Below are 72,089 nucleotides of genomic sequence, written 5' to 3'. Positions count from 1 at the left end.
TGGGGAAATGAGCTTTGACTCGTGCATGGTTGTGAAGTGCTCGTCGATACGAGTTCACAGACTAGCGGCACGCTTAAAACGGACATCCGGTTAAAAAGTTATGGACGTTTGAAGTTTACCGGATACCATAATATTTTAATGTTTTTAAGTCAATGAACAGTGAACACCACGTGTCAGCTTCTTATTGGTCCACGTGGCATGAACAGTGCCACACAGGGGTTTTTATTTGATAAAATTCTTGGGGAAGAGAGAGAAAGAGAGAGAGGAGAGAGAAAGAGAGAGAGAGTCCGTCGGCCGCCGGAATTTTTCAACTTTTCCGGCCGATATACAGTACACGCGCCGGCCAGAAAGTGTCCCCTCCCCATTTCCGGCAAAACCTCCAAGTTTCACGGCGATCGGCCGCCGGATGCGCCCGGATCGGACAACCGAAAATCGGCGGTGACTTTTTCCCTCCACCGCCGATTGGCCCTTTTCCAGCCACACGCGCCAGCTAGCCTTCATCCTCTCCTCAAGTCCGGCCGACCCACTAAATTTCACAGCCATCGGACCACCGACGCCCTGGGATCGGAGCGTTTTCCGGCGAGGGGCCGGAAATCTTCAAACCATGATTTCTCCGCCGTCCGGCCTTCGTTTTGCTCACCGCCGGTCCGATTGGATTGCTCTCCCCACGATCTACAAGTCTGCAAAAAATCACGGCCAACGGCTACCGCACGCACCGCCGCCGGCGACGGTTGCCAGTGACCCCGGCGACGGTTGCCGATGACCGCGGCGGCTCGCCGGAAAGTACTGTTCTAGCCAGTACCCAGTTTTCCGGTAGGCTCTAGTCCACTATGTTCGACCTCCTGAACCCGAATCCGGCATCCGTTTCTGCCAATTCGCGACGGTTTGGGAGAATTGCTGAGCCGAAACCCGAAAAGCTTTACGGCAAGATTCCGACCCCGTCGGGTCCGATCACCGGAAAGTAAGACCGAATCCGTGATCCTCATCACGCGAGCTTCTATTCAGTATATAACTCGTAACCTTTAGATATCGTTAGGTGTTCGCTCCCCGGGTACCCATTTGGGAATTACCCGAATAAAATATTAATATTTTTGGTTGGCACACTGTGGTTGTATAGGTGCGCGTACGAGTGGTGGAGTTGATCCCGAAGAGGATCTTAGTTGATTTACGCGCTCAAGGTGAGTGACCCACCTTCAAAAATTTTTTTGGGCAATTAATTATATTTAATTGGTATTTAAATTGGTATTTAAATTATGCTCATGTGGTGTGATTTAATTATGAATTATATTGTGGTTTAATTTATTATGCATGAGCAAGGTGTATTTCGGTAGTATCTGTACGTGGTTTTCAGTATTAATTTTTAGGGCATAATTGGGTTAAATATTGTATGAAAATATTTGTTTAAGTTGGTGGTTTAATTTTATAAATTATGCCCGCGGTATTTTTATGGTTGCATATCGTACTTCGAGAAAATTGTGGTTTGTTGGTTATCAGTGTTTCGTACCGGTTTATTTAATGAAAATGTGTGGGATGGTAAGTGTGAGAATTTAATGTATTTCCCACGGTAAATTTTGGAAAACGGTACGGTTCGTTAATAATGTTATTTTTAGACGCACTCATACAGTATTGGTATTCTGGTGTATGGTGTATGGACACGTGGTAGCGCGCGGTTATTACTTCACCCGTGAGTTGCCATTGGACCGTGGGCAGGCAAGTTTGTTGTGCACAGCCGCCCCCCTCCTTGGCCGGGTTGATGGTTTTAGCAGCGGTACTGTCGGGACGCCGAAGTGCCGTTGCAGGTTTCTCTCTTTAACCCCCCGCCAGTCGGTGCTCGAGACGCTGGGTATCGGAGGGCATCACCGGTATATGGTGTGGTGCGTCGGTGTAAATTGCAAATAATGTTTTAAACCCCAAAGGTGTTCTAAAATTATTTATTATAATTTATTGCAGTTTATTTATATTTGGGGTATTTATTTATTTATTTATTTGTTTATTTATTTGTTGTTTATTAAATTATTTGGTCCCTTGGTTTTCGGGAGGTATGTACACTGGGTTTTGCGAAAAGGTTTTAAAAAGGGAACATTTCAAATGGAGTGAATAGTGAGGGTTTTGAGAGAAAGTATTACTTCAATTGTTTACTTATTTATTTATTTAATTGTTCGGTACTGGTTAATTAAATTCCTTTATTTGATATATTATTATTATTAAAGGTGTTCAGTAGTTAGGGTCACTCACTGAGATGATTAGCATCTCACACTCTTAAATTCCGTTCCCTTAGGTGCAAGTGGTGGTAGACGTTCTTCCGGAGCGAACCAAGTTTTCCGCTGCTGTTGTGTTTCGAGAAGTACTTCTGTACTCTTTTATTTCAGTGTATTATTTCTTTCATCCTTGTTGTATTTCTGTTGATTAGCACTTCTTAAAGCTCTGTATACTATTGGGATACTTCTATTTTATTTATGTACTGGACTGTTGTTGTTTTTGAGAAGTGCTGAAACTTGTGGAACAATAGTATTGTGGGAGAAATAAGGGGATGTTTTTACAAGTGTGTTTTTAGTGCAGGTAATTTGTGGTTAGTCCATCCTTTAGGGGAGGCTCTGCCGGATTTTCCGTTGGAGGGTCCGGTAGGGTTTCCCTGGGATCAGGGCTTGTCTAGGGTTCCGGGGAAGGAATTCTAGACGGGTCTTGACATACAGCATTTTGTTGTGGTGTTCTTGGACAAGAAATTTGATGAATAATACCACAATAATCCTAACGAGATGTAAATATCTGTGATTGAAATTCACCGCCACCATCACTTTGAAAGATTTTAATTTTTTTATCAAATTGATTTTCAACCATCTTTTGAAATTTGAGAAAAGTATCATAGAAATCTGATTTCCTTTTTAAAGGATAAAACCAAGTGAATCTACTGTAATCATCAATAAAAATAATATAATATTTAAAACCTTGAGTAGATAAAACAGGAGCAGGTCCCCATAGGTTACAATGTATCTTATTCAAAGGAGCAGTAGAAAGATTATTGGAAGTACCAAAAGGAAGTTTACATTGCTTCCCTAATTAACAACTTTCACACACAGAGGAATTTATTATCCAACTTGAAACAGAAATATTTTTATTTTTATCTAAGGTTTGTAAGAACCGAGTGTTTGGATGACCCAATCTGAGATGCCATATTTTAGATGAACCACCTCCACCTTTTATTGCTGCCAATGCTTGATTGTAGCTGTCATCATTCAAAGCATACAGTCCACCTTGTTTATGCCCCTTGGCTATTATTTGATTGTTGAGGTCCTTAATCAAAAAACCAGAAGAGGTGAATTCCACACTACAAGCATTATCATCAGTCAATTTACTAACTAAAAATAGATTTTTTGTCAATTCTGGAACTACCAAGACATTTTTTAAAGAAATATTTTTCTGATGAGATTTAAGTGTAGTGTTTCCAATATGGGAAATTGATAAAGCTTTCCCGTTACCCACATAGATAACATCTGATCCCTTGTAAGGTTTAGAAATTGATAAGGTACCTGGGTCATTAGTCATGTGGGATGTAGCTCCAGAATCTACAAAGAATGTGGGTTCTTCTTGAACATTATGGGCAACATTAGCTTCATGGTGTTCACCGGGTTCATCTATAGGATCATATCTGTTCCAACAATTGGAAGCAGTATGATAGGGTCTACCACGTATTTGACATATGATTGCTTCTTTGCTTCTTTTTTAGAGGATTTCAGGGTCTGAGTGCTATTAGAAACTGGTGTAGGAGCTATATTACGGGAAACCTCCACGATTATGGATAGAAAAGTTTGTAAGATTGAAACCTCCATGATTTGGCATAGAGAAGCTTGCGGGTCCAAAACCATGTCCATGGGAACTGAATCTACCACCACATTGTAACATCCCGTCCCAAAGTACAACGAAAAATTTCCAACTTTGACCGAAGTTGACCGTTGACCGTTGACCGTTGACCAAGGGGGTCAAAAGTTGACTTTTTGACTCGGATGGAATTCTAGGTTGACTGAGGTACTGTTATGAAGTACACGTTGGCACGAGTTCGTAGACTAGTAGCACGTTGAAAACAGAGCTACGGTTTGAAAGTTGTGAGCAAAACAAGTTAAGGTCCAAACTGTCCAAGGGGTACTAGGGTTGACTTTTTATTCATGCAAAGTTGAGCTTTGACTCATACATGGTTGTAAAGTGCTCGTCAATACAAATCCGTAGACTAGCGGCACATCCGATTTGGACATGTAGTTTGAAAGTTACGAACCTGCTAAGTTTTCCAAATACCGTAATATTTTAATATTTTTGAATCAATGAACAGTGAAACACCACATGTCGCGATCTCAGCCGTTCCTGTGAGTGCACAGTGGCACCCACATGGTTTTTCTTAGGTGAAGGGAGAGAGAGAGAGAGAGGGCGGGGGGAGAGGAGAGGGAGAGAGAAAGAGAGGGGGAGAAAAACCGGCCACCACCAGTTGGCCATTGTCCGGCCACCGAAGGGCCACATGCGCCACCCCACTGCCTCTGGCTCCTCAATTTCGACCGGCCACCCAAATCTCATGGCCAACCAGTCGGTAACGCACCAGGAGCGAAGCGTTTTCCGGCGAAGGCCATTTTTCCCCTCCACCATCGGCCACCACCGTTTGACCCATTTCTGGCCATTTTCAGGCCACACGTACCAGCAACCCCTCACCACCTCCTCATTTCCGGCCAACCCACCAAATTTCACGGCTACCGAATCTCCGACGCACCGGGATCGGAGTATTTTCCGGCGAGGGGCCTCACCACCGATCCCGTTGGAACCCTCTCCCCTCGATCTACAAAACCCCCAAAAATCTTGGCCACAAGTAGGGGTGGGCAAAATCCAATCCAAGCCGTTCAATCCGCCCAATCCAATCCATTTTTAACGGTTTGGATTGGATTTTTACATCAATTGGATTGGATTGGGTTCAAAATATTATAAATTGTATGGATTGGATTGGTTATGGATTGAAAATATAAATCCAATCCAATCCAATCCAATCCAAATAATATATTATATAATTAAAAAATTATATATTTTTTATTTTTTTCATTTTTATATATTAGTTTTTAAATTTTTTTTCCATTTTTATATATTGATTTTTAATATGTATATATATATATATATATTTTTTTTTTTTCTTTTACATCCCCATATCCCAAATCCTAAATCAAATTGTAAGTTGTAACGCTAAATTAAACATTTACCTTTGTTGCCGCCCACCACCAGTCCATCACCATCACCATAATATATATATATTTTTTTACATCCCCATCATATATATATATCTACATATATTGTATCCAATTGTTACTTATATATATATATATATATATATATATATATATATAAATGTTTAAATATAATTTATTGCTAATTTTATTGTTTTGATCTTTGTAGAGCTTACAGAATCAACTAAAATTAGTGAACCTGTCAACGTTGATTGACTTATGATTTACCAAAGTTTTAAAGTTAAAAAAAAAAAAAGGAATTATGTATTGATTCTTGAGTGAATGAATTTTGACGAATGTATTATTTTACATTATTTGTTCTAATAATTTTAATTTGATTTTATAGGAGTGAGATAATGATATTAATGTTTGCTATTTAATAAGTGCATGATGTGTATCATTTGCTACATTTTCTTCTTTATTTTCCATTGTAGACTATGTTGTATTATTCTAATTGTATTTTATGTTTGGATAATTATAATTTATTATTTATATTTTATATTTGAAAATTTTTTTATTTGTATTATATATTTATAAATTAGTAAGTTTCAAACCGATCAACCAATCCAAACCAAACCGATCATAAATGGTTTGGTTTGGTTTGGATTTAATACTTCAATGGTTTGGTTTGGATTGTAAATTAGAAAAACCGATATGTATGGATTGGATTGTATTTAGGTTCAAAACCGAACCAATCCAATCCGTGCCCACCCCTAGCCACAAGCCACCGGACGCGCCACCGGCAATGATGGTTTTCGGTGGGATTCGGCGGCTCGCCAGAAAATCCAGTTCCAGCGAGTACCCAGTTGCACCGTCGGTCCCTCCCCTCTAATTTCGACCCCCTGAATCCAAATCCGGTGTCCTTTTCCTCCAATTCATGACGGTTTAGAAGAATCGAGGCTCTAAAGGCCGAGAGCTTTCCGGCGAGATTCCGGCCACCACCGGTCCGATCTCCGAGAAGTAAGACCAGATTCGTAATCCTCGTCACTCAAGCTTCGATTAGGTATATTACTCGTCAATTTTGGTTAACGTTTATGCTAGTCCCCCCGGGTACCAAGTATTATTTATCCGAATAAAATATTAATTTATTTGAGTTGTGTAATATTGTTGTTCTAGGAGCACATGTGCATCGTGGAATTGATCCCATGGAGGATCTTAGGTTAATTGCGTGCTCCAGCTGAGTGACCCACCTTCAAACTAATTTCGGGAATTAAATTTGTGAATATTTTGTGTGAATTGAATATTTGATATTTATATTCTATGTGTCAAACATTTAGTGGATTTATATGTGGAAATTTTGATGCCCATATTTGAATAAATTAAATCATATTTTGTTTTTGACAAATTATGGAAATTTGGATTTTATGGAAATTTGATATTTAAAGGAATTGTGATTTTAATATTAATTGATTTATTGTGGAATTTATTTGGGAGTTTATTTTGATTAATAAAAAATGCATTTATATAAATTTATGCATTGTGGAAATTATTTTATGGTATTGAGGATTTGTGGAATTCAATTATATATGAAATTCCTGTGGTTTTAATATTATTTTTGGGTATGATTTGATTTTAAATATTTCAAGGAAATATTGGTTTAAATTGGTGGTTTCAAATTTTATAATTATGCCCGTGGAACATTATTCGATGGATTTTGTGATATGAGAAAAATTATATATATTATCGAAGCATTCAAGCTGGTGATACTAAAGAAAAAAATGTGGGATGTGAATTTGAAAAGCGGTATAATTCCCACGGTGAATATTGGAAAAATTTGTTATTTTAATTATAAACTTGTTTATTTATTTTAGACGCACTCATACAGTACTGGTGTTCTGTACTGTATATGTGGATGAGCGCACAAGTTATAATGTCTCCCGTGAGTTGCCGTTGGACCGAGGGTAGGCAAGTTTGATATTGGCCATAAGCCGCCCCCTCCATGGCCGGGATGATGGTTTAAGCAGCGGCGCTGTCGGAACACCGAAGCGACCGTATGCAAGTTTCTCTCTTTAACCTCCTACCAGACGGTGCTCAGGACGCGGGATATCGGAGGACATCACTGGTATATGGTGTGATGCATCAAGTAATTATAATTTCAAATCCTAAAATTTTAGAGCAGTAATTAAATTAGAATGTATTTAACGTTGTTTTTATTATTTATTTCAATTGGAAAACTTAATATAAATTTTATGGAATTTTATTATATTTTTGATTATTTATTTATATTAGTGTTTTGACAAGGCATTTCATCTTGATTTTACTATTTACCTTGATTTGCTGATTTTAAAGAGATCTTACTATGTTTTTACCATTTATTTTAAATTGAGGCTTTAATTTGATTTAATTATTCCTTTATTTAATTGTTCAATTAATTAATTCATTCTAATTATTTTAATTATTTTCTGAATTGTTTTAATGTAAGTTTCATTAATATTTTTATATTATTTGTTTATGACATTATTGATCGTTTAGTAATTGTTACAAATTATTTTTATTCTATTTCTATTTTATTTTCATTATAAATTTTGGATCCTTGATCTAGTATACTTTATTTGATATTTAGTTGATTAATTGATTCCTTGGTTTTCGGGGAATACAAATATTAGGTTTTGCGAAAATATTTTAAAAGGGAAACTTTTCCAACGGAGTGAATAGTGAGGGTTTTGAGAGAAATATTATTTTCAAATAATTATTATTTACTTACTTATTTATTCTTAACTACACAACTGTACTATAATTATCGTTGCTTTATAATTGTACAGTAGATAGGGTCACTCACTGAGATGATTAGCATCTCACATTTTTAAATTCCGTTCCTCTAGGTTTAGGTTGGGAGACGTTGATCATCCCGAGCAAGACCGACGTCTCAGTTCATTGCCGAAAGTCCAAGAAGCATTTCTTCCCTTTTTCCTCTTCATCTTGTATTGCTTCATCTGACATTGTATTAATTCCACATTTATTTTTATAATGCTTTGTTTATTGTATTGGACATTTAGTTGTTAATTATGCACTGATTTACTGTTATTCATTTGGAGTGCTGCAAATTTGTGGAATCAAATTGTAGTAATGTGGGAGGAATAAAGGGATGTATATAGAAGTGTGTTTTCAGTGCAGGAAATTTGTGGTAAGTCCAACCATTAGGGGAGGTTCTGCCGGATTTTCCATTGGAGGGTCCAGTAGGGTTTCCCTGGAATCAGGGCTTGTCTAGGGTTCCGGTGAGGAATTTGGACAGGTCCTGACAACTTCCTCTTCCTGTTCCATGACTTCGTTGGCCAACAAATGCATATTCTTGATTCAGGCCTTGTTTTTCTTCTGAAAAATTACTTAGAACCTGTTCATGAGACCTTAAAGAGAGAACAAACTGCATGTATGTCGGATATAGGGGCTTTGACAACATAGCCAACCTAAAATCTTGATAAGTATGGCCTAATCCTCTAGATAAACGAAAGCATTTATCCAAGTCATTCACTGGTTTTCCAATTGCAAATAAATTATCACAAATAGAGTTAAAGTTTTTGAGGTACTTATCTAAGGTTGCAGATCCGTTCTTCAAACCCATCAAACGATCAGTTAAGTAGATTTCCTTCTCCTTCGTAGCTGGCAGCAGTTGCTCTTCAATGGCATGCCAAACACTGAAAGCTATCTCCAGGCCGAAGGTGAAGCTAAGTACATCTACTGTCATTGTCCCGAGCAACCAAGTTATAAACAGGCCATCATTGTTGATCCATAGTTGATAATTTGGATTACAAACTTTACTGCTTCCACTGCCTCCACTAGTTTCTATCTGAAGTTCTTCTAATGGACATTCAGCATCAGTAATGTGATGTAGAATTCCCAAACTTCAAACCAAGGGAAGCATATCTCCATAGTAGATAATTTGAAAAATCAAGTTTTAAAGATATCAAACTGGAACATTGATGAAAAGATTGGATGGTTAACCTTGGTTCAATTTCCAAAGCTACTTTCAGATTAAGCTTTGGAGATTTTCCAAGCTCTGATACCATGATAAAAAACAAGAAAGGAACAAAAAGTGTGCTTTGTGTATATTGTATTACTTAACTGTTTATTGCACTTTCTCTTTTTTTCTTTTTAATATTGACTTTTACAGCATTATTTATACAAGTATTTCACCATACGTTAGTTACAAGAAAAGGCAAAATAAGGATTACCAATGACAGATAACTACACCAGCTTTATCGCTGATAACATTTATCCTGCACCAGTTTTGTTTTTATCACTTGGAGGTGATTTGTTTGAAGCAGACACTTGTTGATCCAGATTGTATGATGACGTAGCTATGCGATGACATGGCTGCTGACTGTGACATGGCTGCAGCACAGTCAGCTTATCACATCCCACCAAGAGTTGGTGGGATATGTATCGCTCCTCACATGATGAAAGATTTTGCCTATTATAAAAAAATTATTTTATAAAAATATATCTACAATTAAACTTTAAAAAGTTGTATTTTACTTTTTAAAGTAATCTCTTTTCATCATGACCACTAGATTTTATGTAATTGAGTTGAACTTTAAAATTTTAAAATACAATTATTACATAGGAGGATCTTACTTTAAAAAAGCAGAAATACTCTTTTATTTTCTTCTTCTTCTTATAGCCTCTCTTTTTTTTTTTTTTTTTTTTTTTTTTTTTTTGAGAATTGTAACATGCACCTTAGTTAAGCCTACTTCCATATATCTACGTGCAAAGTTGGTCCACCTTTCAATAACTTAGGTTTTTGGACGGATGGTATTTCAACAAGAATATAATCCACATTAAATAAATATACATCAATAACTTCAAATATTACATACCCTAGCCACAAATTTAATATATATATATATGCATCCTAATGCATGCACCACAAACAACTTTAAGAAAAAATACCAGAAATTCAAAATCTGGGATATCTCCTTCTAATTTGTTAAATGTGATCTCTACAATAGAAAACCAAGCTAATTAATTTTTATAAATTAAGAATTAATAAAACAGGATTGGCTCAACCAAACCTTAATTTTTAGTGTTACAAGCTTTCAAAGATGAAGCATGTATTTAATTTTTAGTGTTAGAAGCTTTCAAAGATGAAAGGCATGAATTAGGCAAAAAGGGGAAAGAGATTGATATTCTACAAGATCTGGAGATTCTTCATATCCTTCAAATATTTAGGGATTGGTCCAATAAGATTACAGCTTCTCAGCACCCTGTAACATAAATCTAACTTTAAGTAAGCAAAGTTTGCATGCTTTTGATCGTAAAAGACTCTAATATTATAGGTTTCTGCAGCATTTGAGCTACTTACAGTTTTGTCATGTTCTCCATATATCCTAAGGGTGGAAAGCACGAGTCCTTTCCACCATTCAAGTCGCTAATTATTCTGCGTACATATTAGCATTGTGAACACTATTAGCTAACTTTTAATTTTCTATCTTGAAGGCACCTTAAGATTTTGGAGAATGAAAAGGAAATTAAAGAACTATATATACATATATGCATGAAACTTAATGAGAGATAGAAAGAGAAAGTAACTCACAGCTAATGCAGCTCAGTTATAGTACTAGGGATTGGTCCTTCCAAACCGCTAGATTGAATTTCTCTGTTAATTAATGACACAACTTGACTGTATGAATTAATGTTAAACAAACTAGCTACTTAAAAAAAATAAATACATTAAGTAGAATGCATATATAGTGAAAATAATTATACTTACAATATTGTAAGATTTTTCCAATTCTTAATAAAGTTGGGTATTCTTCCTGTCAAGTTGTTGCTACTCAATCTACTGCAAGCCAAGCCCAAAATTGAAAGAAGATATATAATATAATATTGTTTAATTAATAATAAAAATTGATGCGACATATGACTGAAGGCAGAATCTAGCTAAAATTGTTTCCATTAAATTAAGTGTACCTTACACCGTTCCCAATCTGGTGAGATAAGAGAGAGCCATAGGCAACTCTCCAGTGAGATTGTTAGCATTAAGGTTGCTGCATATGTAAACTAAACAATATATTAAAAAATGAACTTCAATCTATCCACTATATTTTGCTTATTAAAATCATGGATAATCGGTAAATGAACAATTAAATTAAACGACAGCAATTAAAATCAAGAAAATGAATAAAAAGAAACTGACAGATGTTTCAAGTTGATCAGGTTCCCAAGCGCACCGGGAATGGTTCCAGAAAACATGTTGTTTTCTAAACTCCTGAAAAAATATAGTAATTTTCTTCATGTTGAGCAATACATACTAAACCAAATGATAAAAAATAAAAATAAAATGTTAATTTTACAAGTGATTTAATGTTTGCATACAGATATGTTAGAGTGGTTATATTTCCAAGGTAGTCCGGGATTGGTCCTGTTAACTTGTTCACAGCGACGGAACTGCAATATACAAATTCTATGATCAATTCAGCAAAATGAGTATGTGTCTGGCTGACACTGATTATAATTTATACACATTATGTGACAGTCCAATTCTTCTTTTTGAGGTCCATCCCGCATGAGATATTGTTTTTTTTGGATATGAAAAATCCTCTTACAATCCAATCCTCGGTTTTTCAAGAAAAAAGTATCCATACCCATTTATATGGCATGCTTCGTTTCTTTTTCCAACCGATGTGGAACTTCACACATCAAGTCTACAAATATGCTTACATAGATTCCAACTTGGTGAAAACCCATTCTGGTGGTATTTTTCCACTAAGGTAGTTCCGTGTGAAATCCCTATATTTTTTAAACTATATTTAATTAATTCAGATGAATATTCATGGAAGCATAGTCGATATATAAAGTTAATAATAAAGGCATACGTTTCCCTTACACTGCTTTAATGTGTCGTAACTTTGCAGGAGATGGTGGAAGCACACCAGAAAGATCTTGCCCTTTGAGAGATCTGCATTGCATATATACATAAATATATATATAATATATATGACATGAATTATCCCATGACTCATCGATCAGTTCAAAAAGTCTCCACGGGACATCCTAGTGTCAAATCCAATATTTTTTTCTTGCAAAATATGGCGTCCCATCCCAATGTCAAGTAACAATAAAAATAATAATAATCAAATCAATTATATTGCGTCACACATGTCACAGAGAGTGAGTGGCAATAAACCACTGTTTCCTGCTAATTTAAAAATAATAATTTTGACTTAATTGAGTTTTGATATCCTCGTTTGGGAATATTGCAACAATTTTGACCTTCATTTTTAAAACTGATGATATTGAACTTCAAATTTTTTTTTTTTTAATTGCAAATTATATAGTTCAAATTTGGACCAATAGAAACTTAACCACCATCCCATATAAGATGCATATGAGGTATTAAAATATAATTCTTTTTTTCTTTTTCTTTCTTAATATAGAAAGTACTAGAAAGTGATTTCTTGAAAATGGAAAAAGAAATAGAGAATTTTTTATTATTTTATATTTAAATTTTATTAAAAATTGTATATGTAGAAATTTCAATGGCCCCCCTCCCATGTACATATCTTTTACAGATACATTTGATAAATCATTGAAATAATCTAATTTAACAGTGGATAAAAAGTATAAAGTGCGGAAAGTAATGTGTAGATAAGATTTTTAATTTCCTATCTTTTATCTTCCATTAGAACATTGTCATTTTAATGACAAATAATATTTGTAAAAAATAGTGGTACATGGAACCACTCTACCCATTTTAATATACTTTTAAAGTTGCACACTTTCGTTGCACACTTTCGACACCTCATTGACATTCACATGGGATGAGTTAAAGTTTTCGTTAATCAAAAGTCGATGACCGTGGCCCAATTTACAATAAATTAAAAATTAACAGCTTACTAATGTGAGTTTTTTAAACCTAAAAACTGCCATTGGAACATTTCCAAATTAGAAGGATTAAAATGCGATTAATCCAAATTGTTTCTTATATAAAACTAGATAATAATTAATATTGTATAGTGGATTTGGAATTTTCATCCCCTTTTCCGTGTTTCTTATTTGTCCCCTAATAATACGATGCCATATTATTTTAAAATATTAATAAAGAAATAAAATAAATATAAAAGAAAAATAATAACTATTTTTATAAAGAAATAAGATCTTATCAATGGTCAAACAATAATGAAAATAGAATAAAAGAAACAGAAAATTTCCATCTTTGTATACCATTAGGCATATGAATTTGAAAGTATGAGTAAAAATTGATGTAATAACACAACACAATACATAAACAATTATGGTCACTGGTCATTTCGGTTTAAATTGATTTGGTTGAATCACTTTTTCTACCAAAAAAAAAAAAATTATACCGACACCTTTTGTTTTTCCACGTAAGTTTTTATTTTATAAGCTTTACAATATATATATATATATACCTTTGTAATTTTAGAAATTAAAAAATAATATAAAATATGCCAATTAGGAAAATTTGTTTTGTTCCACTGTACACAAATTTTTGATATTTTCATGTATGAAAAATGAAAGAATTTGCATGCTAAAACTTAAAATTAAACACAATTTGTGTACTAAAAAGTAATAGTAATAAAATTTATGAATTGGCCTACATAGTAATATATATATATATAGGGGTGGGCATGGACTGGGTTGGTTCGGTTTTGGACCGAAATACAACCCAATCCATACATATTGGTTTTTTTAATTTACAATCCAAACCAAACCATTAAAGCATTAAATCCAAACCAAACCAAACCATTTATGATCTGTTTGGTTTGGATTGGTTGATCGGTTTGAAACTTACTAATTTATAAATATATAATATGAATAAAAAATTTTCCAAATATAAAATATAAAAAATAAATTATAATTATCCAAACATAAAATACAATTAGAATAATATAACATAGTCTACAATGGAAAATAAAGAAGAAAATATAGCAAATGATACACATCATGCACTTATTAAATAGCAAACATTAATGTCATCATCTCACTCCTATAAAATTAAATTAAAATTGTTAGAACAAATAATGTAAAATAATACATTCGTCAAAATTCATTCACTCAAGAATCAATGCATAATTCCTTTTTTTTTTTTAACCTTAAAATTTTGGTAAATCATAAATCAATCAACGTTAACAGGTTCACTAATTTTAGTTAATTTTGTAAGCTCTACGAAGATCAAAACAATAAAATTAGCAATAAATTATATTTAAACATTTATATATATATATATAAGTAACAATTGGATACAATATATGTAGATATATATATATACATATATGATGGGGATGTAAAAATATATATATATATATATATATATATATTATGGTGATGGTGATGGGCTAGTGGTGGACGGCAACAAAGGTAAATGTTTAGTTTAGGATTACAACTTACAATTTGATTTGGGATTTGGGATATGGAAATGTAAAAGAAAAAAAAAAATATATATATATATATATTAAAAATCAATATATAAAAATGGAAAAAAAAATAAAAATTAATATATAAAAATGAAAAAAAATATACTAAAATTAAAATATAAAAATTAAAAAAATTAAAAATATATAATTTTTTAGTTATATAATATATTATTTGGATTGGATTGGATTTGATTTATATTTCCAATCTATAACCAATCCAATCCAGACAATTTATAATATTTTGAACCCAATCCAATCCAATTGATGTAAAAATCCAATCCAAACCATTAAAAATAGATTGGATTGGGCGGGTTGAACGGATTGGATTGGATTTTGCCCACCCCCATATATATATATATATATACACACACCAAGGCAACGCATGTGCATACATGTTTTGTACGTGGCAGACACCAGCGGAGCAATTGCAAGTGATGGTAGAGTTGTACAGTTTCTCTTGTGGGGGAACTGGTATATTCCAGCTAATTTGATCGCTACACGAGTCTATGCTGAAGTTCCAGTCTTTCTTCTTTAGCTCTGCAGCTATTTTTTTAAGAGCTTCAACTACATATGCGTACAAAAATTATTATGGATATATCATGTTATTTAATAAATAAATTTAATAAATAATTTAGTATCATATCATGAAAAATTAAAAAAAAAATGTCAATAATTACGTTCATAAGGAGGAAGAGTACTCCCAGCTGCTATTTGTGCTTCTATGTGCATGGCTCCTAAGCAAAGAAGCAGGAATATAAGCATAATAACGCGCTGCATACTTTGGGGTGTATCAGGAATTGTCTCCATGTCTGTTTTCAAGTCCTCTACATTGACTTATAATTACTGTGTGGGAACTAGCTAATGTTTTTTCTTGTACCTAACACCTAAACTAGTATATATATTCACGTCGCCCTAGTCGTCCTTGGACATATTCCAGATAGTAATGATCATATTGATAATAATTCATTTTGAATTCAAAACTTTATCCTAAATTCCTTCTCTCTGATTTATCAAAAATAAATAAATAAATAAAAGTGGTATATATATTCATTAAAAAAATATGTATACCTAAACTAGTGTATTGAAAAGGAGGGCAGTTTAACGCCGTTTAAATGTATAAGATAATATTTTTTGGGAGAAAAATCTGATTAATTAGAAAAAGAAATTATATTCTTTCCTTCAAAAGAATATTAGATAGACATGCTGCACTGGTTCATCCTCCACCCAAGATACTTACAAAAGATCTAGGATAAGAGAGTAGGTGTGTAACACCCCGTATCAAAAAATATACATGATTAAACAAGTTTGACCAAATTGATTAAGTTTGACCAAGTAAACAATATATGGGTTCAAATTGACTTTTTCAATAGCTAATATTTTTTGTTTGACTGAAGTACCATTGTGTAGATCTCGTCGATACGAGTTCATAGACTAGTGGCACGCCAAATTCTGAGTTACGGATAAAAAGTTATGGTTCTGATAAATTTTAAGCATAAGTTTTAAATCAGTGTCCAAGCCAGTTCCCAGTTTTTATTTGTTAGTGACCCAAGGCTTTATATAAGTCTAGGTAAGTATATCAAACAGGAAAGAAAGCCCAAAATACCCATTTCTTCCTTAAAACCGGAGAAATTCTCTCCTCAGACCCGTGGGTCCGAACTGGGTCATTTCGACCCATTTACCGTCGAACCGGATCACCGTCGTTTTGCCCATTTCTGGCCAACTACCACTTATATGTGCCAGCCAAGTAGAAATGTCACTTGAAGGTGAGCTCAGCCGTGAAATTTCACTGCGAGCGAAGGCCGGACGCTCCCAGATCGGGCCAGGGAAGTCCACGACGGTCGGCAAGGTGCGTCGTCGGATTTTCTCCATTTTTGACCGTTTCAGGGCAACTCATACACCTTTTTCACTATTTTCAACCCCTCTAAACTCATTTCTGTGGTTATTTTGTCCAGATTCCTCACTGTTTGAAAGATCCGACAACGGAAAGTTTGGCCAATGCTTTAACAGTGTTTTCCGGCCACCAAAGGAAACTTTGGACCAAAGTGAGCATACTGATGAGTTCCTTGTCTCTTGGGCTTTCTATCAATATAAAGTTTGTGAATTTTGGAGGTCGTTTGATAATTTTTTTTCATTTTGGATCAATTAGTTAATTTTCGGATAAATTAGGGACTATGTTTGGAAAAAATTGATCAAATTAGTTAAAATTGGAGATGAATTAGTGAAATTGGATATTATTAGGACCCATTAGGTGTTTTCGATTTTGAAATATTAGGCTTCGGGTGAAAATCTCCAATTTTAGGTACCGGATCCTAAGAGCACGTTGTATAATTGGACTGTCCGGTGTCCAATTTATGCAATTTTGTAGTACTATAAATCATTTTGAGACATTTGGGTTATACAAGTGTCTCTGGTTTAGTTGTTTGAAGCCTGAGAAATATTTTATTATATTACAGGCACTCGAGTTGAGCCTGGAGGCGATCCTGTAAAGGAACAGACATGAGCATCTACAGTACTGTGAGTGGTTATATTATTGTAAATTGCTTTGGGGTATAATATAATATATATGTGTTCAAATAATTTGGCATATATACCATTTGATTGAATGTTTGGATTATGCATATATAAATATCTGCCTCATTAAATATGAGTTGTTATTTTACGTAAGGTTTGACAATATATTAAATGGTTTTAAATTTTAATAAGTTCATAAGTGAACTTGTACTAGTTAAATATTTTGGTATTTAAATTGTGATTTTAAATCATTTCGGAAATGATTTATTTAAGAAGCAGATGAAAAATTTTATGATCTTAAGCATATTCAAATATTTCAAGAATTTTATATGCTTAAAATTGATTTATGGTGAATATATTTCACTATGGTATCTTCTGGTTTTGGTAAGAAATAATGATTTGAAGTTTTTTTGAAATAATTTTTAAAAAAAAAGCATTTGAGCTTGACAATCAAATTATGATTTATGATACAGTAGGATACTGTATCGGTTATTTTTAATTAATGTACCGTATAGTACCAGAGTTTGGTTCAATATTATATTACAGCGCGCTGGGTTTACCATGGTGCCGTGAGGTTGGTTTCATCCAATGGTTATCTATTATTACCACGGACTGTGAGGTCGGATTTATCCGACGGTTTATTATTATTACCACAGTACCGTAAGATTAGTATCATCCAACGATATATTATTGACACGAACCGTGAGGTTGGGTACGTCTCGACGGTTAATTGATATTTCTACGACACCTTTCGTATATTGAGGGTCGTGAGATGGATGTCTCCCATGGGTTACAGATTGGTACATCGTTTGGTACATTGTGTACGTTTGAACATATTGTTGATTTACAAACATTGTGGTGATTTCTGCATTTTCATATTTATTTGGTGGAACTATATTTATTATATTTTATGCTCAAATATTTATATCTTGATTTGAGATATTTTATAATATTACAATGATCGTTCATTTTATATTTGAGCATCGGTTTTATGATATAGTAAATTGGGATACAAGTTTGGGTTTTGTGAAATGATTTTTAAACAACTTTTCAAGCGAGTGGAACAAGAGGTCTTGAGAGAGATTTTTCAGAAAAATAAATTATTATTTTTCTATTATACTATGTCACTCACTGAAATTTCTTTATCTCATGTTTTATTGTTTTAAATTCGTTCCCCTAGGCCCAGGCAGCTAATAGCAGTCTACCTCGCGCACAGCTTATCATTTTGTTCCTTCCACGACAACAGCCGTATTTATCTTTCTTTTATCTACTGTTATCTTCTGTATTTATTTATTACTTATTTATACTTCCGGACATCGTTGATACTCTTAGAATACTCTGATTTTAGATATGGGATTCAGTAGAGACCATGGTACTTATACGTGTAGTTATGACCTGTAGTACAGTAGGCCGGTTGTAGACTTTATGCTGTTGTGGATTTATTTATTTATTTTTTTATATATATATTGAGGTATTATTGTTATCGCTTGTGTTTGTTATCCACGTTTTAAGATGAAGTTCCATTAGATATTCTCTAGAAGTTGTCCAGTAGAACTTCACTAGGTGGGGCAACCTGGAGGATCCTGAAAAGTTCCCGAGATGGATCCTGTCAAAGTGACAGATCCTAGAAATTAACGCTGTGATATTATAAGTATTATTATCTCCATGCATATGGATATGATCATTAATTGAGAAGTAAAACCCACGCATTGAAACAGCAAACTTATATTTACATAAATGTTAGAGAAAATTAAAAGCCATCATAAGATAAAATATTACCTTCATCAGCATCCAAAACATGAGACACAGTTGTACTCAAACGTAACTCGAAACAAAAACAATATTTAATAAGAGACAACACTATCTTTTAAGTGAACGTAAACTTGGATATTTGGATGGATCAAATTGGAAATTTCGTTGATCTCTTGACTTGAAGAATCTGATAAACCAGATACATAAATATCTTTCGAAAGTTGCTAGTTGTTTAAATTAATTAGATGAAGAACCTTGATATGTGTGTGTATATATATAGTGTACAAATAATTAAAATGCAAGTCGTTAGTTTGGCCCAGGTTAATAAAGATTTAAACTAAATGAAATGTACATATTTGACTCTTTTCTCTACATTTTCCAAAAAATAGACTTCTTGTGGGTAGAATTTTTTTTTTTTTCCTTTATTGTAGTGATAAAACAAGTTATTGTATTTTAGCAGTAGCACTCACAATAATGCTGTTTATTATTATTGGTGTACAATCATCAATAAAATATACATATCAAATGATAATTTAATTATTTATTATTAAAAAATTTATTTTTAAAATTTTAAAATAAAAAATAATAAAATTAAAATTTACCATGTCAACAACCGTTGACAAAGAGTTAAACTTTATTGAAAATATTCTTAATCACACTAATTATCCAAAAAAATACTTATTACCAAAAATAAAGAAAGACCATGCATCTCTTACTTTCTTTTGTCACATCTTATTTATAAATATTTAACAACTTATCTTGATATCTCATAACTATATATTATGTCATTATTATATATGTATGTATATATATAAAGTCATTATTGTAATTTTTTTATCAGAAAATTAATTGCCATCGATGAAAGGCACTTTTGATTAAAAAATATCCATTTTCTTATCCCATGTGAAAGTGATCAGGAAATGAAACGAATAATTTGGGCATCCTAACTGTGCCACGTCTTCAATTTTCTTCTTTACATTATATAACTAGCATTTCCATAGTTACTTTCCTTTGAAAACGATTGTTTCTCAGGGTGTTTACACCCAACAGTGGACTTTCCGGACCCTAGATGTAGCAGACTAGGTCTCTTTCACAAATTATCCACCATTCAAATAGATTGAAAACAACTATTCACGCTTAAAATAAAGTAGATTGCAATGTCCAACTACTTCTCAATGACCAAATACGTTCACATTTTTATTATTGGTTATGGAAAGCAGGAAATGCTGCATGATGTACTACAAAGGTCCAGCTGACTATATATTATATATATGAAAAGAGACCACACAGTAGGAAAGTTGCTATTCATACAAAAATTTTAAATAAAAAAATTTTAAAAATTAAAAAAAAAAAAAAGGGTTGCAGCCAACTAGCGAATATTCTTTCGTATATTTTTTTTAGTGATAAAATTCTTTCGTATTATTTAGACCCGCAAATATATCCCCTTCCATAATGAGACTTTACTTGTTTGTTTCCGGTCAAATCCACATCCACACATGTTGTGTCATATTTATTTCCCAAGTCTCCATCACGTGTTTCTGATATTATTTTAATATATATATATATATATATATATTAAAAAAAAAGTTGCTCTCAACCACCCAACTAGCTAAATTCTTTTAGAATATATTCTTTTTCAAAATTAACATTTAAAATTTCAATATCAATAAAAATATCCATAATTCAAAATATGAATATTTTTATAAAAATATTATAAAATATTAAATATTAATAAAAATATATATATTATATATTTATTAAAAAAATAAAAAAATTATTAAAAAATTAATATTAATTATTTAATCAATTAATTATCAAATTACTTATAAAATTTTAAATAAATATTATATTTTTCTTAATTAATTTTTTTATATTGAATAGTAACGATCATAAATAAATTATTATTGATAAAAATATATAAAAATATATATTTGATAAAATTATTTATTAATTAAGTTAAAATAATTATTAGCATTATATTATATTATATAAATATCATCTCAATACTTATAGAATTTTTAATTAATTGAAAATTATTGGTTTCTTCATCTTTCTCATTTTGATATGTAAAATGTAAAAAATAATTATTAAAAAATATATCTCTGTAATAATTTTTATGTAATTATTAACATGTTAACCATAAATATCTTGTGTTAAATATAGTCATTCTTGATATTTAGTATAATATATTCTATTATTTTTTTATTTGCTTAATGCAAGGTTTAAAAAAGCAATATTGACCAAAATATAGAAAGTTCAAAATACGAAAATATAAAAAATTATTAAATATCGATAAAAATTTATAACCAATTATGGAAATTAATTTTAAAAAATAATTTTTTTATTGAAATTTTAGGATTAGCTTATTTAATCACTTAATTATTAAATTGACTAAAAAATTACAAAAATATTGAATGGATTTGATATTTCTCTTAATCAATCAATGTATAGTAAGTGTTAATGGTCATAAAGTATATATTTGATAAAAATATTTATTAACTAAGATATATAAAATAATTATTACAATTACATTATATTTTATAAAATGTCAACTTAATACCACATAAAATTTCTGGATGATTGAAAATTGTTTGCATATTCTCCATTCTTATTTTGAGTTGTAAAATATAGAAAGTAATTATTAATTTGTAACAATATGGATTTTATATTAAATATGATTATTGTAGTTGTTAATTATTATATAATATTGATTGATTATATACAAAATTATTATTTTTTAATAGTTGAATTTGACACTATACCCATGAATTACTATTATGACATTCCATAAATATTCATTAATATTACATTAATTAATTCAGCTATATTTGTATAGAATATATTTTTATACATATTTATAATATTAATCTATTTTATAACATTTATAATTTATTTCACATAGTATTTTTGTCAGGACCTGTCCAGAATTCCTCCTCCGGAACCCTAGACAAGCCCTGATCCCAGGAAAACCCTACCGGACCCTCCAACGGAAAATCCGGCAAAGCCTCCCCTAAGGGATTTACTTACCACAAATTACCTGCACTGAAAACACACTTCTATAAACATCCCCTTATTCCTCCCACAAACTACAAATTGTTCCACAAATTTCAGCACTTCTCAAAAGCAACAACAGTCCAGTGCATAATTAAACAGAAGTATCTCAATAGTATACAGAGCTTTAAGAAGTGCTAAACAACATAAATACAACAAGGCTGAAAGAAATAATACACTGAAATGAAAGAGTACAGAAGTACTTCTCGAAACACAACAGCAGCGGAAAACTTGGTTCGCTCCGGAAGAACGTCTACCACCACTTGCACCTAAGGGAACGGAATTTAAGAGTGTGAGATGCTAATCATCTCCGTGAGTGACCCTATCTACTGTACACCTTTAATAATAATAATATAAAAATAAAGGAATTTAATTTAGCAATACCGAACAATTAAATAAATAAATACATAAATATTTGAAGTACTAATTTCTCTGAAAACCCTCACTATTCACTCCATTGGAAATGTTCCCCTTTTAAAACATTTTCACAAAACCCGATGTACGTACTTCCCGAAAACCAAGGGACCAAATAATTTAATAAACAACAAATAAATAAATAAATAAATAAATACCCCAAATATAAATAAAATGTAATAAATTATAATAAATAATTTTTGAACACCTTTGGGGTTTAAAACATTATTTGCAATTTACACCGACGCACCACACCATATACCGGTGATGCCCTCCGATACCCAGCGTCCCGAGCATCGACTGGCGGGGGGTTAAAGAGAGAAACCTACAACAGTCACTTCGGCGTCCCGACAGTACCGCTGCTAAAACCATCAACCCGGCTAAGGAGGGGGGCGGCTGTGCACAACAATAACCTTGCCTGCCCACGGTCCAATGGCAACTCACGGGTGAAGTAATAACCACGCGCTAAACCACATAATAACCGCGCGCTACCACGTGTCCATACACCATACACTAGAACACCAATATTGTATGAGTGCGTCTAAAAATAAACATTATTAACCAACCGTACCGTTTTACAAAATTACGGTGGGAAATACATTAAATTCTCACACTTACCATCCCACATATTTTTATTTAACTACCCGGTACGAAACAGCGATAACAACAAACCATAATTTTCTCGAAATACGAGATGCAACCATAAAAATACCGCGGGCATAATTTATAAAATTTAAACAAATATTTTCGTAAAATATTTAACCCAATTATGCCCGGAAAATTAAATTTAAAACCATGTACAAATACTACCAAAATACACTTTGCTCATGCATAATAAATAAATTAAACCACAATAAAACCATAATTAAATCATACCACATGAGCATAATTTAAATACCAATTTAAATACCAAATAAACATAATTAATTGCCCAAAAATGATATAAAATCCAGACACAATCAATTACTGAAAATACTTGCTCACGTGTAATAAATATCATTTACTCACAATAAAATAATAATCGGGAATTTTCTAATGACCCCAAAATTTCATTTAGCACCAATGGGTAAATATATATATAAAATAATATTTTTCCCGATTATATTTAAAATACGCCATATGAGCACAATTTTACAGATATCAAATTAATACCACATAAATACAATTAATTATCCCAAAAATATTTTAAAGGTGGGTCACTCACCTGGAGCACGCAATTAACTCACGATCCACCACGGGATCAATTTCACGACTCACTGGTGCTCCTAGAACAAAATTCACAGACAGTCAAATAAATTAATATTTTATTCGGGTAAATAATACCCGGTACCCGAGGGGTCAAAACACAAACGTTAACCAAAATAGGCGAATGATATACCGAATCGAAGCTCATGGGACGAAGATCACAAATCCGGTCTCCATCGACCCCAATTCCGCCGGAGGTGGCCGGAATTTGGTCGGGAAGCTTCGGCCGGTTTTGATCTTGAGGAATCTTTCAAACGGTGGGGATTTTGGGCAAACTAACCCCGGAAATGGACTCAGAGAGGTGGAAAATAGTGGGATAGAGGTATGGGACGGGCTGGGTTGGTCGGAAACGGCGAGAATCGCCGGAAAAATTTCACCTCGCCGCCGTGACTTCGCCGGCCCGATCTGGGAGCGTCCGGCGGCGGCTGGCCGGGAAATTTGGTGGCTGAGGTCACGAGGTGGTGGGCTTGGACGGTGGCGGGCGCGTGTACTGTATGGGTGGCCGGAAAAAGTGCAGCAAGGAGAGAGATAGGGACGGCCGGTGGGAGAAAAAAAACTGTGTGTGTTTTGTGTTTTGGTGCTCGGGGAAGAAGAAGGAAAAAAAGGAAAAAAGAAAAGAAAAAGAAAAAAAGAAATGGTGTTTTCCCACGTGGGGAAAAGAAAAGAAAAAGAAAAAGAAAAAGAAAAGGGAAAATAAAACAAATAAATTCAAATTAATTAAATAAAAATATTATTATTTAAAATAATAATAAAAATAATTTGATTTTACACATGGTTGACATGTGGCATTTCACCATGGTGACACATGGCCACCTTCATTGAGTCACACGTGGCACATCGTTATGCGTGTAAAAATAATATTAAAATAATACAGTATTTGAAAAACTCTACAGGTCCATAACTTTCAAAAACTCTACAGCACTTCACAACCATGCATGAGTCGAAGCTCAACCTTGCATGAATAAAAAGTCAACTCCGGCACCCCTTGGACAGTTTGGATCTCAACTTGTTTTGCTCATAACTTTCAAACCGTAGCTCCGTTTTCAACGTGCTACCAATCTACGAACTCGTGCCAACGTGTACTTTGTAACGGTATCTCAGTCAACCTAGAATTCCAACCGGGTCAAAAAGTCAACTTTTGACCCCTTCGGTCAACGGTCAACAATAAATCTCGGTCAACGTGCGAAAATTTCCGACATGGTTCGGGACGGGGTGTTACAACTTTTTTCTATATTATAATTTTTATATATTTTATAATATTTATAAAAATATTATATTTATTATGATAAAAAAATAATGAATAAATAAAAAGTTAAACATGAATAATATTTATAAATCTTTTGATAAATTTGATCAAAAAACAAGGTACTAAAGTATAATTAACCCAAACATAACCACATTATATAATGTAAAATATGGAATGAAAATTTTCGGCCTGGCTAAATATTAGCAACAAATTATTTAAATATGACTTCCATCACGAAACTTCCTTTTTAACCTTTTAGTCGTATGCATGCGGCTTGCATGCATGACCGACAACACTAGCTATAGTCATTAATTAAATGTGGGATACTTATTTACATATTTTCCCGAGTGAGACCCAAAGCCAGCGACGAACGAACTGATTGGCTGACAACGACGGTCAGTCGGCCAACAAAAGCAACCCATGAACTGGGATGGTGATGGATTTGGAATAAAAATACTCAAAATGGAGGTAATAATTTAATCACAGGAATGATCCAGATGCTGAGTTTAGGGACCCATTTTATAAACAAAGGCAGGGAACAGAACCCAGATGCGCTGTGTGTGGATGAGAAAGAGAGAAACATATGATCAGAGATTAAAGTAAATAAAATTGAATAGGTCGACCGAGACAAAGTGCCTCCATTATTGCTGAAATGGTTTCTTTGATCTGGCCGTAATCTAAGCTTTTCACCGCTGGCCTGATGTCCTTGAGCCAAGTATTATGGGGCTAAAGTGTTGTAGATAAAGTCAAACTCTTGTCCGTACTTTTATGTGTATCCTGTCGTTTTCATGTTCTGATGGATAGCTGCTTTGGCCGATGCTTTTGCTGTCGTTTTGTTGTTTTGTAATCCTCCTTTTTGAAAGTTTCTTTTGTGCTCAATAGTTTTCTCCTTTCACCCAAAAACAAATATATATATACTGATGGATAGTGTTGTAATCTGTATATATATTTCACATCAATAATACTAATGATTCAAGCCCTCAATATAATATATCTTTGAGTATTGCAGATAGCTCAATTAATTAGGAAAGGAAAAAAAAAAAACAAAAGGAGAAGAAATATTGATTTTTGTAAAAGTTAAGGGCATATCTCGTGGAGCCTTATTGATTTTACTAAACCGTTTATAACAACTTTTTAGGCTCCGGAAATTAATGACATCTAAAATTTCTTCTGCTGCCTTCTTTATATTGGGGTGAGGAACAATTTTTACATTATTATATATACACATATAAAAAATTCAAGGTCTTGATAGTCTCAGTTTCGAAAAGAATTCTTGTTATGCATGTATATTTTATATATTTCATTATCTTACAAGTACTATGCATGTTTATCATGAGCTATAAAAGGTGTACATAAATAAGCTAATTGCTATTTGGTGGATAGAGATCCTTCGAAGATGTAGAAGAAGAACCAATCCAAGTGGAAGCTGATGAAGAAATGAGGCTTTGAGATTCAGTAGTTGAGCTATTGTGCAAGTTTGGAGAAAACTGGCTTCTTGGGGATGTTAACCATTGTTGATCACCATTAGAAATATCTCTAACCAATTCACTAACATAGCTTCTACCTTCAAGCATGCTCACTACTGCAGACATGATTGGTCTAAGTGTCGGTGATGGACTTAAGCACAACAGAGCTACTTCAAGCATTCTAACTGCCTCTTCCTTGTTGAAATCATTTCCCAACTTTGGATCCACTAACTCCATTAATTTCCCTCTTTGTCATAAAAGAAAGGCCTGGAAAGGATGACAGTAAAAACAAAATCAGAAGAAATAAAAGGCATAGATAAGATGACAACAATATCATGCATCTTCCAGTTTCTTATTTAGTTTCGATTAATTGTGATGAACAAGACAATCAATGCTGCTTACAAACCTGGTAACGTTCTCTTCTCTCTTATCTAGATTTCTTTTTTCTTTTTTCTTTTCCCCTAAAAAAAAACAAAGAAAAAAAAGAACGACAAAGAGCTAATCTCATATCTATAGAATGACATTTGTTTTAATTCCATTTCTAGTTATCAAGTCAAATACTATAAGACAAACTAAGCAAGATGACCATTTGAATGAATGTCATAAAATTATGTGCTAACTTATAGTATGGTTACATGTAATTGAAAGTTTCAGTAGCAGCGATGTATCTTACCCACTCCACAAGGAATACATAATTTTCATCATCTGCTAGAAATTTCATGCTGTTCTTCCCGGCAACAATTTCCAATGCAACTACACCAAAGCTGTAGACATCTGCTTTGTACGTTAGTTGACCCCATAATGCATATTCTGGAGCCATGTATCCTCTGCACAATATAAATTGTTACCACCTAGCAAGTAATTAATTAGTAACAAAATGAAGGATGGATATTTCCTCTTACATCTCCATCCCAGCCCCAAAAATTGCCCCTTTCCCTGCCTCATCCTTCATTGCAAAAGGAAAAGGGGCAGGGGAGCACAGGGGAATCCCCAGCAATCAGCAAACAAGTTCCTCATCCCTGCCCCCATCCCATTTCATTTCACACAAGTCTTACCGGTGACTATGCACATGCTATATCACCTAGTATAGGAAGCAAGCACAATTGGTTTATTTTTATGTTGACTGCAACTATAAAGGAGAAGAAAGAGTGGAAATTACAAATTGGTAAAATTTAAATATGGAACTGTAATTGTTATGTTTGAACTGCACTTTGCAGATGACAAAAGAAAAAAACATGTGACTATATGCAAACAGAATAGTTGAAAGCAGGTAAAAAGAGTATAAAACGAAATTAAAATAATTAAAAATGAATTTAGAAAGAAGAAAGAGTAACTCACGCAGTTCCAGCAATTCTAGTGCTAATTATATTTGTCTTCTCCTCTTCATCAAGCTTCGCCAAACCAAAATCTGAGATCTTAGGGTTAAGGTCCCCATCAAGTAATATATTTGTAGCTTTGATGTCTCTATGAACAACTCTCAGTATTGATTCCTCATGCAAGAAAGTGAGACCTTTTGCAATGCCTATACATATTTTTTGCCTTGTAGGCCAGTCCAAATTTAAGGAGCCATCCTCTCGACCTAAAATAAACACTTTTTCCAATCAAAAAATTAAATTGTGCTAGTTCTCAATATTACACCATTTTTGGACATTTGGTTCATATTTTTATCATGGAAGCACATCTCAAAATCTATGGTATAAATGAATAAGCTTACCAAATAAAGCCCGGGCAAGACTGTTGTTTTCCATGTATTCGTAGACCAATAACATGATAAATATCAATGCCGACTTAGCTCCCTAGAAGAATCTAGAGTTATCTTGTTTTTTCTTTAAAAATGGAGAACAACTAGTGCCTTGGAAGTGGTGAGAAAAATATCTATAATTAAATATTTCTAGAAGTATCTACAACCTACTTTCTCTTCTATAAATAGGTGATGATGTATGAGTTAGGTGTCATGTCCAATAGCAATAGAAAAAGAGAGAGTGCTGTACGTGTGAGTGAGAGTGTGTGTCCTTTGAGTGAGAAGAGTGTGAAAAGGTGTTTTGTGTCCTAGTGTAAGTCAAAAATCAAGTGAGTGTGAGTGTGTTAGTGTGTGTTGCTCATTTGTGTGAGTGAGTGTGTTGCTTTCTTTATACGTGAGAGTGTACCAATTGTTTTATATTAATAAAAATCAATTTTCTTGGTTTCTCCTTTAGTCCTCTGTCTCCAACATTTTTGGTATCAGAGCCTAGTTGGTCCAAGTTCGACTTTGTGGGAGCTTCTTGTTCGTGGTCATGCAGTCAAGACTAAGTTTACGTAGTGCTGCGGGAATTTTCAGCAACCATAATGGGAGACCTTCAAGTTGGTGGAGGTATTAAGAAGCTCAACAGTCAGAGTTACGGCACGTGGTCAACGTGCATGAAGTCATATTTGAAAGGCCAAGATCTCTGGGAGATCATAGCTGGCAGTGAAGTCGAGCAACCACAAGATGCTGAGGCTTTGAAGAAGTGGAATATTAAAGCTGGTAAGGCAATGTTTGCCCTTAAATCTACAGTTGAAGAAGAGATGTTGGAGTACATACGGGATACTGAAGTGCCAAAAGAGGCCTGGGACACGTTTGCAAGACTCTTCTCAAGGAAGAACGACACAAGGTTGCAGCTTCTCGAGAGTGAATTGTTGTCAACAACACAGCACGACATGACAATCCAGAAATATTTCAACAAGGTAAAAACTCTTAGTCGCGAAATTACTGAGTTAGATCCTAGTTCTCCTATTACAGAATCTAGAATGAGGAGAATAATTTTACATGGGTTGAGACCCGAATTTAAAGGATTTATTTTAGCCATTCAAGGTTGGCCAGTCCAACCTTCATTGATTGAATTAGAAAATTTACTTATTGATCAAGAAAATATGATCAAACAAATGGCTGGGGTCTCACTAAAGAGCGATGAAGAAGCGCTCTTTAGCGGCAGAAGAAAAGGCCGACCCAAACAACAAAAATTTAATAAGGTAAATCAACATGGAGAAGATTTTAGAGGAGAACAAAGGAATAATAGAAATAGACAACAATTTTTAGAAAATAAAAGAAATAATGGACGATTTTTTGAAAATAAAAGAGATGATGGAAGATGCTTCAACTGTGGAAGAAAAGGACATTATATTAAAAACTGTAGACTAAGGAAGAAATTTACAGAAAGTAATATAGTTATCCCAAAGCCTCAAAATAATATAAGTGAAGATGAATGGGATGTTGAAGCATCTTTGGCTACTGCTGAGCTCATGGATGGCTCAAGTTCAATGCAAGAAAGGGAAACGGCACTCGCAGTGGTTATCCCTAGACGCATTGATTATAAAAATGATTGGATTATAGACTCTGGAAGTTCAAATCATATGACGGGAGATAAAAAGAAGCTGCAAAGCATGACAGAGTATAAAGGAGGGCGTATGGTGGTGACGGCAAATGACTCAAGATTGCCGATAGCTCACGTTGGTAAGGCAGCAATCATGCCTCGTTTTAGTTGCCATCAAGTTCAACTGCAAGATGTCTATCATGTGCCAGGAATGAAGAAGAATTTGCTGTCAGTAGCTCAACTAACATCTTCAGGAAATTATGTATTGTTTGGACCTAAGGATGTTAAGGTGTATCGAGACCTTAAAATCTCTGGTACACCAACAATGAAGGGGTGGCGATTGGAATCTATCTATGTGATGTCAGCAGAGTCTGCCTACGTAAACAAGACAAGAAGGAACGAGACATCAGACCTTTGGCACGCACGGTTAGGACATGTCAGCTACAAAAAGTTGAAGGTGATGATGAAAACGTCAATGCTCAAGGGTCTTCCCCAACTCGATGTCGGTGTCGACACAATCTGTGCAGGGTGTCAATACGGCAAAGCACATCAACTACCATTTGAAGATTCAAAGTTCCAAGCAAAAGAGCCTCTGCAACTCATTCACTCTGATGTCTTCGGGCGTATCAAGCAGTCATCAGTGGGAGGCATGCATTATATGGTGACATTCATTGACGATTTTTCAAGGTACGTCTAGGTTTTCTTTATGAAAGAAAAATCTGAGACCTTTTCAAAATTTAAGCAATTTAAGGAAAAAGTAGAAAGAGAATTAGGCAAAAGGATACAATGCCTACGCACAGATAATGGGGGAGAATATACCTCAAGAGAATTTATACAATATTTAAGAGAATACAAAATAAGACATCAATTGACATGTCCAAATACTCCGCAACAAAATGGTATTGCGGAAAGAATGAACCGACATCTTGCAGAAACATGTCGGAGCATGCTACATGCAAAAAATGTTCCAGGAAGATTTTGGGCTGAGTGCATGAATACAGCAGCTCATGTGATTAATAGGCTCCCTCAAGCAAAGTTAGGATTCCTCTCACCCTTTGAAAAACTATAGAACATAAAACCCACAGTAAGCCACTTTCGAATATTTGGCTGTGTTTGCTATGTGTTTGTGCCTTCTCACTTACGCATGAAGTTTGATAAGAAGGCAATAAGATGCATTTTTGTCGGATATGATAGCCAAAGAAAAGGGTGGAGATGTTGTGACCCTAATACTGGACGATGTTATACTTCACGAAATGTGGTGTTCGATGAAGCATCTTCTTGGTGGGCACCTCAAAATACAGAGTTGCCTAATTCAAAGGAGATTGAGGTCAAGCTGCAACAAAATATGGGGGAGCAAGAATATGAAGCATGCCAGCCAACAAATGAAGGAGAAGACGAGCCGACTGTAGCAGATGAGCCTACGATATCATCTCAAAGTCCCTGGCGGTTTGGTGTACATCAAGGAATACCAGAGAACATCGGGTCAAATCTTCAACAAAATGACGAAGAGACAACTCCACAACCAAGAAGATCAAGCAGACAACGAAGACCAAATCCCAGGTACGCTAATGTAGTAATAACAGAAATGGAGGATATAAAAGAACCTACATCATATGAAGAAGCATCTAAATATCATGAATGGAGAAAGGCTATGGAAGAAGAAATTTCTGCATTAAATCAAAATCAAACTTGGGATTTGGTGCCTAAACCTAAAACTGTAAAACCCATATCCTGTAAATGGGTTTACAAGATAAAAACTCATCATGATGGATCAATTGAAAGATATAAAGCTCGTTTAGTCGCACGAGGATTCTCACAGCAATATGGACTAGACTATGATGAGACGTTTAGTCCAGTAGCAAAGATCACTACCGTACGTGTTCTACTAGCACTTGCAGCAAGTAAAGACTGGAAGCTGTGGCAGATGGACGTGAAGAATGCCTTCTTGAATGGAGATCTAGACAGAGAAATTTATATGATACAGCCAAAGGGTTTTGAAAGAAAAACTAATCCAGAGTACGTGTGCAAGCTAAGGAAGGCACTTTATGGTCTAAAACAAGCTCCGCGGGCATGGTACGGTAAGATTGCAGAGTTCCTTCTTCAAAGTGGATATATAGTATCTTCAAAGTGGAACAAAACTAGCAGTAGTGCTAGTATATGTGGATGATTTAATTATCACAGGAGATCATGAAGATGAAATCTCTCAAACAAAGAGAAATTTATCAGTTCGCTTCCAGATGAAGGAACTTGGGGAGCTCAAGCACTTCCTTGGACTCGAAGTTGACCGAACAGAGAAAGGTTTATTTCTTGGTCAACAAAAGTATGCAAAGAATCTATTACAAAAATTTGGAATGTTGGACTGCAAACCAATATCAACTCCAATGGAGGTGAATGCTAAGCTCTCTGCATATGAAGGAAAAGACTTGGAGGATGCTACTATGTACCAACAATTGGTAGGAAGTCTTATCTATTTAACACTGACGCGGCTAGATATTTCATTTGCAGTTGGAGTTGTAAGTCGGTATATGCAAAGTCCAAAGAAACCTCACTTGGAAGCAGTCCGACGAATATTAAGGTACGTTAAAGGCACTATAAACTTGGGGCTTCTATATAAAAGAGGAGAGGAATGCAAGTTGGTTGGTTACTGTGATGCCGACTATGCTGGAGATCATGATACACGACGATCGACTACTGGATATATATTCAGCCTTGGTTCAGGAGCAGTATCTTGGTGCAGTAAAAGACAACCAACTGTGTCTCTGTCAACTACAGAAGCAGAATATAGAGCAGCTGCTATGACAGGCCAAGAAGGTATGTGGTTAAGACAACTACTTAAAGATTTACATCAACAAGTTGACTATGCAGTTTCTCTCCATTGTGATAACCAATCAGCAATACAATTGGCGGAAAATCCGGTATTTCATGTAAGGACAAAACATGTGGAGATACATTATCATTTTATCAGAGAAAAAGTACTGCTAGAAGAAATTAAAATGCAGCACGTTAAAACAGAAGATCAAGCGGCAGACTTATTCACTAAAGCACTCAATATTACCAAGCTTACAAAGTTAAGAGAAATGCTCAACATGGTGAATAGAGAATCAATCAAGAGAGTCGACATTGAGGGGGAGTATTGATAAATATCAATGCCGACTTAGCTCCCTAGAAGAATCTAGAGTTATCTTGTTTTTTCTTTAAAAATGGAGAACAACTAGTGCCTTGGAAGTGGTGAGAAAAATATCTATAATTAAATATTTCTAGAAGTATCTACAACCTACTTTCTCTTCTATAAATAGGTGATGATGTATGAGTTAGGTGTCATGTCCAATAGCAATAGAAAAAGAGAGAGTGCTGTACGTGTGAGTGAGAGTGTGTGTCCTTTGAGTGAGAAGAGTGTGAAAAGGTGTTTTGTGTCCTAGTGTAAGTCAAAAATCAAGTGAGTGTGAGTGTGTTAGTGTGTGTTGCTCATTTGTGTGAGTGAGTGTGTTGCTTTCTTTATACGTGAGAGTGTACCAATTGTTTTATATTAATAAAAATCAATTTTCTTGGTTTCTCCTTTAGTCCTCTGTCTCCAACATAACAACTGATTTCCTTCAATACAACATCCATATAATCTAACAAGATTTGGATGCTCTAAACCAGAAATCATGCCTATTTCAGTCACAAATTCACGATTTCCTTGCCTTGATTTTGAAGAAAGTTGCTTGACAGCAATTATGGTACTGTCTAACAATATACCCTGCACTGAAAATTTTGTTATAAATTTTTGTCATATATAAGGTATGCATCTATAAGTCAAGCTCAGCAAATAAAAAATAATAGATACAAAATAGAACCAAAAAAAAAAAACAATGACAGATATATCTAGTACCTTGTACACAGATCCAAATCCACCTTCCCCAATCTTGTTTTCGGGACTAAAATTGTTAGTAGCAGCTTTTATTTGTCTGAAGGTAAAAAATCCAGTTCGCAGATCTAAAACTCCCAAATCTATCCAATATAGAAATAAGTTGGGATGTAAATTAGTAAAACTTTATTCAGGTATAGTCTTCGAAAGTGTCTTGGACAGTTATATGTATATGTACATGCATAATTAAAAAAACCTTTTTTGCTTGATTTGCTTCTTTTCGAATAGCCTTTCCACCAAAGAACGCATAAAATTATGAAAATGAGACATAGCACCAAAATGGCTACTCCAACCGCAATAAGTGTCTTTGTTTTACCATCATCATGAGGCTCAAACTCTGCAAAAGTAATGAAGTTCAATTATTAACACATGTTTGAGTTGTACTATGCTATTTTCTTTTTTTTTTCTTTTTTTCTTTTTTCTTTTTTTTTTTGTAAGAGCACTAAGCTGCTGTTCTTCATGCATCAACATACCAACATATATACATATATACATATATACATATATATATATATATATATATATATGTTGATCGCTTAATCCATAAGGTTTTCTAGACAAAGTTAGCAGGAAAATGAATATAAAACGTCTGACTGGTTCATGTCATAAGTTGTGCATTAAACTATTATATTATTTTCTAAGAAATAACAAGAATATTACCAAACCAATTCTAAGCTAATGCTGATCATCGAAGTATGTCCATAACTTACCAGACTCCATAGAGATAGCTGATATAAGAGGACCATATATCCCTCTCGTTGGGGCTATTGTTGTTCCTTTACCAGACCAATGAAATCGAATCTCTAAAATTTTGTTTTTAACCTGTATTGCCTTAAACTCCTTAACAACTGCCTTATCAACCCCTTGTCCTTCTTGTTCAATGTCAAAATCCTTCAACTCCAGTTTCTCCTATAACAAGCTTGTTCAATCAAAATCTAACATATAAAAACACTAGAGCATTGATATATGATTCGAGCTTGTCATACCTGAATATAGATATCAAATATACGTCTTCCCAGACTGTAAAAGGACTTGTTATCTCTGATCATTATCTCTGAAAAGTGTAGTTTCACTGTGTAGTTTCCATTTACCAAGCAACGTGCAAAATATGTAAGAGAAAGAGGAGAAAGGCGTGCTCCAGTGTACAATTCCCAGTCCTTCATTCTGAGCATTGATACATTGCTTGTTTTGTAGTCACTTGGGGAGGTCTTTACATCCCAGAAATGTCCAGTGATACTAAATCCCCAACGACCATTTTCAATGACTAAATTTGCTGGAACCCCCTAGCTGTTGATGTAATAGCCCAGTACCACCCGCATCAAGATATTGTCCTCTTTGGCCCAGGGTTCACTCCCTCTCTCCCCCCCGGCCTCAAGGTTTTATCAAAACGCATCTTGAAGGGAGAGGTATCCACAACCTTATAAAGACCGCTTCGTGCCCCTCTCCAACCGATGTGGGATGTTACAATCCTCCTCCCTTAAGGTCCAGCGTCCTCACTGGCACACCGATCCGGGTCCGGCTCTGATACCACTGTAACAGTCCAGTACCACCCGCATCAAGATATTGTCCTCTTTGGCCCAAGGTTCACTCCCTCTCTCCCCCCCGGCCTCAAGGTTTTATCAAAACGCGTCTTGAAGGGAGAGGTATCCACAGTCTTATAAAGACCGCTTCGTGCCCCTCTCCAACTGATGTGGGATGTTACAGTTGATCCCCTTCATACTTGATACCTCCAATAGTGGTTTCCCCTCCACCACAGTTTATTTGTACTCATCTATTTAGAACCAGTATAAAAATAACATCTAAATTAATCATAAATTAGATTCAAATGAGAATGCTAAGAAGACAACTAAATGCTTTACCTCTTATCTAATCCTAAAAAATGTGTAGTTACCTCGTAAACAGTTATTCCTCTGGCATTTCCCAAGTATTCTAATTTAATTCAATTTCAAAAGAAGAATCTGGTTACGTAGACTAAAAATGGAAAAAAAATGAAAGCTTGAGTTGAGAGTTGAATCAGAAGCTTACGAGTTCTCTTGGGGAGAAAAGCTTCTAAACAAGTTCCTGAGTTTATTTCAAAAGAATTAGGAAGTAATTGAAGTCGAAAAACTCAAGTAGCTAGACTGATATACTAGGTGTGGATATAATATTCTTACAAGGATTGTTTACACGTGTAAATGTATCTCTCTGAAAAGTTATTATAGGAAAGATCATATTGGCTGCATACAAATATAAATTTCCCATTTCAACATCTTAATTAACCTCAAAAGTCAAAACAATTGCATCCAAAAGTAAATTATCATATGAAAGGATTTAAATGTGTATGAAATTTCTCATATGTAGCCATGACAGAAGTTGTAGAACAGAGCATATATAATGATCGAATATTATGATAAACCAAATTAGGGAACATACATTACTATGCTCAATTACATAGAAATGGAAAGTGAAAAAGAAAAATCTAAAGCAAATTTTGTTTGAATTAACATACTAGTCTTTATTCAAGATCCAATTTGGAATAGATCCACTAAGCTCGTTGCCTGTCAAATACCTGTTCATAAGAGTGAGAGCAATTTACTTGTGATCATTATTCTTCAAAATGTTGTATGGAAGTAAAAGAGAATTTTGAAAACAATTTTCAGGATAATTATTCATATATGAACGCTTTCCAATTTAGATACCTGGTGTCAAGATTCATACTATTATCTGAATTTCAATTTATGATATCCAATACGTTTATATACATTCCTCTACAGATTCATACAGACACCAATATATGCCAGGAAGGAAGCATCTTCACAACTTTAGCACTAATGAATTTAACTCAACGCTTACATTTTCTCCAATTTTACTAGATTTTTAAAGCTGTCTGGAATATTTCCTTCCAAAGTGTTGAAGCTTAGATCTCTGCAAAAAATAAAAAATAATTAAACAACTAAAGATAGTAGTTGAAACATTGAAACATTCTATCTGTGTTGGTTTTTAAACATAAAAGTTTAGTTTATTTCTAGACAACAGAATATTTACAGTATAAATAGCTATGTCATTCCAGATAAATCAGGGATTTCTCCAATTAGATTGCAGCTTCTCAACATCCTGTGCAAAAAATAAATTGTGTAATCTGAGTTGCTTTTAAATGTGGATCGTTATTTTAATTAATATTGCTCATGTAGCATTTATAATATTTCAACAACTTACAATCTTAACATCTTCGTCATATTTTGTAGGGGTGGGAATTTTGAACTTGTTCCATCATCTAAGTCACTAATCCTTCTGCAGTTAGTTGCATTATTAAGAATTACAATGATAAGTTTCTTACCTATGAAAGAACTTCAACTTTATAATAAATTAAAATCAAATGAAATCACAAAGTATGAGCCAAGAAAGAAATTACAGTTCTGTTAAATTATTCAGCAGAGATATACTTGGAGGAATGGGCCCTTTGAGACCACTAGCTTGAAGTTCTCTGTTACCAACACATTCATATAGATTTATTAGGTTAAATTTGTAAGCTTTAAGTACATTGAACAGACGTATAATGCATATAGCACATTATATAACTTACAGTAATTCAAGATTTGGCCAATTCTGGAAAATGTTGGGTATGCTTCCTGTGAAGTTATTGCTGCTAATTCTTCTGCATAAGTCCAGAATAGAAAAAATAATGAGTGCTGTATGCCTGCAGGAAAAATCTTAAAAAAAAAAAAAAAAAAAAAAAAAAAAAAAAAAAAGTGGGCTATGAACATCATACAATTCTTTTAACTTGGTCAAACTGGTAAGAGTAGTTAGCATTGAGAATGCTGCATTCATCAATAAGCAATTTTGATATTCCAATTTTAACCCATGTATAAATTGATTATTGAAATTGTTGGTTATGTGATTCAAAGAAGTCAAAGCTGGAGTTATTTTTCTGCATAGTTGCTGTCATCAAAACTATGTCGTTTCAACCTTATATCATTAAACAAAACTGTGAGTTTTGGCTTGGTGGTTTAAAGAGAAGCTGGCAGTCACGTAAAGGCTTTCCAAGAGTCCTAACAGCAATAGAGATATGCAGCAATAGTTTACAGCAGCAACAGTTCTGCAGCAGCAACAATTCTGCAGCAACCGTTTTCTTTGATGTTAATATAATTTAAGTTCTCTTTCTCTTTCCCTTTATGTTTTTTCTCTTTAGTATTCTCTTGGGTGAGAGTTGTGAGGGGAGAAAGGTTGTAAAAGGGGATTTTGGGTCTGGTATATGGGTTTTAGGTGGAGCTTCTAAAACAAAGAAAGAGAACTAGATAAGCTGTAAAACACATTCAGTTATAGTGCATTTGAACTCTTTGTGGAGCTCCGAGGACGTAGATTCAATCTTGAATCGAACCTCGTAAATTCTGTGGTGTTTTGATCTAGTTTATTATTTAATTTCTTGAATGTTTGTGTTGCTGAAATTGTAACAGAAATCATTAAAAAATAAAACTAGATATGAACCAACTTAAAGCATCATCAAAATAAATAAAGGAACTCACAGATGCTCCAAATTAGCCAATTTCCCAAGTTCAGGGGGGATAGTTCCAGAAAATAGGTTGTTCTCTATGCTCCTGAAAATATAGTTTTCTTAATAATTTCAGCAGGGCTAAACACTATAAGACTTCAAAAATGGTCCTGGAAAACATGAAATGGATAAGAAAGAGATATAGAAATATAGTATACAAATATGTCAGAGAGGTAAAAGTTCCCAAGTAGGCAGGGATTGGACCCGATAAGTTGTTCACAGCAACAGACCTGCAATTTACCAACTCATTCTATTGATTCAATGGAAAAACGATTATAGAATATTATGCAAACCTTGAGAAAAATTAAGAAAAAAGTTGATTACAGATGTTCCAACTTTGTTGAAGCTCATTCTTGTGGTATGATACCAGTAAGGAAGTTCCATGGAAAATCACTAGAAAGATGGCCAAAGTTTATTGAATTAGGTTCCAGGGGAATTGATACTCATGAAATGAATTGGAAGAAAGTAAAGTAATAAAATTGATACTCATGAAATGAATCGGAAGAAAGTAAAATAATATATAGATAAGTTAATGGCCTCACACGTTTTTGATGTGCGGTAACTTTGCAAGTGACTTTGGAAGCACACCAGAAAGATCTTGCTGTTGAAGTGATCTGTTTTGACATATATGGTAAGGCTGATCATAAATTTATATGTCTGAATTTTCTTTTGCAAAGAAGATTTATGTCTATATTGTAGTATGTATTCAAGACAATAGTAATGTAGTTTCAACAAAGCAAGGACTCAATTAAATGTTTAATTACATGACACTATTTTTTTATTATTATTTTTTAGAACAATTACACAATGTTGGTTTTGAAATCCACTAGAACCATTTTAGTCCCCAAATAACAAAGACTACCAAAAGTGGCCCTTTTATTCGCACCACATCTACAGCACTAAAGGCCAAGACAGATCACCTCTGGCCACTAGCCAGTTATTCCCACCACTGGTTTGGTTTCTAACCAGCAGCCCAGTAAGTTACAACAGATAAGGAAGCTAGCTTGGTCACCATTTCATCTTCCCACTGTTAAATCACCACAACTTCCAAGTTTTATATATTTTTATGAAATTTAAGAACTTAGTAATACACCCGCGCGCAAAAAAAAAAAAAAAAAAAAAAAAAAAAAAAAAAAAACAACCATTTTAAAGATTAAAGAAACGGAGAACAACCGCATCTCCAAGCGACTCAACTTGAAGAACCATCATAACCCGTATTAATACCCATCCTCTTCCACAACATGCCAAATTTCTACACCTCAATCCCCAAGGCAGATCAACTCCAATCTCCCTAGTTCATGTTGTACGAAATTGTCACTTGCTTCTATCTAATGTAGCTAGCTAACACAAGCATTATGAATGTACTTACATATTAACCACGTGACACACGCCGATACTGCAACTGCAATTGATCGTTAACCATTTGTTGCAAGGATTTACATTGAAATTCCAGTCTCTGATGTTCCCCATCTCCGCTTCTATTTCTTTTAAAGCTTTCACTGCATCCACAATCCCTTTTTTTTTTTTTTTTTCCTTTCTCTTTTTCAAAAATGTATTCTTTTATTTTTATTTTTTTTTCTGTACAATTAATATATAGCACACAAAATAGCTGGAGATTATATTTTATCAGTCAATCAGTCTAAACTTCGCCAGTTTTTCACTCTACTGGACTTGCAGATCATAATCCTGATTAAAGTTGCTCAATTTTATCCTACCATTTCATTAATTTTTCTGTCTATGTACAGTATTAAGTATACAAGGTAGAAGAAGAAAAATATATTTAGTAAAATATCATCCTATTTAAGACAGATGTTAAAGATCTTCACATTATATACTCCCTCTTTTTTTTTTTTTTCTTTTTTTCTGGGAACAAATTATTAAAGGAGAAAAAGGAGGAGTAGCTTGCTTCACCTTCATCGTCAGGAAGAAACCCGTTCTGTGCTTCAGCTTTGATTACTGCTAAAGAGAGCAATGTCATCAGCATAACAATGCCGGAAATTCTTGTCATCTTTGGGAATCCTCGACACATGATTGAGACCTGCTGATCATCCGCCACTCTGTTCATACATTTACATGTACATATCTATATATATATATATATATATATATATATGTATATATATATGAGAGAGAGAGAGAGAGAGAGAGAGAGAGAGAATATATACACACCAATAACCAGCCTAGAATAATTTAATCTCACACAGTTCATGCATTTAATTAATGGCTTTCAGTACTATATGATTAATTTGAGATGCTAAAAAGTATTATATGATTAATTTGAAAATTTTATCAATCACTTAATTATATTGGTAAAAAAAACATTTTTATGTAAATCTAATTTGAAAAAGTGAAATGGCCCTCTGTGTTAAAGATTTTCACCATCCTTTATCCTCCATAGTCGGTCCCTTGGAAGCAAAACCACTTTTGTTGGTAATTTATTTGCCATATACTAATAAGTCTCTCATTTTGGCATTTAAAAAAAGAAAAAAGAAGAAGAAGAAGTATCTATCACTTTCGAGCAAATTTCTCACTGGCCACTGCTCCCTTCTCTCACTGATTAATGGGAACCATATGTTGGGCCAATTGGTCTATGAGAAACGAACAGTACGCTTCTTGGATCATACTGACTTTATTATTTAAGAAAATTAAATAAACTAAACTACTATTTTATATATACACATATGTGGTCGTAATTTAACAATTTTAATTTTATAAATAATTTTAATTGGATAAGTTGAGACTTTAGAGATTAGAAAAGTCATGGAGCTGAGGGAGACGGGAAAATTAGCTCAGCTACAAGTGGCCGCTGAAGGACAAATCTAATTTAATGTTCCAAGGACTCACATTCAACAACATTGTGTGAAGTGTTCCATGGGAAAATAAAAATAACGTGTGAACCAATGGCTCTGGCTGATCTCTATGTGGGGCACAAATTAATGCTTTCAATTTTGGTATCCGATTGTTTGTCTCAAGAAAGATATCAAAATTTGACCATCCACCAACTTTTCAATCTTACGTTGATTAATTTATTTTAAATGCATTGCTTTGTTCATGGATTTAATAACAAATCAAATTTTCTTATAAAATGATTATTCAATTGTTTCCTTGAAAATCATTTCTTATACACTATTGTCATAACTACCAAATGTTATATCCATTCTTACTTTATACATTGGGAAGGATCCCGATAGAAAATTTTTTGACAAAGTTTTTTAACAAAAAATCTAAATCCTTTATAAATATGATCTAAAAGTGTATATTTGCCTTTAATAAAGGTTTAATTTTTCAAATCTGTATCTAAACACTCTTTTACACTTTTTTTAAATAAATTATTGTTGCATCTAAATAATATTTTCTCTCTCTCTAATTAATTAAGCCCTAACTATGTTTCTCTCTCCTTAGCCCCAATTATTTCTTTAAAAAAAGAATAAAACTTGTTAATGAATATATTCATGAATACAACTAAATGATCAGCATCATCATATATAAATTCCTCAAATATTATCCAAATAATCAACTATAAGCAATTTTAAATTACAGAATGAAAATAAATTTACAATTACCATAAAAAAATCATAAAGCAATTCTTAAATATATAGTAGTCATCCATATAAAATACAAATATATAAACTACAAAAAACGAGAGACGCAAAATACAAAAAGAATAAAAAATGTAAACTAACAAATACAAATTCATAAATAAAGAACCCAAATCAATATTTATTTCTACAACATTAACCAAAAAAGCTTCATGAACTTTTTTTTTTTTTAATTGCAATCTACTTTATTTTAAGCGTGAATACTTGTTTTCAATCTGTTTCAATGGTGGATAACTGTGAAAGACCTAGTCTGCTAAAGCTAGGGTCTGGAAAGTCCACTATACACACCCTGGGAAACAATCATTTTCAAAGGAAAGTAACGATGCAGATGCTAGTTATATAAAGTAAAGAAGAAAATTGAAGACGTGGACAGTTAGGATGACTAAATTATTCGTTTCATTCCCTGATCACTTTCACCATGGATAAGAAAATGGATATTTTATAATCAAAAGTGCCTTTCATCGATGGCAATTAATTTTCTGATAAAAAAATTACAGTAATGACATTATATATATATATATATATATATATAATAATGGCATAATATATAGTTATGAAATATCAAGCTAAGTTGTTAAATATTTATAAACAAGATGTGACAAAAGAAAGTAAGTGACGCATGGTCTTTTTTTAATTTTTGGTAATAAGTCTTTTTTTTTTATAATATGCTTGTTTGGCAGAGCTTTTTTTGGGATCAAAAATTTTATTTGAATGTTAAAACTTTTTTTGTTAAAAAATAAAAATGTTTTGCATAAATTAACAAGTACTTGTTGATAAAAAAAACAGCTTTTCTATCCAAATTTTATGTTTTTTTATAAATTTTTTTTTTAAACTCATATGAAAACTAAATAAGCATTTTATACAGCTATTTTAGCTTATATGGAAACTTTTTGAGCATTTAATACAGTTTTTTTATTTACAGCTAAATATTTATGAATTTTTTAATAATAGCATTTTTTCAAAAATATCTATTATATAAAGCTCTATAAACGAAAATTCGATTTTCATCCACTATACCAAATGGATCATTAGTATAATTAAGAATATTTCCAATAAAGTTTTATTATTTGTCACTGTTAATGATGTGGTAAATTTTAATTTTATTATTTTTTATTTTAAAATTTGAAAAATAAATTTTTTAATAATAAATAATTAAATTATTATATGATATATATATATATATATTATTGATGATTGTTCACTAATAATAATAAATAGTATTATTGTGAGTTCTACTTCAAACATACAAGAACTTGTTTTATCATTACAATAAAGAATAAAAAAAAAAATTGTACCCACAAGAAGTCTAGTTTTTGGAAAACGTAGCTTGTTGAAATAAAGAGGTAGTTAGAGTGATCATAGTGGCACTATTATGTACAAACTCATCGCCAGCGCTTGGGCCTATAATGTCGGCAGTACTAAGCATGCTTGAAGGCCACGCAGTTGTTCCAGAATTGATAATGGATCCCAGTAATTATGGTGATCCATCGAGGTTAAAGCCATATAGGAGCATTTTCAGCAAATTACACAGCATTGCCCATCTGAGTCTCAAAGCCTCATTGCTTCATCAAAACTTGTGGACTCTTCTACTACCTCTCGCCCCAGGATCACCATCAAAATAGTGTAAATTATTCACAATAATAAACTCCTTGAAATTTTAATTTAAAAAAATTATGGAGATTCAAGTGTATCTTTTTAAAAATACATGAATATGTGCTTGAATCTTTAAGATATCTTCATTTTCGTTGGAGTTGGACTATCTATAATGTTAGAGTTTGTTAAAAATAGCCATGTGCTTGCACGTGCTTTTCTTTTACATATTCAGATTTAGTTAGTTTTTCTAAATCAGTTTTTAATCCTTCTACGTGTATCAAAAAGATTGGTAGCTGCTTTCCTAGTTGGCTAGTTGGTTAGATTGTAATGAGCAATTTAACTAGCTCTCTAACAGTTTTGTAAGTGTGCAATAATCATTTTTGTCCATTATTCTCTGAAATTCTTCTTATTCTTTCTCAGTTTCTCTTTCGTTTTGCTTGTTGGTTTTCTCAGCTTTTTCTTGCTTTTCTTTCATTTTCTTTTCTGTCAAACACCAGTTCTCAAACCTTAAGTTTATTTTCTGAACTTCGTCGTATATAATAATATATAATGATGCTACGGAGCCTATACTTAAGGAAGGTATATAAGGTTTTTTTATTTATTTATTTTTTTTTTTTTTTTTTGGGGTGCATGATTCAATGTTCTACTTATTTTTTTACCTTATGTTTTTCCACTAGAGATATGACTTTGTGGAGACGATTCACACTCATTAAATAGAATCTAAATAAAACTAGCACAAAAATTCTGAGTCTCAAATATTGGATAGCATGGGTTGTTTTTTACTTTTATTTGTTGTAATTATTATTGTTTTTTTTCTTTGTTTTTGGTAAACTTGACGAAATTAGTTTTGTTCGTAAACAGTGAAAGCGAGCAAATTAATGACGATGCAATTATGGGAGGGACAAGGATCCGTGTCCTTACAGAAGACACGGAGGCCCCATGTAGCTCACCTTCCGTGCTTTTTGTGTTCACATTTTGAATGAATACTTGCTTTTCTTTGTCGGGACCTACAAGACAAAATTACTTGACCTAATTGACTTCTTTAATTAATTTCTTCGTACTATTAATTTAATTTATTGTCAGGCACCAACACCGTATTGACTGCCTCTCGTCTAAGTCAACACACCTTAGTCTGCATTCCCCCACAACATCGCTATGTACATAATTATTGATTGTTGAATCTTTTTTCTTATACAATTGTAGAAGGGCACATGAAAACAAGTAGGAAAATGAAGAATGTTTAGCGGAAAAAAAAAATGAAAAAAGAAAAATGAAGAATCAAAAGTTTGAGATTTAATAACAAATCAAGTACACTATAAATATTCCCATGGTAATTTTTTTTTTTTTTAGTATGGTAAATTTAATTCCAGGTGACCTATATATATATTATTTATAAAATAGTTTAGTTCAATCCAATTATATTTGTAATTAAAAAAAAAATTCTTAACTGGTATATATCCGTTTTCTTTTTTTCTACTGATTAGTTATTTCAACAAATTGTTAAATGGGTTATACGATTAAGATTTTATTCATTAAGTAATTAACTACAAGTATTTTAAAATAAAAAAAAGAACATCTAAATAACTAACTACAAGTATTAAAAAAATCAAAAAATGAAATAAAAATAAAAAATAAAAAAGAACATCCATTGCGACAAGCGATCATCAAAATTCAACCAATAAGTTTGCAAATTCCTCTGGGATCATAAAACAAGTTTTTCTTCTGATCAAAACGTAAGACATAGTACAAACCAAATGCATGAAAATAAATATAGGAAGAAAACCCCACTTAGCTGTCGAAAATGACAGAATGATGGGTACGTACGCGTAAATGCACTTTATACCAAGTCCATGTAAAGCGACGACCGTTGAGTCAGATTTTCCAACCAAATTCTTATACCCCGAGCTCCTTCACTGAATTCCAAGCGTTGAGAAATAGGAAAAGGAAAAATGACTACAATTCCTAATGTACCAGACACCATCATTAGCCTTGTTATCGTCATGTTGCTCATCTTCTTAGCAGAAATCAAAGTAGATGCACAAGCCAGGTTTAAGCTTCCAGATGATGAAGGTACTCAACCGAGCTTTCTCTTTTCTTTTCCTTCTTAACTATATGCACTTTATAATCATTCTAAGTTGGTGTAAAATGAAAGGCATTGCATATTTAACTTCCAACCTCAACTTTGTCCATGAAGTGTCAATGTGAGCATATAAACTTTTTTGGTAGTATTAATAAACAGCAGCCTGAGTTGGAATTTACACTAATTCTTTATTAAGCTGAGCGTATTCATCAAAAACGTATTCATGATTTTCCTTTCTTTTTTTTTTGTTTCCAACATTAAGCCAGCTTTTATTGTATAAAAAGAAAAAGAGGTGCAAAAGAATACTATAGTGCATTATATATGGATACCAAAAGATTAAAATCACACAGGAAAAATGAAAAAAGGATCGAAGGTGAAAGATTTTAATTACTGATGTGTAAGCGCAGTGAAAGCTCTAAGAGAAATCGCTGTACAAGTGGGGAAGAAAGACTGGAACTTCAACATAGAACCCTGCAGCAATAACACAAACTGGTTGACACCAAGATCCCAAGACAGGCCATTGTACAACAATTCTCTTATTTGCAATTGTTCCTATCCTGGTGATGTATGCCACGTTGTTCATCTGTACGTACATGCCTTTGATCATATTTTCCTACATTTTATAATCTATAAATTTGATTGATATTGACTATAACAATAATTGTAAAATAGTTTATCAAATAATATGGCAACTGATATAGTATTTTTCTAGCTACTAGATTTTCTCATTTATATATCTAGGTTATACATCACTCATTGATGATAAACACCGATATCTCTGTGTTTATCATCCATGGTATGGAATAGCACTTTAACGTATTGTCACAATAGTTGTCCAATATCCTTTTATAAATTTGTTTAGCAAATTACTTTATGATTATTGCAGTACTCTTTATATAATCCAATAACATTCAAATGCTCTAACTTATATGTATATTCCTCTGCTTTAATATTCATAAAGTATATGAAGCATATTGAGTACTTAATTGATTTTTCTAATTAGTTACAAAACCTTGGCAATACCTTGCATTTTTGTTAATACAGATTTCTTAAAGGGCAGGACCTTTCTGGTAAACTTCCACCATCTCTAGCAAAGCTACCTTACCTTGAAACAGCGTAAGGGAGATTTATTAATTAAATGGGATTTAATGGATTCCATAACAATTTGTATGGCAGTTACTGTAAATGCTAACTCTATATTTTCTTCATCCATTTTCATAGTGATTTTGCGCTGAACTATCTAAGTGGTAGCATACCTCCAGAATGGACTTCTATGAAGAACTTGAAATATCTGTAACAAATTCCATCAACTTATATCTTTTAGTTGGATATATATGTATGTGTATATACATATGGATGTACATGATCTAATAACAATGTACGGTATAGGTCCTTGTATGTGAACAATGTATCAGGACCAATCCCCACCTACTTGGGAAACATGACCTCTCTCGTATATCTGTATGCTCTAGAAATCTCTCATTTTCCACCTTTTCATCAGTTGAAGATGATTCTAGATGTTCATTGGTTTTAATACTGCTGTAATTACAAAGGAGAGTATTCATGTTTGCAGGAGCTTAGAGAACAACAAGTTTTCTGGAACTGTTCCTACAGAGCTTGCCAAATTGTTCAACTTGGAGAATCTGTCAGTTCTTTTACTTTATTTTTACGCTTTCTCTATGATTTGATTATTTGGTGTCTCTAGATTTTCTACGCATCATTTGCATAATGAAATTATACCGAATAGGCTAACGTTGATTCAATCTTTCCCATTGATGAATGCAGCATTCTTAAGGCCAACTATCTTACAGGGAAGTTTCCTGAGGCTCTCACTAAGCTAACCACGTTGACAGAACTGTACGTACCCCTTGATCTTTATAGTAATACAGTTGGAACATCATTTTTACATTTTGCCATCAAATGTCAGAGTTAATTAAATTTGGCGTGCCTCATGCAGTAGAATTAGCAGCAACAACTTCGCTGGAAGAATACCCAACTTTCTTGACAGTTGGAAAAATCTCAACAAATTGTAAGCATATAATAATATATTTTCTACGTCACTTAAACTGTTCGACTTAAATCCAATTAAACTATGTTGTCAACAGAGAAATTCAAGCTAGTGGTCTCAAAGGGCCAATTCCTTCTACTATATCTGAGTTGAGTGATTTAACTGAACTGTAAGTTCGTTATTCTATAATCTATATTGATATAAACATGACTCCTTGAGTTGCATTATCTTTTCTTTCAAAATCTTGAAGTTTTTGTTCCAATTACAAAACTGTAAGTATTGTTTATGTGCGCAACTCTATGCAGAAGGATTAGTGACTTAGATGGACATAGCTCAGAATTTCCATCCTTAAAAAATATGACGAAGATGAAACTCTTGTAAGCGGTTGAATATGCTATAAATTCCTATATGTTATTAAGACATCATCAAAAGCAATTGTCTTTACCATAAATTCTTTATTTATATGACAGAATGTTGAGAAGCTGCAATCTCGTTGGCCCAATCCCTGGATACATATCTAAAATGACAGAACTCAAAACTCTGTAAACAATTTATTCTTAGCCTCTCTCTCCTCTCACCTCTCTTAAAAACAAAATAGTACAAGAAGTAAATAAATTAAACAAAAAGAAATTTATTCGTCCAAAGCACTATAGCACATATATTCAGTTAAACTACTAAACATTCTTAATTAGTTCATGCATGAACCATGTCATTAAAAGTATGCTTTTTTCTCAAAACTCTGCATATAATTCAAAATTAGCTTCTCTCTCCTTTCACCTTTCTTAACATACAAAATTTCCTCTTCCAAGGGATACGAGTCACAAATTCACTTCAGCCTTCAACCAGTAAGCATTCTTAAGTCCATGCATGTTTCTATCTCAATAGTATAATATATATTTTTTATTGTAGAGATCTTAGCTTCAACAGATTGAACGGAAATCTTTCATATTTTCAAGACTCATCAAAGCTGGAGAATATGTAAGTATATACTACCTCAAGTTGTAATAAAAAATGGGGACCTTTCCATGTATATATTGGTTATTTAGGTTTAAAGGACTAGATTTAGATTCCAGGTGTCCTAGTAAACTATTAACCTTCTCATCCTTAGAATTAGGCTGGGTGCATGATGACACCAAGTAAGCTGCAAAGACCTTGCGAAAATCAGAAAAACAGAGGCTCAAAGAGATGGAATATGTGAATAATACTTATATAACTATAAATTCCCTTAATTTTCTTCTGCATAATCTAATTTGTAAAATTATTGAATAGCATTTGCTTACTACATTACTATTGTGATTCTGATCATTAATTAACAGATATTTCACAAGCAACCAACTTAGTGGGGATGTTCCAAAATGGATCCCAAAAAGAGACGCCAAGTAGTAAGTTTCTACAACATAGAATAAACCCATATCAATTTGAGTTGAAACATTTTTTTCTTTTCAGTTTCTGTACACTTGATTCAGAAGAAATATATTCGTCTATTTATCATAGAGATTAATCATTATAAGCTTATGCAAAATCTAACTCAATAAATAAGTTATAGACTTCAATGTTCCATATACATTTTAATGGTATATAGCAATATTCTTCTGCTGGTTGGCTCATTTGAGTAAAGCTCGTTATGAAACATTGGCATTATCTCATCTTATAGGCAAGTTCTGTTGGTTTAAAATTTCATTTTTTACCCTTCGTATGGACTATGGCCTATATGTATCCTTCTTGTTTATTAGGGATTACAATTAGTTAGAGAAACTAATTAATACAATATTTCTGTGCAGCAAAACAGATCTTTCCTATAATAACTTCAATGAGAGCTCTGTGCCATCTACTTGTCCTGATTACTTGTAAGAACTAAGAATATTATTTTGTTTCGAATACATTTATCAGCCTGTTTTAGCTTTTTATCACTCCTTAAGTATTGTGAACCCTATCTACTTGTTGATTCATCAGGAATTTATTCAAAAGCTTTCCTTCACATGAGAACTCGTAAGATCTCAAAGCGTACTACTTATCAAACTAGCAGTCTTTAATTAATTTCGCTTTTCGGCTTTAAATGTACTTCTCCTAATAATCTAGTTGTTTGTTAAAAATTGCACCAATCAAGATTACTTGCGGAGTGCCAGAAAGGTTCTCCATGTCTAAAAGGTAACTTGGCATCTGTTAGAATCAAATTTATAAATGTTAAATATATATTCTTAAAGCTATACACAATAAGAAGAATTTTTCAAAACAGAGGTGCACTCTTTACATATAAACTGTGGGGGAGGAGTAGCCACCGTAGGAGGCATCACTTACGAAGAGGACCAGGAAGAAGGAGGGCCAACAAAGTTTGTATTCGACGGAGAAAAGAACACGGGATTTAGTAGTACTGGACATTTCTGGGATGCTGATACCACGTCAAAATCCTACGCACCAAACAATGTGTCTATACTAGGAATGAAGGATCCAGAATTGTACACAAACGCACGCCTCTCTCCTCTTTCTCTCACATACTATGGACGTTGCTTAGCAAATGGAAAGTACACTGTCAAGCTTCACTTTGCCGAGATAATAATCAGAGACAACAGGTCGTTTCACAGCCTCGGAAGACGAATATTCAATGTTTATATTCAGGTATATATTAAAAAAACATTATATACATCATATGTGTGTATGTATAGGAGATATGAGTTTTGATTGAAGGAGTTATGTATGTTGTAGGAGAAATTGGAGTTGAGGGATTTTGACATTAGAAAAGAAGCAAATGGGTGTGATAAGGCAATCATTAAGGAATTCAAAGCAGTTGAGGTGAAGAATAACATTATAGAGATCAGATTTCATTGGTCAGGAAAAGGAACAACAGCTGCCCCAAAGAAAGGAACCTATGGTCCTCTTATATCAGCGATCTCTGTAGTTTCTGGTAAGGTTTTAAACCTTGTTTTATTCATGCTATATCACCTATATATCAGTGTATATCCAGCATACATATAGACCAAATCATACCGCTGATGGAAAGGTATAAATCATAACCCAAAAAAAAGAAAAGAAATACCAACCAAATCTTCACCGTTTTGTGAAGGAAAATATTTATCCATTCATTCATTTATTTATTTGTCTTTATAGATTAAATATATAATAATAATAAAAAAATTAGTAAATGAGTAAAGATAATAATACTTTTTTTATATTAATAATAATTTTCGTTCTAGATAACTTCTTTTTGGTAAATTCTTTCTATATAACTTGTCTGTAGAAACTGGAAAGCATTTTAATACAGATTGTTATTATTGACAAATCATGTTACTAATTAACCAAGCTTGCTTTCTTGGCGTAGAATCCCATAATCACCGAATGATGATATCAATCGGCATTGGAGCCACCACGTCAGTTGTATGCCTCATTGTTATTATTTTAGGCACTCTTTGGCGGAAAAACTATTTAAAAGAAAGCACTTCAAGGGAAAAAGGTGCTCTTTTTTTTTTAATCAATATTGTACAAATTCTAATTAATTAGTAAATTATTATCATTTTAAGATGCAGTCCCACATAATTTACCTCTTTTTCATTGGACAGAACTTAGAGGGCTTGATCTGCAAACAGGTCGTTTTACATTCAGACAAATCAAAGCTGCTACCAACAACTTTGATCCCAGTAACAAGATTGGAGAAGGTGGTTTTGGATCTGTATACAAGGTGTTCTACAAAATCCCATCATTTTCATTTTCCTTGTTTATACAAACTGTACACATAATTAACCAAGTGAATATATAATATTTTCAATGCAGGGTATATTGTTGGATGGCAGCATTATTGCGGTTAAGCAACTTTCTTCAAAATCAAAGCAAGGAAACCGTGAATTCGTGACTGAAGTAGGCATAATTTCCGGTTTGCAACATCCAAATCTTGTTAGATTATATGGTTGCTGTATTTCAAGAAACCAATTACTGCTGGTATACGAATACATGGAAAACAATAGTCTTGCAGGAGCTTTGTATGGTAATTTTATTGATCCATAGCACAGTATCTTTATCAATTTCTTATAATTCTTTACTAAGAATTAACATATAGGCGCCAACATATGTAACATATTTCAGGTCCAGAGGAAAGGCAGCTAAAATTGGATTGGCCTACAAGGCAAAAGATATGTGTAGGAATAGCAAGAGGTTTGGTTTTCTTGCATGAGGATTCAACATTGAGAGTTGTTCATAGAGATATCAAAACTACAAACATACTACTCGACGGAGACCTTAATCCTAAGATTTCTGATTTTGGTTTGGCCAAGCTTGATGAAGAGGAAAACACCCACATCAGCACCAGAATTGCTGGAACATTGTGAGCTACTCTTTCTTCTTTCTGAGTAAGTTTCATAGATCATATATATCATTAATGTAAGAATTTGTATATATATGATGCAGAGGATATATGGCACCAGAATATGCATTATGGGGTCACTTAACTTATAAAGCAGATGTTTACAGCTTTGGTGTTGTAGCATTGGAAATTGTTGCAGGAAAGAATAACAACATGAAGCATCTTGAAAATAGCCCCTATGTTTCCCTTGTGGATTGGGTAATAAGTCAGATATCATTGTTTTGTCATTTTGAAATTAAACACATATTTTTTATACTTTTTTGTTTTGCATTTTTCAGGCCCTTGTTTTGCAACAAGAAGGGAATTTGGTGGAGTTGTTGGATCCAAAATTGGGGTCAGAGTTTTACAAGGAAGAGGTACTTAGAGTGATAAAAGTAGCCCTGTTATGTGTAAATTCATCAGCAGCGCTAAGGCCAATGATGTCTGAAGTAGTGAACATGCTGGAGGGTCGAAGCTCTGTTCGTGAAACAGTGGTGGATCCAACTGCTTACGGTGAACAAGTAAGATTAGCAGGCTTGAGAGACCAGTACATGAATCAGAATGTACACCAGGTCAGCTCAGCTGAATATGAGAGTCAGACCCTGGTTCGTTCATCAGACTCAACATGGATGGCTTCCCCATCTTCCAAGGATCTCTATCCATATCAAGTACCTTCATTAACTTGATTGCGGACCATAATTTAGCTTGCCTGTATAATGTTTTCATTGTATATATATAGGGGAAGGATTCTCATATAAATATAAAGTTTTTTTTTTTTTAAAAAAAAAACAAAAAAATCTAGAACATTCATTAATATAATATTCAAATGGTGTATATTTGCTTTTTTTAGAACCCATTAATTTCTTATATACTTGTGGTCTAAATACTGTTTTAAAATTGCTAAATAAGTTACTGTTGCATCTAAATAATATTCTTTTTCCTAATTTAATTTTTCTCTCTCTAAGTAAGCCCTAACCATCTATTTTCTCTCTTTTTCCAATTATCTCATAAAAAAATAAAAAAATAAAAAACATAAGCCTACTCTTCTATTATAATTTTTATTCTTTTAAATCTCTCTTCTACTAAAATTTTAAGGTAAATATCATTATAACGCCTCTAATTTACAAGTCTTTGTTTTACTTTTGTTTTAATATAACACTATTTTTTAAAACACTTACTCATAGAATTAGAATTTTACCCATTTACCATTCCTTTGATCTTTTTTTTCCCACTTATATAGGTTTTTATTTATTTATTTATTTATTTATTATTATTATTATTATTATTATTATTTTATTTCTAAGAACTTTGAAAAAAAAAAAAAAAAAAAAAAGAACACACACACACACACGCACGCACACAAATACTTATACATATTTCTTCCAAAATTGTTAAATCTTAAAAATATTGGTGTTAAAATCTCTGCTCTCCAATTATTAAAAAAATAACAAATTATCTATAATAGTTATAATTGTCTCAAATACAAATTCAAGAGTTAAGCTTAATACATTTGAAACTATTTCTTGCTTCTTAAAAGAAAAAAAAAAGTTAATCATGAATTTGATCATATTATTTTTATTTACTAACTTTTATTAATTTTTATATTTAAGAATGGATAAAAGAATTTAATTAAACAAATGATAAATAGGTTAAATTTTAACTCTATTATTAAAAGTTTAAAAAACCGTGTTATATTAAAAGGAAAGTAATATGTGAATACATTATACTAATGTTTTTAACAATAAAAATGTAATATTGAAAAAATAGTAAAATGGGAGAGATTATAGTAATATTTATCCAAATTTTAATTATATGTAAAGTGAGAGAGCTATCTGATTTTCGATACTAATGGTTGAATTTACAACATCCAAGAAAGACAATACAAATACAAAGTTTTTTGTCTATATATATATATATATATATATACAGTTCGTCTATGGTGCGGACGGTTCTCATGCGGACCACAGTATTAGTGATGGTTTTTCATAGTATTGGTGACGATTTTTTAAGAAACCATCGTTAATACTATAAAAAACAGTCACTAATACTGCGATTTTCATGCGGACGGTCCTCACCATAAAATTTTCATATATATATATATATATATATATATATATTATGTTCTTTGTTCTAATATATTAGCTAAGAGTTCTACATTTATTAAAATTTATAAAAAAAAAAAAAAAAGAAGAAGAAGAAGAAGAAGAAGAAGAAGCTTTAGTATCGTCAATTGCTTTCTTGTATACATATTTATAAACAGGAAGCTTCATAGGTTGCAAATTGTCAAACAGGTTATGGAAAGCAGGAAATGCTGCATGATGTATATATGGTACAAAGGTCCAGCTGACTATATATTATATATATGAAAAGAGAGACCACAAAGTAGGAAAGTTTCTATTCATACAAAAAAATTTAAAAAAATTAAAATTGAAATGAAAAAAATTAATTTAAAAAAAAAAGAAAAAAAAAAAAGGAAGTTGCAGCAAACTAGCGTATATTCTTTCGTTTTTTTTTTTTTCTTTTGGTGGGTAATAAAATTCTTTCGTATCACATGGTAGGCAATATATCCCCTTCATTCCCGAATGAAACTCTACTTGTTTGTTTCCAGTCAAATCCACATCCACACATGTTATGTCATATTTATTGCAATGTTCCCAAGTCTCCATCACGTGTTTATGAAATTATTTAAAAAAAAAAAAAAATTTACTGTAGATTAACAGTTTTTTTTTTTCCGTAAGATTTAAAATTTCATCATAAAAATATAAAAAATTTTATAAAAATATCAAAAAATATCGAACATTGATAAAAATTTATCAAAAATATAAAATTTTATTTAAAAAATTTATTTTTTATTAAAATTTATATATTAGTTTATTTAATCAATCAATTATCAAATTTATTATAAAAATTTTAAAAAATATTAATAGATATTATATATCTCTTAATCAATTTAATTTATAATAAATGACAACATTATAAATAAATTATTATTTATGATAATATAAAAATATATATTTAATAAAATTATTTATTAATTAAGATAAAACAATTCTTACAATTATATTATATTGTATAAATATCATCTCAATACTCATAGAATTTTTGGTTAATTGAAAATTATTAATCTTTTCTTCGTTCTCATTTTGAAATGTAAAATGTAAAAAATAATTATTAAAAAATATATTTTTTTAATAATTTTTATGTAATTATTAATATGTTAACTATAAAAATTTTATATTAAACATAGTTGTCCTTGATGTTTAGCATGACATATTCTATCATTTTTTTTTTTGTTTAGTGTTATTAATTTAAATGTTATCATTACCAAATCTACATAATATTATATATCTATGTGATTATTTTATGTTATTATTTTTTATTTTTATATAGTCAATTATTAATTTGTAATTATGAAATTCTAATGAATGCATAGCATATATATATATATATATATATATATATTTTACCAATGAATAACCTATCAAGGTATTGAATTTAATTCACTTTGTTTTTTTTATATAATTAAATATTTAAATCAAAAGGTAAAAAATTAATAATAATTATAAAGTTAATTTGGTATCATAATTTACTAAACATTAATAATATTTCTGAATTTTTTTATAAAAAAAATTTAGAAAGTTTAATAGATGTTTTCAAACTTTTCATAGAAATTTTAAAAATTTACATGGAAATTTTTAAAATTTTGATGGATATTATAGATTTTTAATTAAATTGTTAAGGATTTTATGTGGATATTTTGATGAAAATTTTCATAATAATTTTGACAAAATTTAGATAGATATTATAGAAAGTCTATCCGTTTTTATTTGAAATCCAAATTTTTTTTATCGGTTAAAAAAAAAATCAAAAATTTCAAAAAAAAAAATTTGATATTTAAAACCATGATGATAACAATCTATGAAAGTTGATGCCGACAAGCAAAAATTCTTTTGTAATAAATAGTGAATGAGACTTTTACTTGTTTGTTTTCAAAATCATTTTTTTTTTCGATCTCTTAAAAAATCAAAAATTTCAAAAAAATTTAGAGGAAATGATATTTTAAACCATAATGAGAACCATGTATGAAACTTGATGCCGACAAGTGTAAATTCTTTTGTAATAAACAGTGAATGAGACTTTTACTTGTTTGTTTCCAATCAAATCCACATCCACACAAGTTATGTCATATTCATTGCAATGTTCCCAAGTGTCCACGACATGTTTCTGAAAATTCCATCTTAATTATTTTATTAATTAATCAATTAATTAAAAACCATATAATGTTGGGATTTAACCCACATCGTTAAGACTTCAGATTTTTAAGACTTGAATGGTGGTAATTCACCCATTGCAACTTACAAAAACACAAAGTTTATTAATAAAATTCTTTAAAAATGCATGATATTTGAAAATCATTTGAAGCCCTCTGCCTTGCCTTAATGTGCTCTCATGATGTTAAAAATTGAGAATAATTAATTAAGACTAATTTGATAGAGATTCTGTGAAGTCGATGTAGCATAAGAGTCCATATAAGAACTGATGAAGTAATGAGGGTTTGAGATTCAATTGATCCCTGTTGTGAGATTTTTTCAAAATGCATTTTTATGGCTCTTAACCGACCTTAATAGATCACCGTAAATACCGGAGTCCATTATCAATTCTGATTCTGGAACAACAGTGCGCACTTCAAGCAAACTCGGTACTGCGGACATTATGGACCTAAGCACTGGTTATGGGTTCGTTCATAATACCACTTTGATTGATCTAACTGCCTCTTCCTTGTTGAAATCAAAACTCCAATTTTGGATCCACAAACTCCATTAAATCCCCTTTCTGTTGCATGGAACAAAGGTCCTGATCAAGCACTTTGCAAAGGGATTGTAAAATAAATAAAGGGTTTGAAGTTGAACTTGCATAGACCTTGCCGGACCAGGTCTACTAAAAAGTTCATAACCACCATTCAACTGAATTTGGGCTGAGAGGCAGATTGCAATGCCAAACAACCACTCAACATACCATGTATACCTGGGTTGATGTGCGTACAGCTTGGAAAAAACTTCAATGCACCGGGTGGATGTACTGAAATATCTCTCTCTCGTACAGGTCTCCATAATTCCTCAATTCTCGCAAACACTATGATAGAGAATTATACGAGTGACAGAGAATTATGCGAGTGCCACTAAAGTTGTCAAGAATCCATGTTAGTAGCAGCAGCAGCAATACGATTTTCTTGATTGATCACGGATCAATGGTCCCAAAATAAAATAAATTCTTCACATCCCACTCTCACACGATAATCTTTATATTAAAAAAACAATGTTGAAAATTTTTGTGTCAAAGAATAATAAGAGGTTTACATAATTGACTATAAGTACATGTATGAGGCTGAATAACACCATTTACTCACCAAAGTCAGGAGGATACGGGTTCTCTATTGGTTTCATAGATGTCAACGCCAGATGTCGAAGTAGAGCTGAATGTATGAACCGTCGTTGAAATTTGAATTTGGCTTCCACTCGAACTGTGACTCTGTCTCTCCCGGTGGAGGTCTCTCATGGCCTTGAACCTCAAGTCTTCACCGTAGCTACTGGGTTCTGGGACCACATCTGGAACAGTCATCCGTCCTTCAAGCATGCTCACCACTTCAGACATAGTCGGCCGAAGCGAAGCAGATGCATTTGTGCACAGGAGAGCTATTTTAACCGTAATTTCCGCTTCTTTTATGTTTATATCCGAGCCTAAATTCTCATCAATCAGTTCCGTCAAGGTTCCACTTTGTTGCGCATGACAGGCCTGCAGCATAAATATTTTCACTTTTTAGTGTCCACCGAAGTAGTTCCGATTCTGAATCACAATGCTTTTAGTAGCTTGCCACAAATTCAATAACAATGATGGCAAACAGATAATGAATTAAATTTAAGAAACAAAAAATTCCAAGCAGGATAGAAAGTTCTTGCATACCCAATCTAAAAGACAGACACTATCGTTAGTTGGTACATAACTATTGTTGTTCTTCCCACTAACAATTTCCAAGGCCACAACTCCAAAACTGTAAACGTCTGCTTTGTAGGTAAGGTGGCCCCACAATGCATATTCCGGAGCCATATATCCTCTGCAATCAGATTCTCAAGACTTGTAAGTCAAAATTGAAAAATTAAGCAAATTTTGATATATCATATAACTATGTAATCCTTGCATGTCTGTGTGTGCAGATATAAACATAAGTATGACCACTCACATTGTCCCGGCAACTCGGGTGCTGATATGAGACTTTTCCTCTTCATCAAGTTTAGCCAATCCAAAATCAGAAATTTTAGGATTTAAGTCCCTATCCAGCAGCACATTAGTGGTTTTGATGTCTCTGTGAACAATTTTTAGTCTGGATTCTTCATGAAGGAAAGCTAGACCTTTTGCTATCCCAATACAAATCTTATGCCTTGTCGGCCAATCCAGCTTAAGCCGATTTTCTCGACCTATAAAATAACCAAGAAAATGAAATCTGCTAGCAAATCTTACTTGGGTACTAAAGAGGTAGACTGGAAGAAACCAGAAAAAGAACTCATCTAAAACTCAAATCATCATATAGTCATGTTAAACAATATATTCACCAACTAAAATCAGTTACTTTGATGAAATCATGATTTTTATGGTTCAGTAAATGAATCAAACTTACCAAATAAAGCACGTGCAAGGCTATTATTTTCCATGTACTCATACACAAGCAATAACTGATCTGATTCAATACAACACCCATGAAGCTTTACAAGATTTGGATGCTGCACACAGGAGATCATGCCTATCTCATTTAAGAATTCTCGATTTCCCTGCCTTGACATAGATGAGAGCTGCTTTACTGCAATAACAGTTCCATCTGGTAATTGACCCTGCACCCCAATCCTTACAATTACATATCTGAAGTAGAAGAGGAAAAAGTACAGCAGAGAAATAAATCATGAACAACAATAAAAATACCTTGTATACAGGACCAAAACCACCTTCTCCAATCTTGTTCTCATTATCAAAATCATTGGTAGCAGCTTTTATCTGTTTCAAGGTAAAAGTTCCTGTCTGCATATCTAGGCCTGTAAGATCTGATCATTGTCACAAAGGAAAAGTACAGAATGAACTCATTGAATTTCATTCTTATTTCTTGCTTCAGAAACACATAGAGATTATGCTTACATATGACATGCAACCACTAGCATGAGATGAGAATGTTTCTATTCAAAGGCTAGCCATATAAATTGGGTTTCTCAGCCCCACTCAAATAGTTGGATCCTCACTAGCATATGCATGCTCGCAACATACTCATCTACGGACTAAACATTTTCTTCATTCATTCTCTAGAATCTGCACCAAGGGAGTGATTAAACGCTATGATGATGAACCATCACCTCATGTATGGTACAAGAAACTGAATACCTCTTGTAAAGCAACTTAAGATATTAAATCAGGAATTTTTGGGCCTGCTCTTTGGAGATGCTTGAAGTGACACAATTATACAAACATCCAAGTGCATAATAAGGAAAAATTCTGATAAAAAAGAGAATCCAGAGATTTCTATGCACAAAACAAATGACATTTTTAAGAATAGCACTTATAGGATTATATGCACCTTGTTTTCTTCCCCTTCTTCCTTGGAAATAGCCTTTCCACCAAAGAATTCCTAGTATAACAAATACAAGACATGATGCTCCCACAACAACGCCGGCGATGATGGGAACATTGTTCTTGGAGTTACCTCCACCATCTGAGCAACGTTTGTCATCTGCACAACAGGGCAAACTAGGTCAAGCTAACAGAACCGATACTTTAATATGATCGTGACAAGGAAATATAGCAAAGCAGTTCATTTGATAACAAAGACATAACTCAGAGTTTGCAAAGTATTATAATAAGAAATAGTCATTGAAGCAGAAAGAAAATGATAAAGGTGCCTGGCATGCCTTCCTCACTTAAGTGTATTCCTATGATGACTATTACACTACATTACAAGTTTATAATATGACTTTTCAGTTCAAAGGTATGCTTATACTAAGAGGACTTTTTTCTTAGCACTGAATAATTTCAAGGCAAAAGGGTTGAGAAACTTGATCTGTAAATGATACAAAAAAATTAAAAAATTAAGAAATAAAGTAAAAATTTTTGGAAAAAAGGACCATAAGAGTGACCCACCAGACACCACAGAAATAGCTGATATAAGGGGGCCATAAACTCCTCTATCAGGAATCCTCGTTGTCCCTTTGCCAGCAAAATAGAATCCGATCTCCAAGACATTATTTGTCACACTAACATTATTTATAGGTTTTACTGTTGGCTTCTCAGCAATCTTTGCCTCATCTTCAATATTGAAATCCTTCCACACTAATTTTTCCTAAAAGTAGAACAAAGTGTTCCATGGTCACCATTAAATTCAAACTTAAAGATACAAACTGCATTGCCTCTTTAATTACCTGAACATAGATATCAAATATACGCCTCCCAAGACTACTATATGTTTGGTCATTTGTAAACTGTATCTCTGCAAAGTGGAGATTCACAGTATAGTTCCCATTTTCTAAGCAACGATGAAAGTAAGTGAGAGAAATTGGAGATATACGGGCCGTTTTATATAATTCAGAGACATTCAATGACTGTAAAGTGGCAATGTAACGTGCATTTTGGAAATTATTATCATCCATGAAGTCTCCAGTGCTACTAAATCCCCAATTACTGTTTTCATTTAAAAAATATTTTGCACTGCCACCTTCAACTCCTCCGTCTCCTTCATATAGAATCCTCTTTTTATTTTCCTCAATGGTGACATCATTCCCACCAGAATTGACATGCATACAAGTCGAATCTGCGACGATAGGAGAAAGAATACAAACAAGATTTTAGTAATACAAGTATACAACATTCTGATGTGCTAAGGTAAATACACTAAATTACCCAAACATACATGAGACTTTTATTTTGTATATCAAGCAAGGTTTAAATTCCACGTCCAAGCACAATAAGAAAAAGTTCAATAATTCAAAAGTGCTTAGTAAAGAATGATTTTACAACCATAGAGTATGGCAAGGCTAAATTCTATATGTTTTCAGATACAATCTTCATAAACTCTATGGCTGGAATTAATTACAGAGCATTCCTAATTGTCAAAATATTTCTGAATAAAACCACCTACATTATGTTGATTTCATTAATATCTTTCAGTAAAATTCTTAAATGAAGGTGATTTCATATATAAGTTTAACAAAATTACTCATCAGAATACATCCATTGAGACTCATGTTGAATGGTAGCCCATATTCTACAAGCATAAAAGAGCATTTCCTTACATCGTGGACAGTAGAAATTGTTCCGGCATGGAACATATCCTCTTCTGGGATTGAGTGAAAAGATATATATTAGTAGGGAATGTTGCACGGTATATATGAACATCAATATCCTGACTTTAAATTCCAGGAACTTGAAAAGTTTTGTAAGTCAGCAAAAGATTGCAACCCAAAAAAAAAATAAATAAATAAAAGAACTTGACGGAGGGTATTACAAGTTGTTATCAGTTGAAGAGCTTCGGAACAGATTTAAGTTTAGATTCCTAAAGAAAAGAAAATAAACAAAAATCAGTTTAAAATCCATTTGAAAGAGTGAAAGACTTTAAACTATATTAGAAGAGTCTGCTGACATGTTCTCTTGACAAGTAGGTTGCTCAGGGCCTTGCCATGTGAAGTTATTGAACGAAAGATCACTGCATACAAGCATAAAAAGAAAACATCACTTGATGAATGAACAACACAAAAATAATTGCTAGGGACTAGCAGTGAGTATTTTACTTGTATTAAATGCCAAGAAAAGGATGTTGTAAGAGTAAATGGGTTCTCCATATGATAATGAGGACCTCGTTAAGCAACCATCAACCCCTAAAGTTTAAGTTGAAAAGAACTGGGTTCGACTATTGAAATCAAGGTATAACATGAACATATACTAGGTTTAGCAGCAGGATTTCAAAGGATAACAACAAAAAATATAATATGTTAATCTAAATGGACAGTAAAAAATTCTACCACAAAGTCAATCGCCATCGGATTGATGAATACTAGAAATTCAAATGCAGTGCAGAAACTTTTGGATACAAAAGGGAGCATCCAAAACAAAATGACAGCAAATAGGCAAAAAATAATTAAAAATATTGAAGGCATCCCAGATAAGAAACATACACACTGCTTCCACCCTTTAAGGTTGAGTCTGGTACAGTTCCAGTCATCGAGTTGCCAGTTAAAAAGCTAACACAGGCAACATCAGAGGTTTAGAATAATCCAAAAGCAACAACGAAACTGATATAAAACTGTATATTATGCATATATATCTGCATTATATGATGTTTAATAGTTCAGACACATCAAATGGGTTTCTTGTCTGGAAATAAATCCATACAGTTCCACTTAATTTCAAAGATTTACATAGTTTTTACTTAATGAAATATCAAATCTATGTACAAATGCAGCATAGGTTTGAGTAATATACTTACAGGAATCTCATACGTTCCAAGTTTAATGTGGCTGGAATTTCCCCAACTAACTTGTTAAAACTGAGATCCCTGTCCCAATCACAATAAAACAAGGTAATCACCCTTCATCCATAAACCATAGTCCAACAGTAGAAAAAGAAAGGATTTATCGATTTTTGAAAATGGAGAACATTAATTATTCAGGGATTACTTGGTTAGCATTATTGAGATAACAATTTACTCCTGACATATGAAAGCGAGCTTGGCAAGTAGATAGGCTAACTTCTTCTTTTTTCTTCATTGCTCTCCACAGAGAATGCAAATTAGACTTTGATAGCAAGAGAAGAACTGACAAGTATATGGGTATTTTTTTAATTATAAAAAAAGGTAAATGCAACTTGTTTATACCAAATATGCATCATGTTTACAAATGGAACTAGTTGACAAGTGTTTGTATAAGTCCAGAAACATGTGTACATGATTAGATTTGTACAGATGATTGGTTTACTTGGTAGTTCATAACGTTCAACGACTCAAAGCGCCTTTTTTTTTTTTTTTTTTGGGGTAAATCTTAAGAGTAATTTGAAACTTAATTCTAAAATTTCAATTATGATCACAGTAACAATTTTTCATCCTTTGCAGAGATTCTACTATGTTTCCCTTTCTTTGTCATTTCAATAAACTGCCTCTACATAAATAAAAAAATACATGAATGGATAATAATGGAAATTGGCAAGTACCGCCCAAGCAACCTTTTTATTCGACAGCAGCACCTTTTGTCTTTAAACTTCAACTCATTTAACTCTGATCAACTCACAGACCTCAATCTCACATTAAAAAAATATAAAAAAATAATAATAAAAAATAAAAAATAAAAGAACATTCGAGATCTTACTACTGAAAACATGCTTGATATATATTGTTGGGCCCATTTCCTACTAAGTATAGCTTTTAGGATGGATCGTGATTTAAACTTACATTAAGGTTTCCTCTGCAAAGTGCTAGTTTGTGTCTGTTGTGTGAGTGACTTAAACACGGAATCTAATAAAAGCTTTCTAAACCAGATCTTTACAAGTCTTACTTACAACATTTCTAGACTCTGCAGCGTCCAGATGTATGAAGGGATCTCTCCGGAAATATTACAATTTCTCAAAACCCTAAAATAAATAACTGAATTGCATTAAATAAATCACCATTAAATAGATGAAATAGATGACATGATATTTATTGATATTGAAATTCTACATACAATCTTATTATTTTTGTCATGTTTTCCAACATAGGAAACTTCTGCTGCGGTCCAGGAATATCACTGAGCCGCCTACATATAAAAACATTCATGGAACCAAAGGGAAAACAATAAGGAAAAAAGCTTAACCAAAGCCAAAAAATATAACTATTAAATGAAATCGAGAAGGCCCTTTACTCACAGTTCTTGTAAATTACTCAAAAGTGATATATTTGGAATGGGACCTTCAAGTCCACTTGCATGCATTTCTCTTCAATAATTTAAATATATGTAAGAATAACTATTAGAAGATAATCACAAAACATAAATCACCTAGGATAGCTCAAGGAGCTTTTTGTTGGACAGAAACAAAGATCTTACAATCGGTTGAGCTGTCTCCAATTCTGTATGAAATCAGGTATGCTTCCATTGAAGTTATTATCATTTATTCTCCTGCATTGACAACACAAGGTATTAGTTCAACAGGTATACTAACATCATGCTTGAAGGAAAACACAGACTGAAACTTTACAAATCTGTTAAGTTGCTCAGCCCAGAAAATGTAACTGGCAGGCTTCCAGTCAATTGATTGGAGGACAGCATCCTGCAATGGCAATATAAAACAAATGAGCCACCATGCTACGTTCATTTCTTACTTCAGAAATATACCGACAATGAAAAGAACAAACTTAAGAACAAAACAAACACAAAAGAGATTAGATGTCTTACAAAGTTTGCAAGTTGGATAATCTCCCAAGACGAGGAGGAACAACTCCAGAAAATTGGTTTGCTTCAAGGGTCCTGAATAATTATTGAGGAAAAAGGAAAAGGTATTTAAGAAAAGAATAATATTTAAAATATTCAAAGAGAGGGTACAGAATCATACTATATAGACTGGGAAATTTCAAAATGAAAAGGTTTCTTCCTTCATGGATGGAAACATAAAAGATCACAGAGCATCTGATGAAAGTCAGCAATAGTTGTAGACTGGGTAAACATGCTACATTTGTTACCCATGTTGACCTTAACCAGGACTGCTTCAATTACCATAACTTCACTCCCGTATTTTAAAAATAAATAAAAAGGGAGAGAAACCAAAATTGGAAACTTACAGGTATGTGAGAGTGGTAATATTTCCCAACTCCTCTGGAATCTCCCCTGACAAGCGATTAACAAGAAGAGAGCTGCACGGTATTTTCAAGTTAATCTAAAGCAAGAACAGTTTAATTAAAACTTAAAAAGTTAAACCGCCAGGTCTGGCAAGAGCTCACATTGAGGTTAACTTCAATGAACCCCATTCTCGTGGTACTGTACCGTGGAGATAATTTAAAGCCAAATCACTGCACATAAATGAAGAAAGAAAAAACAAATCATTTAACACGTGTCATGAAACAGAAACAAACAGTATGATGAAAATTTTCAAAGTGCTCTTACATTTCTCGAAGGGAAGGAAGTTTAAACAGTTGAGTTGGCAGCACACCAGGTAGATTATAACCCTTGAGTTCTCTATGAAACATGATAAATTATAGTTTAAATATGAAGCAGAGAACAAATTTTATCAAAAATGTAGAATAATTATAATGCCCTAATTGCATTTTAAAAATGCTTAAAAGTTGCAACAGAAGTAGCCTTAAAGTAAATTTTTTGGGTTGGCCATATTTATAACGATCTGGAACAATCTTTTCTTTACATGATAATAATGTAAGGTAGGTATATGCAAACCTACCTGGATGCAAAACTACCTCTGTATTACATTTTGAAATAACAACATCCTCCTATAGTATGGTACCATGTTTGTAGTGTCAACTTCATCCTAATATCTCCACATCTCAACTGTTTTGTTTGTCAAATTAGCAACAATACAATTATCACCAATAACAGTTTAAGCAATTGGTGAAAACATAAAACCCCGCCTCACTGTCAAAACCATTATTGTCACCTAACCGAGATAAATCCCTTCCCCGCTACACTAGAACCTCTTCTCGCACTCATGAACTTTGAAATATGGAATCTTAACTTGAATCATAATGAAACAAGGAAAATCTTGTACTGAACCTAACCCCGTTTGAGTCTATATTAACCTTAAATATTATTATCATTATCCATAAAAGCCTCCATAATTCAAATGCATAGAAAAATGCACAAGTAATCAATGTAATATTTTTCAGTAAAGAAAATGAGGGAATTATACATCCTTACGACATGACAGTCAGTGCTGTTGTTGCCTTGGCATTCACAACCAATGCTACTTTCAGACCCCTTTGGTGGCTCTGGTGTTACCCCAACCACTTCAATTTGGCAAGAGTCACTATTAAACTTCCAGTATGTTGCACCCAACGTTGTAACTATTTCTTCAAGAGCATCAACTGTCCATGACAAAATAACCATCAAAGAACAAACCTGTGTTAGAGTACAAGAGCATGTTAAAAATAATGGTAGTTACGTTAATGTACCCCCATTTTGATAATTACAAATGCATGTAAGTATAACCAAAGGCATACTTGGAGATTTGTCATGGATCTCAGATATAGATTTTTTCTACAATTATTCTGTAGCCAGATCACCAGGTTCTGTACCGTGGATCTATTTATGAAAATAGAACTTAAGATAATGAGCCTTGAACAACTCTTACATTTACAGTATTATCCACAAATAAATAAATAAATGTGTTAGGCTTGTTCTATTTACAACTTTCAACACTGAAGCTCAAGAATTCCTTCCGTTATATCATTTACAGTATAGTAAAATAAAAATAAAAATTAAAGTCAACTAGTGTTTCTATGACAATTTACCACGAGGCAAAGAACAAATTTGATTTCAATAGACGAAAAATGGTGTATACGATGTTCAAGAACTGAAGAAAGTTTTAGCCCCAAAAATTTCCATAGATCTCATCAAGAAGCAAAGGACGTAAAATCCGAGAACGACAGTATCACTTTAATAACAATTACGTCAAGTAAATAGTCCTATTTGAATACTTAATCTCTGGATTCATTCAGCAACCTTAGAAATCAAAGTTATCCAACATTCAAGTTGTCTCTTTTTATAACTAATGGCATCTGAACTAACTTAAGAAGCAAATTGACTTAGAGGTGCTACAAAGAATTCAAAATTGGTTTCTAAGGCAAGGGAAACTAAATGCAGACGATAAGAATTAGACAGCCCAAGAAAAGTATCAAAGGGAATTAAAGCCCCCACTGAAAAGCATCAAAGGAATTCCTTGTAGAGAAAAGGAGCTATTTTTACCATTTAATCACTGGGAAAATACTAGGGGGGAGGGGGGGGGGGGGGGGGGGGGAAAGAAAAAAAAAAAAAACTTGATTATTTCAGAGGACTCAACCCAACTAATACAAACAGTTGTGCTGGTTTATTAGTTTCACTACCAACCCAAGATTCAAAAAAAAAAATCAGCTCATTCTTTTCGCCCCACATTTCCTCAACAACAAAAACAGAGGAAAAGCTCTTACCTTCTTCCTGTGGCAAACTCGATTCAGCAAATCTCAGGAACCTGAAGCAGCTCATTGCTACAATTAAGATAGCAAGCAGATTCTTAGCCAGCATGGTCAAATTTTTCAGATTTGGGACAAAAATATTCCAACTTTGTGAAGGAACTGTATCCGAAAGCTGATATTTTTTTTAATTTAGCTATGCAGAAAGAAGATAGACCACCCACTATCTTTGAACGAGGTTGGTTGTAAGCCAAGTGCATCTATGAAATTGACATTTGAAAATGACCCAGATGGGGAAATTGGGAACCCATCAACCATGCATGTTTTCACTCTAGACAATTATATATATATATATATAGATAGATATATAAATATATATGTATATATGTACAACTCTCAATCTAAAGCATTTATATGACTGCTAGCAATGTTTGAAATGATGAGGAAAGTAACGGGTAAGGATTTGACTCTGAAGCTGTGTGCCTGTGTACGGTTGGACTTTCTCCTGTCTTCTTCCCAATAAATCAATTTTGATATACTGTCTTCTTTTTTTTTTTTTTAAAAGAAAATTCAAATTTATCTATATTGTATTCCATTTGCGTTACAGTTTGACATTTCTACCTCGCTGCTGTTACAAAGAGCTAGACCTTTGACCCAAAAAAATTTAAGTATTTAAAAACAAAGTCAAAAACAAAAATAAATAAAAAATAATAAGCAAAAAACAAAAAACAAAAACCAAAATTTAATTTCCTTTTATTGGGGTCCTCTACCTTTAAGGAAATTTCGATAAACATGTTCTCGTGTGAGGTGTAGTGTAGTGATGAGAGACAAGGCATGGCTCCACGAAATGTTTATCACTGTTTACATGTTGAGCAAATTGAATTTGATGATCATCAAGTGGAATTTGATTTGCAACATATTCATTTCTCTGACATTTTGTCAGGGACCAAAACATTCTTAAATTGCTTCTTAAACAGATTCATCATTATCAATGAGGTTATCGTGCAAATATATTATAGTTCTAAAGAAAATGTAAATAATGATAGTATTCTTCATAATTACCCAAAAAAAAATAATAATAATAATAATAGTATTCTTCATCGTCATATTCCAAATAAATAGTAAAAAATGTTTTGTTTTTTAGCCTAAAAACAAAAAAAGAAAAAAAAAATTATACACATGCCAAACTAACATTTGGTGTCCTTAGATAAGGTGGGCATTAAATAAAAACTATAAATGTAAATGCGTATGCTTAGAGATTCTTTTTTTATATTTGAGAATTAATTATTGCAATTGAACTTTCTATGAGTTGTATTTGTAGTAAAATCATTGAAAGTACATTGGAAAAAAATTCATCTCCCTTAAATTGTAACAAAGATTAAAAAAAAAAAAAGAAAAATTCCTTCAACCGTCGGATTTCATATCTAGATAAAAATAAATAAATTTACAAAAAAAAAAAAAAAAAGTAAACGAATCACCATATCATTTAATTATCACCAAAAGAAATTTTAAAAATTTTAATATATATCAACATGGTGTTACAAAATAAAACATTGACAATACAACAAGATTATATATATATATATATATATGTGTGTGTGTGTGTATTGGCACCATGTAAGGTAAACAATAAATTAGCTCCATTACAAGTAGAATATTAATTACGTTGACAATTATTCGTAAGGTACAGGGGTTAGGCAAATATTAAAGCAGGAAAAAAAAAAAGTATTGGGTAAGGAACTCCAAGTTACCTAATTAATACTCTATTAATCATATTAAAGCTATTTAAATTTTATATTATTCTATTGATTTTTATTGATTATCATTTATATTAGCATATACTCCATTAATCATTAACAAATTATAACATTTTATCACCTCGTTTGGTATTCAAAAATAAGTCTAACTACATCATCGCATATTGAGCCAAAAGAAAAAAGAGAAAAAAAATAAATAAATAACAAAACAACTAAAGCATTACATAAATTTGGTTTTTTTTTGGGGGGGCGGGGGGGGAAGGCACTTACAACCATTTTATTTGACAAAGTTGTACAGATTTATTACTTTATTGTAACTTTTTTCTTCTTTTTGTGTATATATATATATATATATTATCGAACGAAGCTTTTTTATTAGTTTGATAATTTTAACTTGTGTTAACTTTAAATGTTCCAACATGCAGAACATGCATTCTGCATTAGTGTCTTTTCTTTTTTTTTTCTTTTTTTTTCCCTTGTTCATAAAATAATTCTCATTTTTGTTGTAATTAATTAGACTTTAGCACACCTTATTTGGCTTCTTATTCCATATTGCAAGTTGCATGTAAAAAGAAATATATATATATATGTAAAGTTCTAATCATGCTTATTTAACTGACACGTATGTCCTTTTTTTTCCCAAAAAAACAAAGGAGGAGGGAATTTGTCAAAACAGGTGTCATGGAAAGTCATACATTAGCAGTCCTTTTTTTTGTTTTTTTTTGGGTAACAATGGTATAATACAGTAGCACTTCTATTCAACCACGTTTAGTTAAATGTTATAAAATCCTACTACGTTTTCTAATTAAACTGTAAATCTAGTGAATATATTTTCCTCGCAGTGTATATATAGAAGCAACATATGAATAAATACATATTACCAAAAAACATATGAATAAATACCAATTACCAAATAAAAACTTATGAATAAATACAGCTGGTAATTTTTAAGTTTCCTAAGCATATCTTAATTTCGTCGTTAAATGGAAAAGAAAAACAAAACAAAATAAAATAAAATAAAATAAGAGAGGAAAAGTAAACCGCATGACATGCTGCAGTTTAGTCAAATACATCAATATTAGTTTATTTATGTATAAATGGATGTAATTTTTCAAAACCTCACTAATGTTCACGTTGTCTATTGACAAATCGGTTGGCAGCCAACAAAAAGGAAAAAAGAAAAATTATTTGGTTTTTGAAAAGCATAGAAATTCTTGTTGTGCTCATTTATCAACTTTTGGAAATGGGCTTTAATAAATATGGTAGTCTGGAATAGTCAATGATATTGCGTAAGAGTTTCCAGTGGCTGCTACTGCTAATTAAAGAAGACAAAGCAATTTTTGTCTATTAAACTGTCGCAATCAACCAAGTCTACACATATACTTTATAAATATGGTAGCAAAGATAGACTATGAATTGTATCCCCAATACTAAATAAAAGTGACTTGAGAGAATTTAACAAAGTTGATGGGTCGCAATCTTATCTCTAGCCAGTGTGTTCACAGTTAATGCCAAAAAAGACTAAACTAAATCGAAAGAGCTAGCATATATATATATATATATATATATATATATGTATGTATGTACAAAATTGTCCAGTTTTATTATTTTTTAATACCAAAATTTTTTTTTTTCATTAATATAGATTCGTTTGATTAAATTAATGAAAATAAAGTTTTAACTTATAGAATTTTGTATAATAAATTTTTTTTAAAAAAAATTAATAAATATTTTATTGTAAATAAAAAAAATTATATTAAATTTTCAAATAAAATAAAATAAATTTTTTTAAAAAAAAATTAAATTTTAAATTTTTTAAAATAATTTAAAAAAATTCATATTTTTTGTTAATAAATATTTATTAATTTTTATCAAATATTTTTATTTTTTTATAAAAAAAATTTAATCTTTAAATAGAATTTTAGAAATAAAAAAAAATCATACCAAACATAACTTTAATAATTATGGGGATTCGATGATAAAGCTATATATTGGGTTCATGCATGCACCAAATTAATAAGATAATCAACTGTTCTTTCAGAGACAGTACCGCTAGCAGCCAAAAAATAAAACAGTAGTTTATTTTATTATTATTATTTTCTTACAACATGAGGAGGGGGAAATTTTTAATGAGGTCGAAGTTTGATCCCTGTATCTAAAATTGTATTTTTAGTAATTTTACTAGTAGATCAAATCCAAGAGTATAAAATTAAAAAAATTAAGAACTACTGTTTTTTTTTTCCTCAAATATAACATTATTGAGTTCAGAAAATCTTTTTAGTATGCTAACTGCGTGCTTGTGCACAGGCACAGGCTAAGGTTTGCCACCATTAATTTTCTTATCAAAACAAAGAAAAAAAGGAAGGATTTGCAATGTCCATTTTCATGTGTTTATTATATATATACTTGGGAATCAATAATTTGAACCGGCCGGTACCATGCATAATTGCAAATATACTTTATTTTTTCAAGTCATCGCTTTATTCCTTAATTATAATAAATTGAAAGAAGACCATAGTTAAAAAGCTAGAAATGTAAATATGTTATTCAGGTCTCAGTTCAGAAACATGATATGGGTAGTAAAATAAAAGGATAATTATAATATGTTGTATTAATTTGATATATTTTGTTTGTTATGGCCAACCAATGTCTACCAGCTGTCCAATAATATTGTATTGCATTTAGAGCCGTGGGAACAAATCCTGCCTACCAAACCGCTACTTTAGTTATTTTATAATATTATTATCTCCTCAAAAAGATAAGTTTTGATTGGGAGTCTTTCCAATTTTATTTATTTATTTATTTTCTTATTATGATTATTACTATTATTATTATTATTATTTTGCTTCATTAATTGGTAAAGTGGTGTTGACTTGTTTATAATTAATTAATCAATTTATGTATATGTCACGCATTTCATAATTGTTGCTTATAAATTCTCTTCAAAACGACAATTGATGTTCTAAAATCACGCCCTAAATTCGAGCTCATCATTAGTGTGTTCTAAAATGCGCAATTGGTTTTCCAAAAAAAAAAAATTTTGAGGAAAAAAAAAATGTACAAGTGGAGATGCAGTATTATATATGCTATCCTTTATTACAGGTCATAAGTCGTCTTCTAAACCAGATAATAGATCATATATAATGCTTTATTTCTAATTATCATGGTTTATCTTATGATATTTTAGATTAGAGATTCAAATTTAAATTATTATATGAGAGAACATTAATTTTTATCATTAGATTGTCTCTGCAGGTCACAGCTCACAACTCCTTTTTTTTTTTTTTTTTTACATGTAGCACAATAAGTCTTTTTTTAAGATTTTCCCTAGCTATATTCGTATGTGTGCATATAAAACATAAACATTTAATCCATTTTCTTCCAACTTCTGAATTAAGTACTCTAGAAAGAGGATGAGAAACTTTTATTTAACACCAATACTTGAATTGGTTTGGTTGTAACCTTAAATTTCTTGTAT

At 32.5% G+C, this 72,089-nt stretch overlaps 2 protein-coding genes and 1 pseudogene across 9 annotated transcripts; 1 reads left to right on the top strand and 2 right to left on the bottom strand.

Annotated features, from left to right (window-relative positions):
* Positions 1-26,038: 26,038 nt before the first annotated feature.
* Positions 26,039-40,182, bottom strand: LOC107406187 (probable LRR receptor-like serine/threonine-protein kinase At1g07650; annotated as a pseudogene).
* Positions 40,183-45,056: 4,874 nt separating this feature from the next.
* LOC125420640 (probable LRR receptor-like serine/threonine-protein kinase At1g07650) lies at positions 45,057-52,552 on the top strand. Of its 5 annotated transcripts, XM_060812695.1 has the most exons (24): positions 45,073-45,337; positions 45,755-45,932; positions 46,392-46,463; positions 46,569-46,640; positions 46,737-46,808; positions 46,921-46,992; positions 47,133-47,204; positions 47,305-47,376; positions 47,453-47,524; positions 47,661-47,732; positions 47,826-47,897; positions 48,265-48,333; positions 48,672-48,737; positions 49,137-49,202; positions 49,309-49,344; positions 49,463-49,503; positions 49,592-49,971; positions 50,059-50,257; positions 50,672-50,803; positions 50,910-51,028; positions 51,121-51,331; positions 51,430-51,667; positions 51,751-51,904; positions 51,985-52,552. In XM_060812695.1, exons 1-24 carry the CDS (start codon positions 45,217-45,219, stop codon positions 52,369-52,371), a joined length of 3,045 nt encoding a protein of 1,014 aa, XP_060668678.1. In that variant the 5' UTR covers positions 45,073-45,216; the 3' UTR covers positions 52,372-52,552. The 5 variants fall into 5 exon arrangements, with proteins under 5 accessions (XP_060668682.1, XP_060668683.1, XP_060668678.1 ...); XM_060812699.1 differs by lacking the exon at positions 51,751-51,904 and having other exon boundaries at positions 45,057-45,337; positions 51,985-52,209; XM_060812700.1 differs by lacking the exon at positions 51,751-51,904 and having other exon boundaries at positions 45,059-45,337; positions 51,430-51,692; positions 51,985-52,122.
* Positions 52,553-56,945: 4,393 nt separating this feature from the next.
* Positions 56,946-67,192, bottom strand: LOC107412400 (probable LRR receptor-like serine/threonine-protein kinase RFK1). 4 transcript variants are annotated; one of them, XM_016020180.4, is made up of 24 exons: positions 66,873-67,192; positions 65,597-65,771; positions 64,840-64,911; positions 64,677-64,745; positions 64,518-64,589; positions 64,135-64,206; positions 63,938-64,009; positions 63,787-63,858; positions 63,608-63,676; positions 63,427-63,498; positions 63,263-63,334; positions 62,199-62,267; positions 61,888-61,953; positions 61,356-61,418; positions 61,221-61,268; positions 61,009-61,052; positions 60,139-60,527; positions 59,861-60,059; positions 59,301-59,453; positions 58,658-58,767; positions 58,359-58,569; positions 57,924-58,158; positions 57,647-57,797; positions 56,946-57,478 (listed from the first exon to the last, which is right to left on the bottom strand). In XM_016020180.4, exons 1-24 carry the CDS (start codon positions 66,964-66,966, stop codon positions 57,098-57,100), a joined length of 3,030 nt encoding a protein of 1,009 aa, XP_015875666.3. In that variant the 5' UTR covers positions 66,967-67,192; the 3' UTR covers positions 56,946-57,097. The 4 variants fall into 4 exon arrangements, with proteins under 4 accessions (XP_015875666.3, XP_048323559.2, XP_015875662.3 ...); XM_048467602.2 differs by having other exon boundaries at positions 58,658-58,776; positions 65,597-65,805; positions 66,873-67,191; XM_016020176.4 differs by having other exon boundaries at positions 58,658-58,776; positions 66,873-67,191.
* Between the last annotated feature and the right edge of the window lie 4,897 nt (positions 67,193-72,089).

Source organism: Ziziphus jujuba, chromosome 1, assembly GCF_031755915.1.
Source record: "Ziziphus jujuba cultivar Dongzao chromosome 1, ASM3175591v1".
NCBI lineage: Eukaryota > Viridiplantae > Streptophyta > Magnoliopsida > Rosales > Rhamnaceae > Ziziphus > Ziziphus jujuba.
This window is presented reverse-complemented; position numbering and strand designations above follow the sequence as displayed.

Excerpts from the sequence above, each read along its gene's own strand:
- LOC125420640 (XM_060812695.1), top strand. The coding sequence starts at position 45,217 with ATGACTACAATTCCTAATGTACCAGACACCATCATTAGCCTTGTTATC. Across the intron at positions 48,334-48,671 it reads TCATCAAAGCTGGAGAATAT|ATATTTCACAAGCAACCAAC; the intron begins GTAAGTATATAC and ends ATTAATTAACAG. Across the intron at positions 49,203-49,308 it reads TCTACTTGTCCTGATTACTT|GAATTTATTCAAAAGCTTTC; the intron begins GTAAGAACTAAG and ends TTGATTCATCAG.
- LOC107412400 (XM_016020176.4), bottom strand. The coding sequence starts at position 66,966 with ATGCTGGCTAAGAATCTGCTTGCTATCTTAATTGTAGCAATGAGCTGC. Across the intron at positions 64,590-64,676 it reads TCATTGAAGTTAACCTCAAT|CTCTCTTCTTGTTAATCGCT; the intron begins GTGAGCTCTTGC and ends AATACCGTGCAG. Across the intron at positions 59,454-59,860 it reads AGCTATTTCTGTGGTGTCTG|ATGACAAACGTTGCTCAGAT; the intron begins GTGGGTCACTCT and ends CCTGTTGTGCAG.